At 32.5% G+C, this 72,089-nt stretch overlaps 5 protein-coding genes and 1 pseudogene across 5 annotated transcripts; 4 read left to right on the forward strand and 2 right to left on the reverse strand.

Annotated features, from left to right (window-relative positions):
- Positions 1-1,519: 1,519 nt before the first annotated feature.
- On the forward strand, positions 1,520-2,329 carry LOC134248800 (uncharacterized). Its single transcript, XM_062731184.1, has one exon. The coding sequence runs from the start codon at positions 1,520-1,522 to the stop codon at positions 2,327-2,329; it is 810 nt and encodes a 269-aa protein (XP_062587168.1).
- A 3,483-nt stretch (positions 2,330-5,812) lies between these two features.
- On the forward strand, positions 5,813-8,075 carry LOC134248808 (toll-like receptor 4; annotated as a pseudogene).
- A 12,696-nt stretch (positions 8,076-20,771) lies between these two features.
- LOC134248818 (toll-like receptor 4) lies at positions 20,772-25,338 on the reverse strand. The gene is made up of 2 exons (XM_062731199.1): positions 25,168-25,338; positions 20,772-23,028 (listed from the first exon to the last, which is right to left on the reverse strand). The coding sequence occupies exon 2, from the start codon at positions 23,025-23,027 to the stop codon at positions 20,772-20,774; it is 2,256 nt and encodes a 751-aa protein (XP_062587183.1). The 5' UTR covers position 23,028; positions 25,168-25,338.
- A 7,556-nt stretch (positions 25,339-32,894) lies between these two features.
- On the forward strand, positions 32,895-38,845 carry LOC134248739 (tripartite motif-containing protein 2-like). Its single transcript, XM_062731137.1, has 2 exons — positions 32,895-32,949; positions 36,425-38,845. The coding sequence occupies exon 2, from the start codon at positions 36,443-36,445 to the stop codon at positions 38,075-38,077; it is 1,635 nt and encodes a 544-aa protein (XP_062587121.1). The 5' UTR covers positions 32,895-32,949; positions 36,425-36,442; the 3' UTR covers positions 38,078-38,845.
- A 12,047-nt stretch (positions 38,846-50,892) lies between these two features.
- Positions 50,893-52,500, forward strand: LOC134248830 (uncharacterized). Its single transcript, XM_062731206.1, has one exon. The coding sequence runs from the start codon at positions 50,893-50,895 to the stop codon at positions 52,498-52,500; it is 1,608 nt and encodes a 535-aa protein (XP_062587190.1).
- Positions 52,501-70,247: 17,747 nt separating this feature from the next.
- LOC134248840 (E3 ubiquitin-protein ligase TRIM45-like) lies at positions 70,248-71,030 on the reverse strand. The gene has a single exon (XM_062731215.1). It carries the CDS (start codon positions 71,028-71,030, stop codon positions 70,248-70,250), a length of 783 nt encoding a protein of 260 aa, XP_062587199.1.
- Between the last annotated feature and the right edge of the window lie 1,059 nt (positions 71,031-72,089).

Consider the following 72,089-nt stretch of genomic DNA (forward strand, 5'->3'; position numbering starts at 1 on the left):
AATGTGGCCCCTGGGCCTCATGTTAGTGACCGTTATATCTTGTTTATTTTGTGACAGAGTGACCGTGTACAGTTTGCAATAATATACATTTATAATAACATTTTCTCTTTGTATGAGAACTGAGTCTGTTTTTTTTAATCAAAACATAATTAAAGTACCAAAGAAGCTATTGACGGATAAAGAGTGTGCATAATGAGATTACATTGATATCCATCATGAAAGTGAAATAATTAAAAGTTATTTTAATATGCTTCATAAATACTTTGTAGCACATACTAAGATTAAACAGTTTATATGAAATACGTCTGAAAAAAAAAATTGGGATATAAAGAATGGTTTAATTTGTTTAATTGTAAAAATAAATATATTTATTTATTTATTTATTTTGCGAACACCTGTTTCATCCAAAGAATATTGAAATGACTTTGTACCTTTTGTGAAAAAAAAAACAACAGGGGTAAGGGTTCCCTTTAGATTTTTTTTTTAATGAACTCACGAACTTTTTTTTAATAGCTAGTAAATAAATAAATGAAAAAAAAATAACTAACTGCATGTACATGTCATTAATCTTCGCAAAAAACAATGTTTTCAAAAAACAATACTAAAATCTAGTTCTTTTAAAAAGACAGTTATTACGCTCAAACATGCTTCGAACTAAATCAAATGAAAAACTATTTTTTTAAAATACATATTAAAAGTTCATACAGCACATGCATATGTTCTCTAGCATCACAAGATGCAATTAATTGGTAATTTATTTCTTCCTTACAATGGAACTTTTTTTTTAATAGCTAGTAAATAAATAAATGAAAAAAAAATAACTAACTGCATGTACATGTCAATCCTAACAAAATACTGAAACATGTACAACTTCAATTCAAACATTTCAAAATAGCCAGTTCTGTGTTGACCGCAGTAGAATCTGCATTTCATTGGCTGATTTGACTTGTTTAATGTTCTTGCGAACTTCCAGCAAAAATTCGAATAATGAAATGTTTCCTGCTAACTTGATGCGAACATTAAATTGGCGTGTATGTTTCTTGCGATGTTCTTGTAAACATGTTGGGTTCCTGCGAATTTGTTGCAAGCTTCCAGCAATTACTGCAATGTTTGCTGCAAGATCGCAGCTAGCGGCAATCATCTGCGAACAAGAAAATTTTCTTCTTGCGAACAATTTTGTTTGCTGTAAGCTTGCAGCAGACTTGCTACAGGCCTGCAGCAGACATATCAGTCTGGTAAGGATGTTGTTTTTCCAAGAAAGACAAGGATTCTTTGTTACATTCCTCCTTTACGTGGATATCAATCTGCTATAATAGCTAAATGAATATACTAAGACGAAGACTTGATGCTAATGATGAAGATTCATTTTCTTTTTATTTTATCAGACATGCAACCAGAGCCTATTGCTGAGGAACAGGACATCATTGACTATAGGTCGTGTTCTTTTCCTGTTTAAACTTTACTGTATTAATCTCTGGACATGTGTGAAATGTGCACTTTATTGCACTCTTAAATGCACATGGCTGATAAAACAGATTTGTATGAAGTTGATGAATGCTCTCCCAAAAAGAAAAGAAAAGAAAATGTTGGTATTTTTCCTGCTTGCAAGCCTGACGAGGAGTTTTCGAAAAGCTATATGTCAATTAGTACTGATGGAGAGGGTGTCCTAAAAATAATGCGTGTTGTAACAGTGCTGTCTACCATACAGAGTCCGTACAGAGGAAGCTTTTACTTGAAGGAGTTGTGGAAGATAAATTGTATGGGAAAAAACTTGATCTGGATAAGTGGTCGAGATGATACACTGAGACTTATAGACAGAAATGGGTCTCTGTCACACACAGTCAAGACCTCTTATGTCGTGTCAGCAATGACGGTCAACTCAAACAAGGAGACAGTTTTCTTAATCGGTTGGTCCGACAGCAAAGTGTTTATTTACAGGAATAAAATATTTGAGATACTTTTAGAATTAACGGACTGGCTGGGAAGAGGTCTACATTATACTGCAAATGGAGATCTACTGGTGAGCATGCACACACAAGATGGTGTACAGAGTAAAGTGGTGAGATACACAGGGACAACAGAGTTTCGGGAGATCCAATATGACAGTCAGGGACAACATTTGTTTGGTAGTAAAACTGGAGGTATGCTAAATCTCACTGAAAATGGCGACGGCGATATTTGTGTGGCTGCCTTTGGTTGCAATGCCGTCATTGTGGTCGATTCATCTGGGTGTTTAAGGTTCAAATATCAGGGTCACTCCTCCAATCAGAGGAAAAATGCTCGTTTTTACCATCTAATATCGCTACTGATGTCAGTAATCAAACATTGATAACTGACATTTCTAGTAACGTGATCCATATCATAGACTATGATGGTAACTTTGTTTGAAAGCTTCAAAGAAAAATAAGTTCAAAACTTTGTAATTTGAATTACATTAAAGAAATATTAAACGATCTTTTTTTTTCAATTTATCGATATATAGTTTCATGGCTTTGTATTCACAAACTTGACATAAAAGTACATCACACTTTTATTCAGTATGTGAGCACAAAGACATCGGTGAAAATTTGATATTTTCTGAAAAAGAACTTTCAATCCAATATTGAACGACTAAAAATATTATCAACGATACATTACTTTTCTGATGTTTATTTTCCCTGTACTTTTGAGGTTGGTCTAAACCTTTGATAACGAATCTCCACATGAGTGCTATAGCAGAGATGTATATTTCACTTCCTTGTTTTTCTAGATATAAAATAAATATTAAGAAAAATATACTTAATAAAAACCTTCCTTATCAATTTGGCCCCTAAGTTATCTGGAATTAATTTTTGATAGTTTTCTAAAATATTTCATACCGTGGTAAGACCTGTAAAGCACCGACATCCATGTTAATATACCTATTGAATTTTTTTTCCTGTACACCTGCTAAAATATAGAAATTAAAGCCTCTTATTCCGCCTTGTATTCATTTTCTATTTAAATTAGATAAAAGAATATCTGAGATTTAATTTCCAATGTTTAAAAGATTGAAATTCTGTTGAAAACGGTTTAAAATAAAAAAAAAAAAATGAATAGTTTTACACTATATTTCACTGCACATAAAAACACAAGAGGGTACAAAACTTTGTAACTAGAGCTAAAGATATAATTATATTCTCTACTTGTCTATAAGGTTCAATTAAATGTGAATTGAAAACTTATTTGTTTTTTTAAAACGCAAATATTTTGAATTATCCAACCCTATAAATTGTTCTTTTTCGATTCGATTGAAATATCAGAATCATTTTAATATCTTATATCAATTAAGAGGAATTGAAAACAATTTGGTGATAAAAATTCGAGACATGGTACAGTATTGAATAAAAATGATTGATCTGAAATTGAAATGATGTGCAATATCGAGTAATTAAATCCTCTTTCGGCGTGTACTTGACTAGAAAAGAGTAAAGAACTTAAAAAAACATCCGCAAATCAAGAATGTAATTAAAAGAACGATATATAGATGTACATAATTTGCAAAACGCATTCTTTTAAGATTTTGAAAATTGAGAAACATTAGTTCCATATAGTTGCATGAAACATCAAGTTGCAACTCTGTCGGAGAAAAACTTTTAGAGGAATATATTTATAAAAAGTAAGTTTCATTTTTGCCATAATTATAATAAATTTCAAAACATATATCTGCCACATTATCCTTTAGGAAATATAAGTGTAAACGTTGGTTGATGAGAAGTAATTTATTCTTTTTTTTAGTTTGAGGTCTTATTTAATGAACATAAGATGATAAGCAATAGATCAAAAAGCAGGTGTAATTGATTCATAAAATTTGAATGCGCGGTCCCGATTTTGCTGCTTCGAGGCTCTTGTCGTTTATAATGATTTTGGATTAATTGTTCAAATGATCTGCATAAAGTCAAACATAGTAATTCTGAAGTCATTATTTAAAAATAACTGTACATTTTTTTCTTAGATTTACTCACTTCTTATATCTATTCATTATTTAAAATGAATCTCGATACAAAGACTTGCTTTTTGTTCAATTAAAATAATTCCAATAAAATTCAGAAAAAGACGCAAATCGCTGCCTACACGGTTAAAGTTTTAGGAATCAATTTAAGTCCACTTAGTCTATTTTTTTAAGTACCTTATCGACTCAGAAATGCATTCATTAAGTATATGTGGTCCAACAACTAGATGGGATATCATCAGGTGAAATGTCAGTCCGAAGATGGCAGATAATATTTAGGTATCATATTCTTAGACACAAATAGCCCATCTCCAAGAGAATCTTAAACAATTAAGTCATGTTTTTTGGAGTCTCCTGCGCTAAGACGTAAAAGAGGTAATGCTGTTTTTGATTTGTTTTAACGCATTGATCATTCATGTTTAGCTTTATAAATGAACTGAATTTCCATGATTAAACATACATTTTGAAAAACAAATTTGATTGGTATTGTGTGTGTCCTATGCAATATCATGATATCTTATGTCCAAAATGTAGGCTTTTTTCCAGAACACTTAATCGGTAATTAAAGGTTTAACGATGGTTTGTGAAGCGTTTCTTTTTAACATGTATAATGATATAGCTGTGTATTTTTGAAATGGAATTAATCTCATCAAATATCTTATTTTCTATGTAACGTATTATTTGTTATTTTTAACTTAGGTTTGGTTGGTTTAGTTAATCACAAATGTGCAAACTTATTTAATTTGAATTTTTTCAGGTCTTCCAAAAAATCTTTTGGAATCCACATGGATACCAATTACACTCGTTATTAGCATATCTATATTTTTATACATATGAAGCAGAATTTGTTCAATATCTTTCACATGAAAAGAAGAAAACACTTGCTTTGATTTTTAACTCTACGTTTAAATATGTCGACGACGTATTTCCAATTAGCAATACATGTAGTTATTTCCATTTTCATGTCGACAAGATATATCCTGGTAAGCTTGAATAAAATAACATAAAGGCTGACACAAATGTTTCATATTTTGATCTTTAACTAGAAAACGACATCAATATTTATCTAACAATCAGGTTTTCTGAGAAACAGGAAGAATTTAACTTTTTAATTGTCAAATTCCCTTACCTATGCAGAAAAATACATTTGTCGCCTGCATACGGAGTTTATACTAAGTATCCCTCAGTTGACTTGATATGGAGGATCATGTTTAATGAGCAATTTCTAAACCGAGGCAATTAAGGTTTTGACAAACAAGCTGACGAAGTAGGAATATCAGCAGTATCGTTTAAAGTCATCATTTCGTAAGATCTATGGTCGATACAATGACCTTAACTTGTCAACAAATACAATTTATCATTAAGTCAAATGCTGACTGATTTTTCTTAGCGACTGTTAGGTAATTATTTACAGACTGAGTTATCCATGGATTTTTCTGTCATGTCCTGATCATGACAAGGAGCACACATCAGGTGTGAGCAGTCGGCAGGGGATGCTCACTCGTCCATGGTACCCGATCCCACATCTGATGTTTTGGATATCCGTGTTTGATCCGCTCCTTCACTTTTTGTGATGTTTAATGGTCTTATGATCTCGATCACTGTTTATTATCTCCACAAAATTCATTAGACATGTTTTATATATTTACATTTTAATATAATGCATCTACTTTTTTCTAATACGCTGTGGATTGTTTTAATGAGTCACATTTTCATTTGTTTGATAGTATGATAATTTTTGTTTTCAGTCATGGAGACATTAAGAGGAAAGCTTCTGATTTTGATTCAGATCTTTTTCCAATTGGAGACCGGAACCGGATGTGGTTTTCCTCCCAGTAATTCTGCACATGCGTAACACACAAGGGAAAGGTTTTTGCTGATTGTTCGAGTCGTGGTTTGAATACAGAAACAGCACCAGATTTTCAACTAAATGTTGTTGGCATCAATTTTGAAAATAATTCATTTAAAGAAATACCACAGAACCTTCCAAAGAGCTTGATGTACCTAGACATGTCTCATAACCATATACAATCATTAAATGAATCTTCTTTATTAAGATATAGAAAACTCAGGAATATCACTGTCTCTTGGAACAAACTTTTAAATACCTGCATTGGTACTTTTCAAAAACTCTTAAATCTTGAACATCTTGACATATCGAACAATAATATGCTGACCATTGAAGCCATTTCTAATATATCATTTGATTTAAAAAATTCACAAATTAAAACGGTGAACTTTGAAAAATTACAGTGCATCTATGGGGTCAGTCAAAATCTTAAAATATATCATGTTGAATATTTAAAATATACGAATCTACTGGAATTAAACTTAGCGTCAAACAGGATCAATAGTCTTGAAAGCGGTCTTTTAAATACACTTCCAAAATCACTCCGATTCCTGAATTTGGGAGATAACGTGTTGGGTTTTGGTCTTTACATAATGGAATTTGCTGTTCTGCATAGCTTGGAGGTACTGAACCTGAGTTATCAGTCCTCTTTCCATCAGGTGGTGATGGTGGGCGACTTTTTCGAAAACTGCAGTGACACCAGAAAATCTCAAGGGGTTCAATTGGGATCTTCTGCATTACGGAAGAACAAGGACAGTGATACCAAAACTGAGAATTCTTTTGATGAATACATGTCTGAATTTCTTGATAGTTCTACCAACTTCACCATCTACTTTCCTCCTAATTTATGGACTCTTTATTATCATGACAATTTGTATAAAATGTCCATCCCTAAAGTTCCAATGGGACCGATAAACAAATTAACACATTTATATCGCAGAGAAATATTATCTATGAATTAATTGGGCCACTAACTGGGATTCAAAATGTTCGTTTTATTGACTTTTCCAGTAACTTTTGTGGTTATATTTCGAAACATTTTTTGGAACCCTTTACTGGTATCGAGTGGTTGAATCTTTCCAATAATGCACTAGGACACGTTTTTGACGAAGATAAGAATGGAGAAATATTTTTATATCAAACCCAATTGAAGTCTTTAGATTTATCTTTCAACCGAATATACAGACTTTCAGATCATGTTTTCCAACGAAATGATCTGATGGTAAATTTAAACCTAAGTTTTAATTCTTTAAACGAATTTACAGTTCAAATCGACCATATGAAAAATCTGACAGTACTAGATCTATCTTTCAATCAGTTGACATTCGTGCGATCACATACCATACAAGTCTTAAATTCGATAGCAAAAGATAAAGATATTTATGTTAATTTGTTGGGCAACCCACTAAAGTGCTCCTGCGATAATCTGTATTTTGTAAAGTGGCTACATAATTCAAAGACAAAGTTTTTGATGTTAGAAAATGTTTCTCGTTTACACTCATAATTGTAATGCTGACGTCATTGATAATTATTTCTTTTACAGCAACAGTAAGTCGAATCGTATTTAGATATAGATGGAAGCTCAGATATATGTATTATGTCGCTAAGGAAAAATATCAGGGTCACAACGTTGAAGGTTATGACGTCAATCAACGTTCTTACCGCTTTGATGCCTTTATCTCATACGCTGATCAAGACAAGGAATTTGTCGTTAAACTTGTAAAAAAGATTGAAAATGAATATGACTTACGACTGTGTATTCATCACAGAGATTTTATTCCAGGCACAGGTATAATGGATAATATCACGAACGCCATTCACTGTAGCAGACGAACTATCTGCATCATGACGTCACCTTTTTTAAACTCATATTGGTGCATGTTTGAATTAAATATGGCGAGAATGGAAGCCATTTATTCTCGTAACGGCGGAAACGTTTTGTTTCTAATAATCTTACAGAAAAAAGCAATGAAAAATATGCCTTTCTATCTGATGGACCTAGTTGAGAACGAGTCATATCTGGAATACCAAGATGGTGAGAAATCGGGCGATTGTTCAGTCTTTATATCTAGACTTGGGGAAATACTAAAATCAAACAGTTATAACTTTTAGTAAAGGAACAATACTCGTCAATTCAACCTTTATTTGATATAAGATTTGCTTAAAAAGTACGAAAATCAATCCAGAATTTTTTCTATAATCTCAATATCTTTTTTGTATTAACAAAACATTGAGATTGTATACCGTTCATTTCTTTCAACGGTTGTAAATACTAAAAAGTTTGTTGATTTTTTTTTTTTTATGAAATAAACATAAAGTATCAAGAGATGTTGAATATTATTGATCGTAGTTAGTGTATTTTTAACCCACCTCAACGAGGTTGGGTTGGGGGGAAGGGGAGGGGGGGGGGGGCTTTGCTTATGCAATATCCTCGGCGTCGGTGTTGCGTCCCAGACTAAGGTTTATGGGGTTTTTGTCTTTGTAATTAGTTCTTTGCCCTATATTGATCATACATGCATTGAACATGATTCTAGTGTGTATCATTGTACAAGATGAGGTTTCAGATGCTGCAATTTCAGCAAAGGAATGACCAGGTTAATATTTTTGGAGCAGATTAACATTTTTGGTGCAGTTTTAGGTGAAGGTCTTATTTCCAAGTAACTAAAGACCCTATGATGACCAAAATTGCATGGGTGTAAAATCTAGTGATGAGAACAACCAGACTTGCTTCGGATGAGTGAACAGGTTAATGTTTTGGTGCAGTTCTCATACAAAGTAACTATGAACCCTGTGATGACCAGACTTGCATGGATAATACATCTAAGGATGCATACAACTAGACTTGCTTTGGATGTTGGATATGACCTACATTTTGTAAATGAGTGAAAATGTTGTTTTTGGCGCAGTTCTTATTTTCAAGTAACTATGGGCCCTATGATGACCAAACTTGCATGGATGTTACATTTAAGTATGCATACTGATAAACTTGCTTTAGTCGCTGAATCTGACCTACTTTCTGAGTGAACAGCTTAATGTTTTGGTTCAGGTACCATTTCCAAGTAACTATGGGCCATATGATGATCAATTTACATGGATAAAATATCGAAGGATGCACACTGACAGACTTGCTTCGGATGCTCGATCCCACTTGAATTTTCGAGAAAAAGGACCAGGTAAAAAATATTAATTTAATACCAAGAATATATGAGGCTTATATTAACCAAATTTTGCATAAATAATGCATCAAGGTATGAACTCTCTCAAATGCTTCAGATACTGGATTTGAATTACATTTTCTTTATGGGCGATTTGTTTAAAGTTTTCAGATAGGTCTATTTCCAAGTAACTGCAAGCTCTGTTAGATCTAATTTGCATAAATTTTGCATATTGGGATGTAAACTTCTAAAATGTTAGTTAATTGTCGGACTTCGCCTGACGTAAAGAAAACATTCGTTAAGGTGAGTTCTGTAATCTTAAATAATCTTTTTTATTCCAATAACACAAAAAGAAAGCAGCAGGCAATCCTTGTAACACTCATCTTTCAACACAGCGTAGTGTCATACATATATAGCTTTAGACGGTAACTTTGTAATAGCTTTCTATTGAGCTCTGCTCAAAGGACTTTCTCGACATCTCGCAAGCAGACTGTAATGAATACTAAACCTTTTATCAAAACTGTGAAATTGGCCCGACTTAAGGATAGGACCCAGGTTTTATCTGAGTTGGAAGCTTTTCTAATCACCTGATATCTCTTCTCTACCTGTCTGTCTGTGAAAATTTTCACACTTTTCATATTCATTTTGCCACTTCAAATCAGATTTAGTAATACCATTCCTGGGAAATTAAACGAAAAGGATTAAATCTATATAATTTTTTGAATTAAAACTTGTTATTAATTTAAATTCCTGACTCAAAAATCTATAACTTTAAATAGCTAATTGTAAAGTATTGCTTTTTTAAGCATAGACAAGACTTGTCAAGAAAAATATTATCAAATCAATGTACAAAGGATACTCAAAATTCGATGTGTTTCAATTTAAGAAGAATTTATCAGGTTATGTCTCAGTTTGTCTAATCTAATAACGAAAAAATATGAAGAAATCTGAAAGTGTATCCAAACAGCAGAAGTTTCTTTACAAACGTTTTGAATCTGGTTAAAGTTCAGCAATGTTTGCAAAAGTGAGTCAGACTCCAAGGTAACTGTAATGAGGTCAAATTTGGTTGAAACAAAAGAAGGTATTGACAAAATAAATACACCTGTGAAATATGAAAACCCCAACCAAGTTTAAGTTATGGACACGGTTTTTTCTTTTTTGACAAGCAACAAAACAGTCAAGCAGACAAACAGGCGGACATGAAAAAAATGTATACCCCTAATCTTCGATTACGAGGACATAAAAATATATCATCCATGTTCCAACCACATTTGGCTACAAGAATAATAAATCAAGTATGCAGTCTGTACATAAATTTATTACGTGTAATTTTCTACAATTGACAAATATTATATGATTGTTTCCTAGAAAACGTTGTTATTTGCTCATAAAACATATTTATGAACAGACAATGACGGATTTCCCTTAAAGATGTACACAAGGTAAAAGAGTGGCATTTAAAATGCTTACTTAAGTATGTCGAAGAAATTCGTTTCCACTTATATATTTTTTCCAATGTAAGACCTCAACTGTAATTTAGTGTTTATCTGAGGTTTAAAAACAAGAAGGACCTAAAATAGTGCTCTTGCCAGTTAAGGACAGATGAAGTAAGTCTGAATATTGATTTATTTCTATATTTACACAAACTTTCCTTTGCAACATTAAAGAAAAAGCTTCATATTTATTTTTTGATTCAGTAAGTAATAAACCATGTATTAATAAAAAAAAAACAGAAAAATTAGTAGATATATTAAATGAACATAGAGAATAACCCAATTTCAGCAATTTTATACAGCGAGCTCGAAGCTCATTTTAGTTTCCAAACTGAGCGTTACCGTTTACAACCGGTCCAAAATCTTTATAACATCTTTCACAGAGGCATACAAACTGAAAAAAAAAATATTTGAAATAAAGTTATTTCCTATTTTAGAAAGATATATATAGTGTTCATCAAATTCATCTCAAAACATTTGTTACTCTAGTAAATTTTTTTTTTCAATTACAATTCAAAATTAGGACAAATCAAGATGATATGACAAATGATATGGGATTTAATATGACAAAATCACCTTTCAACGCATAGAGCAAATCTGAACAAAATAAAAAAAAATAATAATAATAATTTCAGACGCAGTAAAAAATCATAAAATCTATTCTATTATATTTTGATATTAAAAAGAGGTAATAAATTCATTAAGGGGGCACCTATGTCCGAAAACTCTTTGTGTGAAATTTTCAAAACTTTGACAATTCTTTCCTTACCACTTACTCTTAATTTTTAGGTATTAAAAACAATACCTTTATTTGCTTATTTTTACACAGGAGCACGTGCAAAAACAGTGTAAAATGCAAAAAATAGATTGTTTTCAGACATTCTTGTTCTTCTCCAAATAAGCGCTAAAAAGAACAAAAAATGTCAAATCAAATTCGAAATCAACATGTATTCAATTTATATGAAAATGAAGGAAAATTCATAAAAAAATTTACTTTGCATGAAAAATCATAAAGGCGCACAATGTAAGTATCATCCCGTTTTACTTGACGTATTTTTTACAATTTCGACAAGCATAACAGGTAATATCTTTTAAAAAATTTGTGTTAAAATGTCGTCATTCGTAATTTGTGAAAGAAACGATTCATCTCTTTATTTCTACAAAGAAAAAAGTATACGTTTATGATAAAATAGACGAGAAATATGACGTTTACTTTTATTTTTGTACTCTTATGTCATAAATTTTGACCTTCCTGCACTAAACTAAAGGTAAGTAAACACTGACAAACATCTAAATATAAAACTATTTTGCTCCTCAACAACCAACACCTATTAGAACCTAAGAATGACTTTATACAACAAGGTCTACATGTACTACAAATCAATAAGCAAATAAACATACAAGCACATTTCTTAATTTTTTCTTAGTTTTATCCGGAAAATACAATTATAATGGTAAACATACAAGTAAACATATCTAAGCCGCTTTCTTTGCTGAATTTTATCTTAAATTTTTTTGCACTGATATATATCAGCATATCATCGAGGTATTTCTTCACAACTTAAAATTCTATGAATTATCTACCAGAGGAAGAGAATTCTACAATATTTACAAACTCCATAAATCAATTAAGACTGTTATTAATGATGAATTAATTTTCTTTTTGTAAACTGTGTGTTATTGATTAGTGAAAATGTTATGCCTATATCACAATTGCAAATATCATTAGGTAAAAAAAAAACGTCGCTATTTTGCGTCACATAACGTTGCTTTGACGTAGAACGACATATGTCCCCCCTTAAATGCAAGGTTTCATAGTTTCCCAAGAATAAATTTTGCTTCACACAACATAAATAGATACATAATGTACCTGGGCTTCGTTAGATGCAGGTATGTACCTGAAGTTTGTTAGAATTCATCCATGCATTTACCAGTTTAAATCTTAAATAGTCGAATTCCTCTTATTTAAATACAAAAAGGAAAATATGACACCATTTACAGGTTCACAAATTGGAATATATAGATAGACACTTGTTTTAACATTCTCTGTCACGAAACAGAACGATGTCCTCATTTCAATTTTTTTTTTTGTTTGACATTTGAATTGGTTTGTTAAAAACTAGACAAACATCTGGGGAATTTTTAAAAAAAAAAATATTTGGATTACAAACTGACATTGCACTTAAATAGATAATTCACACACATTCTGACCTGACTTTTGTACTGTAGATTGACTGACAATATGTCAAAACAAAAATTAAGGCAAAAGGTATACATTGCTACATATAAAAAAAATAAATTTTTGTAACACATATAAATGTTTCAAAAGAAAATATTTAAAAAAAAAACTGATAATACAAGGTATTTATCTATTCTTGTCACATGCACCCGCCATGAAAACGGCATACGACTAAACCTCGTCTAGCCAGAAAATGACCTAGAATTGGACTCCAAACCAAATTTAGGTTGACGTTAACACAGGTTTGCCTCAAATTTGGTCTCTTTAAAAAGTTGTGGCCTCATACAAAAAGATTTGTGTTAGAATTTGATTTGTTTTATTGATTTTCTATCAGTGTTAATTTTCCCCAAGATAGAGCTGATAAAACATATTTCTGTTGATCTGTACATGTGCACATAGAAATAATGTTCTGCTGCCAATGTGGTTATTTTACTGATAAGCATTCCTTATTAGACTGCATCGAAATATACTACTACTAATATAATACTTAAGAATGATAACAAATTCTTTTCCATTGGCATGTAAATGTGGTTTTATTATTTGTTGTGTTTTACAATAGCCGCCCAGGGACAGGACGTCATTCGTTGCCGGTTTTGTTCAAACCCCGTGGAACATCACTGTAATCTCTGTCATGTGGACCTCTGCATCTCGTGCATTCCAATACACACGAGTGACAGAAATAGAAGAGCAGGAAGAGAAAATATGTCAAAAGGTGCACGAAGCTAGCATTCGACTCAAAGAGGAGGTGACCAAACAGAAGAAGGAAGCTGAAAGAGAAAGTAAAGAAAGTAGAGATTTAGTTGTAAATGAAATCAGACAGATCATACAAGATAACAAGAATATTCTCAAATATAATGACACTTCAGCCATTATGAACTACCAATCAAGAATCTGTGAGTTCCGAAAGGGTAAAAAATTACCCAAAATTATGTGTCCAGAGTTACTTCCTGGTGACGTAAAACAAGACTAATTCATTGAGATGCTAGGTTATCTTCAAACTGGAAAAGACCCCGTGAAACATTCTTGGATGCTTAAAATTATGAAAGAACCAGAATTACCGGATATACTCGCCTATAAGTCGGTCTGCCTATAAGTCGGATGTATTTTATAAGCTTATATACAGTATATATATCATAGGACTGACCTCATATAATACCATTCATTTCATAGCTCGCCTATGAGTCGAATATAGAGTTTTGGACCAGAAATGATCTCCCGAAAATCCGACTTATAGGCAAGTATATACAGGACAATACAAAGTCCAGTAGGGAATAAACAAATGCTGTTGGGAGTGCAATGTGTCGGGAAAGATGATATTTTGATTACTGAAACCGCAAATGTTATGAAGCAGATGAACAGGACTGGGTGCATTTCAAAATCAATTTTTACACATGGCGCAGTCATAGCCCTAACCATTAATTTACAACAGGAACCATTATTTTCAGTTGAGACGTTTCCTCTTTTAAGTTCAGACATTTATACCTATACTGATTATTTCGCATAACTCACTTTCCCCTTGGCCTATTTTGTACAAAAAGAGGAAAGCTTCTGATGAGCATGCGCTCTAATGACTACAGACATAGTAGATTAGTTAGATACTCAGGGACCGAAATGATTCAGAAGATACAGTATGACAGTCAGGGGCACCCTTTGTTTTCTACTGGTATTGAAATAATGCTTCCATTGACTGAGAATTGTAATGGTGACATCCGTGTTTCTGATATTTACGGAAGGGTTGTTGTCGTAGTGGATTCTTCTTGGGATTAAGATCTAAGTATCAGGGCAACTTCACCAATCAATCAACCCACAAAGAATTTAAACCATTGCACATTGCTACCGATGTAAATACTCAAACACTGATATGCGGCAGCTCAAACAACGTAGTCCACATCATAGGCAGTGATGGAAACTTTCTTTGTTATATGAATTACCAGTGCGTTGGAGGATTGAACATTGATATTGACCATAATCTTTTTACTGGAGACAAAAGGACTGGAAAAATTCAAATCATAAAATATCTCGAGAAATAAATTGTCTGATGGTCTGTGAAGTGAAATGAGATTTCAAACTTTTTAAACAGCCATATATACACAAAAAAAAACTGCTATCGCACCACTTGTTAATTCTTATTTATGAATTGAACATTTGCGGGACCGGTACTAGTGTATATAGTATGCCATTATTTCCAAAAGAGTGGGATTGACAAATGTTTTAGTATCATGAAAAGACCCCTGAATGACCTCTGTGTCCGGAAACCAATTTCCAGCTGTGCATTGCGCACCATTTTTGCCCATATATGAAATTCATCATCACTAAAAGCAGTCTGTGATATTGCCACAGGAGTAGTCCCCAAGTTACATGTATAAATCAAATAGCAAACAGTCATTAGCAGTCATATCGCCTAGTAATTATCAAGTTTACCAGTGTCTATATCAAATCCACTCAACTTCTGGTTGGCTAAGTTTCTTGGCAAAATTTTAAACTTATTGTTTGCTGCTAACTTAATGTCGTGGCTATCTATAGTAAAAAAAAAAATTATGTTAGTTTATCTATTTGCAGCAGTTTTCATGAGTGGAATTTAAAAGCTTTTTGTTGTTTTCAATTTTTACTGATTTCTCTAAAGGAACTCCCTGCAGATGCCATCCTGTCTGCTTTAGCACACTTTCTAGCGTCAAACGCCGCATACGGTGTTCACTTTTTTCTAAGATTTTAATCAGTACAAATGTAAAGAACTCATATACAAAGAAAAAATAATTTTTTTTGGCTTCAAAAATGGAATATGTTATGGCAAGAATTCAAAGTTTCTCTGAATTTGAATCTTGAAGCGGTTGATTGTGCTAATTATAAAATTCTTAACACATGTTATAAAAGAAAATAGAAATACAATCATAACATATATTTACATAACAATGATGACGTGTTAAGTCCTAAAATATTACAATATTGTATACATGTATCGTAAATACTTTGTAACTTTTCTGTAGTGACGTCCAATATCTAGCATCGGATTACTGATCACTATTTCAGTAACATTCCAAAAATACTGTCGGTTATGTATAAGCCCGAAAGCATGATTTTTTAAGTAAACAAAAGCCTTTAATATCAATTCTCTATAAAAATCAAAATGACATGGCCACGTGATGTCTTGGATTCAGCTAATTTTTTTCTTACTGAAACTTCGATGAATGAAAAGATTGACTACATGAAAGAAAGCATGGTAGTTTACCCGGTTGCTATGGAAACGGGGCTAGAAGGTGTAAATTATAGTGGATTTTGCTATTTATCAATAATATCAAAAAAAAAAAAAATTACTAGACAAATTTGTTAACGCGAATATTTTTTATATGCTTCATGACAATCAAAACTATGTAAAAATAGTATATGTCACAAAGTTTTTACAATTTCTAAATTTCTGATGCCAAAAAAGTGAATAATTAGTCCTCTTTACCTCCCTTGTTAGACTTAATATTTAAAGACTTTGACAAGTGATGTGAAAATCCTAGTAGGGAGATTTAGATTTAAGAAATGTTATTTTACAAATATCATTTAAAACATTTATGGGTAAATGAAAAATAAATATTTTATTACATCAAAAAGTTGGTCAAAATATGCTTTTTCTCTATCCGAGTTGTTTCCCTTGTTGGAGCTCTTCGGCATTGAAGAACACAAAATGTGTAAAATGTAAACAAGATGGCAGACAATAAAAGCTGCATGTTTTCTTCTTGTTTTGAAACATCGTGTTCGGGAAAATTCTACCTCAAGAGACTCAGAATTTGATGAAAAACAGTTAACAAAGTAGAGATAATCTCTAAGAAAAGCCAAAGGGTTGATCTGGACTTGATGAATATTATACGTCGTATAGCTACTCGTAGAAAGGAAAATATGAGGAAATCAGGATGGTATAGGGCGAAGGCCGAGAGGATTTTAACTGTTCCCTTCAAGAAGTCTTTGAAATAGAGATTGAGAGATATATGTAGTGCTGTGGTAGTCCCCAACCGATCCCTATTGCAATGCGTAAGTATTTTTATTTATAATTCAATTCAAGTTTCACATGTACCTAGTAACTGACTGTATATTGAAATATAAGACAATGAAAACGAATAAAACCATGGAAACTTGGATGCACAGTTGCACATATTACATGTACATCACACTGAATTATATACTACTGTGAAGTATATGTACCTGTTTTGGGTACCAGTATTTTATTTTCTATAAAATTCAGTATATTAGAAGAAAAATAATTGTTGTATAAATTTATTTTTCCAAGTGATAATATGTTTGTGTCCATTCTATTTTAACAAACAGCATTTGTAGAAATCATACCATGGAAATATTAAACCTTTGACTTTTGACAATGATAACTGAATAGTGGGTTAGATTTTTTTTGAAATTTTAAGCAATATCAGGAGCATAGACCATTTCAAAGAATTGATCAAAAAAAGTGTAAGTGTGAAATTATGAAAATTAACACAGTACATGCATACACACAGATTTACAGCTGCTAATAGTGTTCTATATCTAAGTACATATACTTTGTCATACTATGTGAAATCATTTTTGGAACCTTAATTAATACAATTAAGATATTTGCTCTGCAAGGTAATGTATAGATAGAATGTTCTATCGTTAAAATGATATTGTGGTGAGGGCTTGTACTGAGACACAGTTAGATTATTCTAACTAGGTAATGTATTGTAAAGTAGGTAAAGAAATCTATCCAAGGGTGTTAGAATGTGACAACTCCATTTGTACCCTACTTGGAGTTCTTAGAAATTAGTTCATTGTCATGAAGCACTCTTTATTGACTTTTCTAAGATGCAGCTTTCTGTCTTATAATTTTATTTTACTGATCACTGTTTTTCAGCTATATATTGCAGGCATATCAATCTTTCACACATGTATGAATAGTTTTAGTTTTACAGGAGTGATCCGTACAGATGAGATCATTTTGATGCTGTGTACTTTACATGTCAAGGACATATTGTACAAATTAAAAATAGTCACATTAAAGAACAAAATAAATTATACCACATTACATGTAGTATGAACTCTATCCATAAAACATTTATGTTTTATTACAATTAATTCATGATATAATAACATTTAATTTACCACTTTTATTAAAAATTAATTGTTGTCAAATTCATTTCTACTCTAGATCTCTGGCAATTTGTCCAAACTGCAGAAAAGCTTTAATTATGTGTAAATGGAAAAAAATGCTTGATGACAACGTTGAATCCCATCCTTTATCAATCATTCCTCATGATTCAGAAAATTTTCAGGATAACATTTAAATATCAGGTACATGTAATATATATATGATGTTCAGGATATTAACCCAAACTTTCAAATAAAAAAAAAATTTAAATTGATCATTGCAGCCCTTTCAAGATTTTCCTAATGAAGATTCTCAGGATTATAGATCCTCTAGCAAGGAGACCAGACAGGTACATGTATTGTGTATTAAGTTACATGGATTCATGGTGACTTTAACATGATTGCCATGACAATGCATAAAGGGAGATAATAATGTTTAGAGGTTGAAAATGTATATGTTTTATATATAGCAAAATTTTAAGATTCCAGTTTTAAGTTTTTAAAATAATTTTTAATGAATTTTTTATCCAAAATAAACAAAAATTAATTTTATTTTTTTTTATTTTCATGTGAACAGACAGAAATGACCAGAGCAGAGGACACACAGCCCCCCCCCCCCCCCCCCCCCCCCCCCAAAAAAAAAAAATCACAGTGGACTTGAAGTAATTTTTACACGAAAAATACAAAGTACGAAAAAGAATGGAAAGAAAAGAAGATCCAGTAAAATTTGTCACCGGTGCAAGATGGATATAGAGAGGGTTTTCTAAGGATCATTACTTAAATCCACAGCAAATTGCTAGGCTGAGCTACTTTTCAAACTAATACTAAAGGAAATAAAGAAATGTGAATTCGAGGAAACCAAGCTGACATCAAATGAAAGAATATGAAGGAACAAATTTTAGCAGAATTTTTTTTTAAGCAGAGCATCTGTTTTACTTAGAGGATATGTGTAATACATTCTAAATTGATTTTAAATTGATTTTTGTATTTTCAAAAAATGTCACTGTTTTAAGTGGAGCATACATTCCAATGTCATGTTTATTTCTTTTCTATAAAAGCAGTATCATGAAAAGAAGCAGTTTCTTCCCTTTTTATTTCCCCACTCTGCAGGAGAGGTAGTATACTGATTTATTATATACCCCCACATGGGCTCACAAATTTATAGTTTTATACTGGCAGGCTTCACACAGTATGTCATGTATGATTAGAATATGAATACATTTTAACAAAAATGAGAACAAGATTTAAATTGTGAAACACTGATTCCCCCATACGTGGCAGCTTATGCCACGACTCCCACAAGGTATCCCAAGAAAGGTCTTGTCACGAGGAAAACACCTGTGAAATATGAAATTCTAGTCCAACTTCAAAAGTTGTGGTTAAGGTTAAAGTTTTTCTTAAGTCGGTCAATGTCTAAGGTCAAGGTCAAATGGTTAAAAATATTTATACCCATTAAAAGAACATAATAGTATATTTCTGATCATCTGAATATGCTGAGAAGCAATGTGATAATAAGAATTATTTCCACAATATTTAGCATATAAGGCCATTTCAAAAAAATTGGTTGCCTTCCCCCCAACAGACTGACTAAAATTCAAAACTTTTTTTACATCGCGAGACAGGATGTTTTTTTTTCTTTTTATCCATCTTATCTCTTCAACAAATATTTTGAAATTTTCTGGGGAAAAGATTTTTCAACCTACCTACCGACTTAATAATTTTACCCTGAGTTGGGAGAGGGCAACAAACATTATAATGAAGATGATCTTGCCAACTTGTTTTGACATTATATTGTCTGACTTACTTTCATGTTTTCATAAGATACTTTCATATCATTTATTAAATATGAGTTTGCCTCTTTACTTAAATTGTACAATAAAAAAAATAACCAGAAAACAATTGTTTTGAATTTGAACATATTTTAGTGAATAAATCAAAAGGATTGGAAACCATTACAGGCCATTATAAGGTTTGTAAGAATTGTGGGAAACTCGCTTGTTTTATTTCATATTTAGAATAAAACAACTAGAAGCCTGATTTGTTTCCATGGCAACATATTAATTTACCTGTCACTGAGTTAATTGCAGAAGTTCTATTTAATTATTAAAAAGAAATTTAAATACTTGACATATATTCATATTACATAACAATTTGTTCAATTTGGTAAAACAAGTTCTTAGATGATCTTCTCTGTTATTTGTGATAAGTGTGTGTGTGTGTGTGTGTGTGTGTGGAGGGGGGGGGGTGTCATGCAATAATTTCTAGAAAGCAGTACATTTACCCATTAATTTTTTTATTCTCACAAAACATTAGAATATATAGTTTATTTAATGATACATGGTTCAAATATATCAGTTGTCAAAGTAGTGAAAAATTTCATTGAATATGACTTAAAAAAGCAAATTTGGCAAATTGCCAATTTTCATGCAATAATTTCTAGAAAGTTTTTGATTTACCCATTAATTTTTTTTATTCTCATAAAACCTTAGAATATATAGTTTATTTAATGATACATGGTTTCAAATATATCAGTTGTCAAAATGGTGAAAAATTTCATTGAATATGACTAAAAAAGACAAAGTTGGCAAATTGCCAATTTGCTAACAGCCTTAATGCTGTGATGAAAATTCGCTAAATCTCCATTCAAATATCTTGAATGAAATTTATTTCTCAGATTTAAGTAATATGAGCTCAGAGAATATAATTTTCATGTGAATTTTCACTAATTTATTGAATGTGCACTAATTTAATCTAAAACAGAGCAAAATTTGCTTAATTGGAGTGTTCTAAATATAACATCCTTGTTACCATGGCAACCAAATTGAAAAGTTAGACTTTAACATCATATTTATTAAAGGTATGCCAATTGTAGTAAATGGTGTGAATTTCAGCTAAATCGGAGACATGTCATGTCCACGACCCTATTTAAGATTTTGATTTTTATAGAGAATTGATATTAAAAGAACTAAATCGATTGTCTGAGCGTATCTGCTAGCTTTGATCTAAAGGCTGTTACTTCCTCGTCGTCCCCGCCCTCCGGGAATTCTATGTACGATTTTGATTCGATCAAATCCATGAATGAAAATGGTATTTTTTTCATTACGTCTTTCTCTAGCGCAACCAAAAACAAAATATTTTCACCGTTTCGGGAATAAATGGCCTCCATGCGTGCCATATTTAGTTCAAACATGCACCAGTATGAATCTAGAAAATGTGACGTAATAATACAGAAGGTTTTCCTGCTATTATGAATGGCATTGGTGATATTGTCTGCTATGCCTGTTCCAGGGATGAAATCACGTTGGTGTATGCACAACCTTAAATTGAATTCCCTTTCCAAGTGCTTCACGAGGTTGATGACGAACACTCTGTCTTCATCAGCATAAGAAACGAATGCATCAAAGTGATACGACGCGTTTGGCAGGGCATCTGGTCTGTAAACATTAATTTTATAATTTTCCCTCGCCACATAATACATATACCTCAGTTTCCATCTATATCTGTAAAGAATACGGCTGATGGTGATTGTCAAGACAACGATTGTTAATGACGTCATAATGACGATAATAAGAGTGTACGAGGAACACTGTTTTTCCAACATCTGAAGACGGTTTTCGATCTCTGAGAATGGAATCCCTGAGGAATTTGAAGAAAAGCACACATATTCATCAAAATGAAGAAAATTAATATTCTTTGAACTTATAATCCATTTCACAAAATCCAAGGTCTCACAGTCGCATCTCAGTTCGTTGCCCTTCAGGTTCAATGACAGAATGTTCCTTTGGGAAATTGCATCTAACATGTCTCTTGTTTCTCTACTCAAGGATGATATCTGGTTATTGGAGAGGTCAAGGTGAGACAAGCGATTCATATGACTGACTGGTACTGTAAACTTACTCAAGGAATTGAAACTGAGGTTAAGATTTTCCAGTTGCATGAGGTTCCGAAATACTTTAATAGGAAGTCGTACAATTCTGTTTCGTGTTAGGTTCAAAGTTTTCAATATGAACAGATTCTGAAAAATTTCTCCCTCAACATCATTTTCCAGATTCTCACCTAGAGCATTTTTGGAAAGATCGAGGTAAGATATATTTTTCAAATCTTTGAAAAACCATGGCGAAATATAGCTGCAAAAATTATTTGAGAAATCTGCATGAAAGACACTTTCTATGCCGGTTATGGGACCATTTAATTCATAGATTATGTTGTTTTGAAAATAAATTCTTGACAACACAGGTGCTTTAACAGATTTGAAAACAAAGTTTTGAAGAGTCATTTTGTACAGATTATCGTGAAAGTATAACGTTTTTAAGTTGGGTGGAAGGAAGACTGTTATATTTACTTGTGTTTGTAAAGTTAAATTTATTCGCTTTTTAACTGTCGTTTCCCCATTTTGGTTTTCTGTTAAATTCGCACATTGGCCCGGCTTTGTATCTTTGCAGCTTGTGAAAAATTCTATGAGTCGCATTTGATGAAAAGAGGACTGAAAACTCGCATTGATAGTGATAATATTAGATAAATCGCCAAATTCTAGCAGATAAATCCCAAAACTGAGTACGTTATTGGCTAGATTAAGATATTTTAGTGACTTTGGAAACTCGGTGAGAACACCCGATTCCAGGCTGTTGATTCGATTATAAGCCAGGTTTAGTTCCTCTAAATGTGTATGCTTTAGGAAAGCTGTGTGATGTCTTTTAATAATGAAACTCACTCCGTATGTACACTGTAGTTTCTCAAAATTTAATACTCGAATGGAAGAAGAATTTCTTAAATCACTTGATATGTTCGGCATAACCTCTAGAGTCAGTTCCTGATTACCGGAAATGTCAAGATGCACTAAATCTGAAGAATTTGCAAAGGAACCCAGTTCAATCGTATGAAGCAAGTTTTCCGAAATACTTAAATTTCTCAGCCTACTATATCGGGTTAGTGAGTCCTTTGTTACGTTAATAAGATTATTTTTCGAGACATCTAGATATAGGATATTTAAAGGAAGATTTGTAGGAAAACGTTGGAGTATGTTGTCAGCCAGATTTATTCCCATGACTTCACTACTAAATGACGGTGCTGTTTCAAGACGGAGTTTTTTACAATTAGCCCATATTTGTCCGTTAATGTTATGACACACACAGCGTTTGTCTGACGAACAGTCCAATGCTTGTACTTGTATTGATGTGGTAATTATAAGAAATCCAAGTCCATTTAGAATAAAGTTCCCCATTCTACAATTATTAAATAAACAGTCAGATTAAATTGGGATTTCATATTTAAACAGGATTGTACACATGTACTTAAAATTCGAAGAAAAGAAAAAAACAATTCCAAGGTTTTTTTATTCTTTGTTAATCGTCCACTTATATTCAGGACGGATTGTAAATGTATTATATCTAGCGTGTAAGTACAACTGCAATTAAAGCGTATTACAATCTATGATAGGAAGCACATGTTTGTCCGCTGTATTACTCATTTAAAGAATGTCTTTCTTCGACCACTTACGTAAATCTCAGCTATGACGTGCTGTGATATGGCAAACATTGCAATGTTCGTTCTTATCCATTTCTATTTTATGTTTCCGTTTGTGTTATATATCTTTTTTTCTTTGTGTTGTACGAAATTTATTCATATTCTATATTTTTCCATTTGTTTTCCATAATTTTCTATTTGAATTGAATAATTTTTATTTGTATTGTAAACATATCATTTGATTAGTAATTTTTTTTTGATCTGCATTCTATATTTTTTATATGGATTGAATCATTTCTTATTGATTTTGTATTGTATAATTATTTTATTTGTACTCGATAATTTTTCCTTTGTACTGAGTCCAAGGATTGTTTACATATTGTTTATTAATTTCGTTTCGAATATATTCATTGGTTACAATACAGTGTTTAAACAAGCTTGGTACGTTTTGGTTGAAGTGGCCTAAATTTTTCACGTGAATATTGATAAACTTTCCAGAGGGAGGGGATGGCAAATTTAGTTGAATAAGATTATTTATTACACTTTCCATGCAGAAGAGAATATTCATGTCCAAGATGACCAGCGAAAAGAAGTAAAAGTAAATCACCCCAAACCAGAAAACTCCGGAGGGGAGGTTGAAAGGGGGAACAGTCTTGGGTACTACCAGTCACGATCAAATTATTTATTCTTCTCGGACAAGATTTCTAAGAACACATTATTTATTTGCAATCTGCCAGCGCTCACTTTTTTATCGTCATAGTTTTTCTCTAACATGCATGCAAATACATATAGGAGTCAGTTTACTTTTCAGTAATCGGCAATCCTCGGCTGACTCCGCTGCGAGGTACGAGTCATCCGAGGAACTCTGAGTGGCTATTCAGGGGCACTCGGAACGTCTCATTCATTTTCAACACGATACATGCTAAACCCATCGTCGCAAATCAAGGCCAATATGTACAATTCTCTCCCATACTGGGAAAGATCTAATGCAAACTCCAGATCGTGGCCTGAGACGAGGGGATAAATCTTGATCAATGAAATCCTTCGTAACAAACTAAATAATTCGCACTAGAACACGATACAACTGAAAAATCATCGAATAAAAGTAAGCAATCTTACAATACAATGAGGAAAAAACAAGCAATGGAAAAAACCATATAAATTGAGATTTTTTTTTATCATACAAATGAAAAGTAACGAATATTAATTTAAAAAATAGAAAATTCAATGGAAAATAGAAGATCATAAAATATAAATAAATATCATAGAACACAAATGGAAAAGATCGAGTATTGCAACGTTTGGCATGTCCTACAACCACGCTAGACTTCAAAGTATTTCACGTCAACTACCGGAAGAACGTCTACCTCGCTTTGCCTATAATAGGTTTTGGAACAAAATAAATGATTATCATTTGCTTCTGGAGGTAAAAAGAAAGATTTTTTTTTTCATTTTTGATATCAAATGCAGAGACTAAGTAAATTAAACGCAATTGACGATAGAATAAATTTAGATAAAAAGCAAAAAGGATGAAGGTATATTATGCACTATTTGTATCAGTGATGATAAAAAAGCAATCGGTTATAAATTGTACAAATTGCTTATATATTTCTATACTGATATGGGACAGATATTTTCACTTTAAGAATACACAAATATCGCATATCTATTTTCACGGCTAATAGCTATCCGTTAAACAGTACCTAAATTAAGTTTCCTTTCAAAACAAATTGGATATATTTTTTTGTGGAATCAAAACATATTTAAGTTGCATTAAGATAAATAACTTTATGAAAGAAAATAAGAAGAAAAAAAAATGCATTGCACATGACTACAATTACTTTGAAAAAATAAAAGGACATACAAAGGCATAAATACATACAAATAAAAAAATCTACCTGGCGTTTGTGAAAGTGCAGATTTCTAACTATTTTACTCCACTAAGATCACTTGGTCAGAAACAAATCTCCACACATCCGTATATATCTGATCATGTGTTCCAGTTTAAATGTGGAATTTATCTCTGTTTGTCGGCAAAATCTCTTCATTTAAAAAAAAAGAAACTGATATTGTTCATATCAGTATGCTACAGATGAATCAAAATGAAAGTTGATAGTATTCATACTACCCTTGGAATTTCGCTTTTATTTTGTAGCATAATCCCTCTTATATTACTGAAATAAAAAACCTCATTTTTTATGTTTAAATGTAAGGTAATCTGCCATCATTTTTTCTTAAAAAAAAATAAATCCTGTACCTGATTGTTATGTGTGACCGAACCAGGAAGTAGGTTATACCCTGATTTTAGGTGTTTTCATAAAGTTTTTTTCCTAAACTCTTTAATTATCATTTGAATTAAATACGAACACTTAAAAAGTAAATCTATCCCCTTATGTTTCGATGGAAATGTTGAGAGTGATTCTTGTCAAGGAGTCTACATATGCAACAAAATAAAAGGGAAGAATGAAAATTATCAGGTTAAGCAAGCAACACGCAAAATATAGTTAAGAATCTTAATATGAACTAAATATTTTCTTTTTTATTTCTTGAAGAAACCATTGTTGTTGATCAGTCAGTAAATACCAATAAAAAAGTCGCCTGTACAGATTTCTAGGTCCTTCAATCGATCAATTATCCAACCGATGACATTCATGTTTATACAAATTAATAATACAATTATTGAGATATGTAAGTAGCTTGTAAGTAGCTTGCAGCTGATTTTATATAAGAAGGTTGATCCACAAGTTCGTGGAATTTCTTCATATTTTATTTATTTATACATGTAAGTGAAATTGGTTAAAAACTACAAATGAGAATAAAGACATGTTGAATTTTTTAAATGAAATTTTTTTAAAAAATATTTATGATTTTTACTCTATGGCAGTTGCCACAGAAACAGTTGTTTCGAAATGCCATGGAGACATAACGGCATTTATTATCACTTTAATTCTTAATACGTGAAATGAGAATAAATCCGTCCTATGTGGGATAAAAAAGGAAAAATTATGTTATTATTACGCTTGTTTGATCTTTTATGAATCTTTGTTTGATAATTGTACTGATTTTACTGGATATTTAGTGTATTAGTTTATGATTTATTGTCCGTCTTAAAGTTGTTAGACAACATCAAATTTCGGTCAAGTCATAAAATTTGTGAAAATCCCGGGATCACTCTATTATAAACGCGTACATTATTGACATACACTGGGAAAAAATGCATGTACGAGGGACATTCAATAAATAATGTCATCAGGGCTCGTAAAAAAACAAAAACAAAAACATATGTCTATGACTTAGTCTTCATGATTTAACTAAAATATTCTCTTTTAATTAAAACATATGTCCGTAAAATTTTTATTTAATTTCTAATTGTTTTTAGAAAACATTTTTGAGCATGACCCTTCGTATACTGGAATATGGCAGATCTTATGATTTGCTCTACTTGTTTTTTTTTTCTTTCTTGTTGCTTTTGTTTAAGTTTGGGAAATGAAACAAGTTAAAGTTTGAAAGATCTGGCAAATGTTGTTGGTGTGACAAAACATAAACCTTCTGTTTATCCTCAAAACTCATTTACTCTTCATGGCCTCTGGGTTTGGACGCTGTCATGAAGAAATTTATTGTAGTGGATTCCTCATTCTGTTTCCTTCCTCTCGTAAACCTTATGATTTTTTGCAAAAAAAAAATATTTTATAGACTTTACCAGAAATTGAACTTCCTCCCCCACATCAAGACGGAAAATATTTAAGAAAATAACATATAAAACTGTTGTTGTTCTCTTGCAAGTCTTTGCTATTCTTAGGCCTTGTATATTTGTCAAGTGCGTCTCATTGTAAATTTGTTTTGAGGGTTTAAAGCAAAATGGATTCAAGTTTCATTATCTCCTTCAATTTCAAACAAACGTGGATAAGTACAATTTTTGATTTTTTTAAAATAATTGTTTAGATATTCCTACACGCTGTCGTTTTAACTTATTTTTCGTAATATAGGGTTACTTTTGAGTATTTAACTTCTTTACTATGAAATGTTTCTTTTAAACAATGTGATCTACCCCAAAATGAAGTCTATCAATTTTGCTATGTGTCCTAAAGTCAATAAAACATAATCAGTGATAATTTGTTGAAATTTCGCAAATATACTTTGGTTATTGTATGTCCTTGTTGCTAAGGACGGTACCTAGTTTTGATGCCTATTATATATTTTTTTCTTTATTGAAATCCACCCATTTATTTAAGGAATGACTCTAATTCTTGGCACAATTATTCGATGATAACCTGGTTTTAGTCAGATTACGCTTTATAATCCGCGAAGCGGATTATAAAAAAGCGTGAACTGACCCAAACCAGATTATCATCGAATAATTTGGCCAAGAATAAGAGTCATTACTTATAATTTAATTTTAAAATACTAAACAATTGTGTTGCTTTTTTATGAGTTCAAATTTGCCGCTCAATAATACATCCCTAGTAACGGAAGTGATATGAAACAAGGGGAGGTAATAACTGATATACAGATCAAACAGCCATGATGTTTGTGTACAAGAGGAAAGATCGAGCTACTGTTTGAAGTTAAATGTGCATTTACTAAATCTGGAATTTCCCATGAATTCCAAGGACTGAAAATGAGGGGATTGTATGGATATAGATAATTCAGCAGGTTGTCAAGGGAGTGTGTCCCCATACCAAACCAGGTTATTAAGAAATAATGTGCGTTCCTTTTTGGTAATCAACCAATGAAAGACTAGAATACAAACAAAATTAAATTATGTATGTATAAAACAAGCATTGGTTGCTGTAAATTTCACATTTTTCATTTGATATATTTTTGGGATATTAATAAGTTTTACAGTTTCTAAAATGAAGTTTTCAATTTTACTCTATTTTACTGATTCTTGACCATTGAGTTTTAATGCAGTGTATCGAATAGCCCTTGTTTTACAGCTTCTAACAATGAAATAATGCGATGAAAATTGGTCAAATCAACTGTTACCAATCCATTAAAGATTCAATATTGAGAGAACCTCAAGCTTAATGTCATACAATTTCTCTGTTGTATGTCATCGAGCTAATGGCATTATTTATTGAACGTCCCTCGTAGTTACTGGTTTTCTGGTGACGTAAGACATTTAAGAAATATAGAACTTCCATGGACGTTGATTAAAGTTGTGACCACCTTATAAGGCTCTGTTTTAAATGTTTATCCCTAAGACAAATTGAAGCGTAAATGGAAGTTGTCGGCTAACAAAGTGTTCTTGACATTGCTATTGAAATTGGAACATCATATGGAACAATGTAGAGTATTTCTAGATATGAATGAAAAATAAGATAAGTTGGTGCAAGAGGATACCCAGGTTTTCTTGAGAAATAAAATGAAGAAAAGGGTAGTCTTTTGTTGAATTACGAATTTGAATCGTACATTAGAATGAGATGCTTCTATAACGTGAAGTGACATATCTAACTTGACGTTACGTCGACGTCTACCCCTGACTTCAGGACTATCCATTTTCAGAAAGCTCATGTGACTATATTGGTTATTTGAATCTGTTGAAGGTTTTCAATATTGATGCATTATGACTCTATATTATCATAAATATGAATGTTGTTTTCTTTCACCAAATCACGATTAAATTTTATAAAACAATACCGCAAACTTCTGGATAATCCTCGTATAGGGAACCCCGATCATTCAACTGGTTTGGAATTTCATTAAATTATAGATTCTGTTGAAGATACGCCAGACAATGGGCCAGATATGAACAAGACGCTGACAATTTGTAACTCCTTCTAAACTCGCTTGGCTTGTGGAGGTACCGGGATAGCCCAGCTTCGCTTTTCTCTTTTTATTAAATAATTCCTTTTAAATTTGTGGACCAGAGCGGCTGCCATGGTTGGGGAGTGGCGATGTTACCCAACCTGTATAAAATGCAACCAAGACAGTCAAGATTCAGCTGTCCACTGAAATCTTTACTATCCCAGCCGTTCATTTCATACTAGGTTTACGTTTGTAGATTTACATGTCCATATTTGAATCTCCTTCGAAATTTGCAAAAATTACTTTAAATTTTTGATTTGAATTTTTATTACTATTATTCTAACCTTGAATTCTTCTTCAATTTCTAATGCACTTTTAAAATAAGTTCCAATCTTTTGCATAACTATTGTTTGTTGTAACTAATTTATCCAAACACCTGAACTTTGGTCACTCCAATCTCATTGGTTTCTTCTTCCTCCTAACCAAATACAAGAAAACAAGTAAACACCCACATTGTAATGAATTGCATGTTGGTGAGTGGCGATGTTACCCAACATGTATAAAATGCAACCAAGACAGTCAAGATTCAGCTTTCCACTTTTTATTATATTAAACAATCTATTTGTAATTGTTATGATTACAGTAAATAATTTGTTACAATATACTAGAAATTATACTTAACATTACTAGTTATGATATAAAAGATTGTAATCTGTAACTAAATTAAGCCATGTGAAAATTTTAATAATTTGACAAAAACCGCGCAAGTCTAGAAAATTATCTCACCTGTATAAAATGCAACCAAGACAGTCAAGATTCAGCTTTCCACTGAAATCCTGTCTATCCCGGCCGTTCGTTTTATACTAGGTGTAGCTTTATAGATTTACATCTCCATACTTGTTAATTCTTCGATATTTGCAATAATTACTTTAAATTTATATTTGAATTTTAATTACTGTTTTTCTGATCTTGGGTTCTTCCTAAATTTCTGATGCACTTTTAAAATAATTTCCAATTTTTTGCATAATCTTTAAATATTATTCGTTGTAGCTAATTTATGTAAATATCTGACCTCTGGTCAGTTCAATACTATTGGTTCCTTCTTTGCCCTAACCAAATATATGTTTTCATAAACAAGTAAGTAGCAGCTGCATTTATTTTGTGGGACCGTCTGGTTTAAAGTTAAATTCTTATTGATCAGTCTCTTTGATTACTTTTTAACCAAATCCATCTTTTCATACCCAAGTAAATATAATTGATGCCAATGATTTATTTTTATTTTCAGAGCTAGCATCTTTTATCTCTCTAAGCCGAATAATGCCAATCCATAAAATCTGTTTGATTTTTAAATTTACTGAAATTTTTGTTTTTATAATATAATGGAGAGATACCAGAAATGTACATATATTTCTAACAAAAAGTCCAATAAATTAGAAACTTTTGTTGCTACAGCAACAAAACGGTTCCGTTCTCCTCTATTTATCTTTTTATGAATGACTTTTATCCATGTTAAAAAGGCATATATTATTTAAAACGATACAGGAAAACAAACGGCCGGAACTTACCAAGATTCTCGACATAACTTTAGACAATTATAGTCTTAATAACATTTACAAAAAACATTTTCAATTTTTTATCACTTCTTGTGACGACCAGAAATGACGGCAGACACATTTTATGCTTTATTTGTTTAATGTCCTGATCTCTTACAGTTTAAGAGATGATCTTGTAATGTTAACATTTCATTTTGAGAACAAGAATTGACGTGACCGGAAGTAAATTTTCAAAAAGATATTTGAGGTTACTCTACACATTTCAGTGTGAATTACATGTCTGAAGATCATTTCAAATTCTCTTTTTATAAGATATTTAAGGTTTAGTATGATACTCAATTTATGCAAATTTTCTCTCATAACCGGAAGTTGTCGATTTTGTTTCCAGTGGGACTGATATATTTCGAAACTAGAAAAAAGATTCTGTAATGTATTACTAAGAAAGGTTCCATAAAGAAATGTTGAAATTTTTGATTTATTTGATCGCTTCCTGTGACATCGGAAGTGACGGCGGACGATGTTAACCTAAATGGATTTGCCTTCTCATAAAGATCTACAACTCTTATAAGTTTGGTGTCGTAATCTTTTACCGTTTACGAGATCTAGCTATAATAACTTCGCATTTTGAGGACAGGAAATCACGCGACCGGAAGTGAATTTTAAAAGGATATTTGAATCATTGATTGATTGTATACTGTTTAACGTCCCTCTCCAGAATATTTCACTGATATGAAATTAAATTTTCCACCCCAAATCCCCCTGTGAAGAAAATGTACATAGGCATCCACCAAAAAAATTGAGGCCACTTCAGCCAAAACGTATTACGCTAATTTTTACGCTACATTACAAAAAACATGAAAAGTTAACCAATGAATCCATTTGAAACGAAATTAATAATGTGTAAACAATCCTCGGATTCAATACAAATGAAAAATTATCGAATGCATATTAAAAAAATCATACTTTTGTTATACATAGGTTTATTAACAGATATATCTTGACTGGATACTTAGTATAGGGAGGCATAAGCTTTACGTTTTAGTTTCAATATGTGAGACTGGGATCTGTCTTAATTTTCTAGCTTGATCCCTCCTTAAAGTGTTATCCACCTTGGGTTTCAATCAATAAAATTTATTTTAAAAAAATTACCTGCTTAAAAAGTGTTTTAAACCTTTTTTCTATTCTTTATAATTATATACATCTTTCCACCATAGCATCTTTTTTATTTATAGTATTTAAATTTTTATAAGAAAAACGCTTGTTTCCATAGACCACAATGTAATCTAAATTGATTAATTACTGTAGGGGTAATAATATTTTGAAGAATTTTCTCCAGGTAAATCCTTTGCTATTCTAAACTGCTTCGAATAAGAATTACAGTATTTAATACAGGATGGATATTCAAGGTTAGAAAATTATATCCTTCTAGGGATCGGATATCTTCAATAAGCATATGCAAGATTAACCACACGTTTCCGATGATGGTCATATATTGATTCATAAATAATAACAGTTCAGAATTTTTATTTTTGTAACAATTCACTCTACATGCATGTTTTTCTTTCATTTGTCACTTTCGGGATTCTTTGTTTTGGTTGGGGATGGGGAAAGGGTGTGTGTGTTGCATGATACCTCCTGCTTGAAAAGAGAAAGGGTATATAGTTATCGGTATGTCCGTCCGTCTGTCTGTTACGTTTTGGGCTACCAATATCTTATCCACAATTCCTCCTATACCACTCATTGAAATTTAATGAAACTTTTACAGAATCGTTATATTGCCATTTTGCACCTCCTGTTTTACTTTTTGATCCAAAACATATTTTGGGTTTCCTGGCCCCAGAAAAACATGGACTTTTGCCATTATATCCATATGGGAGGCTGGGGTACCGTTTAGTGGGCTCATTGCTCACAATACCTCTAGTATAGTTTTGGTACAAAAAGTTTTTGGCGTAAAAATCTAGTTTTGTTTGCTTTGTTTTTCTTTTCTTATTTTACAGTAGAAGTTTCATCCAGATAGGCAAATAGTTATATTAACAAATTTATATGTTCTGTATTGCGTTTAATCATTTTATAAGATTTTCTAAATATTTTACTCTCTTGCCTAATATTAACCTTGCTGGGTTTTTTTTTTATCAAGGAAGAAAAAATTGCACTTTTCTTAATGTTTTTCACAGGAGAAAAATGGGCAATGCAGACAACAGGTTTGGGTAACAAAGCAAGTCACAAAGCAAGTCTGTGTATATTAATGAATGACACCATTTTTTTTATGTTTGAATAGATATTTAAAACTTACCTGTCATTCGGTGTTTCATAATATGTGCATTGTGAATAGGACGGACACACATTCGCTTTTTTGTCCAGGAGCTGTAGACGAATAAAGTAAGTTGAACAAAGTTTAAACATATTTAATTCTCTATTTTTTGTAACATTGATAAAATTTCATGATGGTTTAATTAAGATAAGAACTAGTTTGCAAATTGTATTGTTTTATAATAACTCTTGTAAATGGCAGACGAATGCCTCCATTTAGACTCTTGAAGTTCTACATGTATTAGAGTATATAGGTGTTTACCTATTATAACATTCAATAAATAGAATATATAGATCAATATATAGATATTTTTTCACGTGAAAAGGCACGCGTACACAGAAAACAGGTGCATAAACAGAAAAAAAAATCACAATCCAATATTTTATAAATGCGTAAACGTAATTACTATAATTAATTTTTTAATCAGGAAAAAGTCTAAGAAATGAACATACATGCTATATTTTTCAAACCAACAAAGAGATATTATTATTCATATAAATGTATGCCTGTTTTCCTGCTTAAGAAAAAGAATATTTGTCAAACATCATATCATAGGCAAGAAGAGTGGATTTTTTAAATTCATCCACGCAGTGACCTTGAAGTTCAATCTTATTTAAATAGATGTAATATTACTCATCTTTTTTACTGCAATGACATTTAAATATTCTATGGACGAAATTATTTCTCAGACAAGGAAGTTTATTTCTCAAAATTGAAATTTAAATAAACCTATATTAAACTACATATTGAACTTCAAAACATAAGATACTTAATTGAAAGTTTCTTTGAAAAGGGAACAACCTTCGAATGACATTTAAAAAAATGATTGCCCTAATTAGAGCCGTTGTAATTATATACCTTTGGTTTTTCGTATATGTATTATGCATTGTTGAAAAATGTTCAAGTACAAGTTAAAGTTCATTTATTCACTCAAAACTATCTAAAATACGAGGGTTGTCTGAGCGCACTAATCTGAAATTTCCACTTATTGTTTATTTATCATATTGAAGGGCATCATAATTTCTTATGAAACATAAATAGAAAAAATAAATACAAAAATAAAGATTTTATTATGCTTGAATGTGCACATGGTACGGTCCTACGGCGCACGGTCAAAAATCGAAGGTTTTACTAGAGAAAACATGAGTATTGATTCGAAATAAAAGATTTAAATACTGTAGACGTCCTTTTTTTCACGGGGTCATAATTCTGCGTAATCTACATTTCTTTTTAATCCGTGTGTAGAAAATTACGTGGATTTCCTAGACTGTCACTATATGCCTTACATTCATATTAAGTACGCTTGGACAAATTTCCGCGTAAAATTTGTGACCGCGTACGTAGCGTAAATTAATACCATGCGGAAAAAAGTACTTCAACAGAAGATAAGATTTGGGTAAAAAGGATCCTTATTTGATTCCACACTGAATTGTTGTGTGTTTTAAAATTTCAATGCATTTGGTAAATTTTTTCGTAGTTTCCCGATCATTGAAATGGGAAAGTGGTAAATAAAACAAAACGTTTAGTGACGTTACGACGCTCCGGAGAGCAGTTCCGTTTGATTTAGATTGTGTGATAAATGAATATAGAAGAAAAAATAATTTTTTTTTTAAAGTACCATATTTTTAAGTTTAGAAATGAAATGAGAGATTTCCGAGTGAGGTCTTTCTTGATCCAGTCCCCATATAGTACAAAACATACGGACAAACTGCTATATAAATAGCAAAGACGCTGTCACAGATGACCGTCAATATAAGATTTGTCTATTACTTGAATAATAATGGGAATATTGTCCGTAATTTTCTAATAAATCTTCAGAAGATCGCACATTTGTGCGAGATTGGTTACTCAACTCTTAATGAAGACAAAAGTATGTGCATCAATGAAATTATTTAATTTAAGTGACTCGTCCAAATTTATTTTTAGCTCAAAGATTAAAAGTGGCCCTGTTTTAACCACTTTGACGTTATCATCGGTGCGCCGTAGAGCGATACAATGCATAACATAAAATATAATTTGTTCATTTATGAACATATCTATTTGAAATTTGCTATTTTTATTCAGAGAATATGTACTAAAAAATAGAGAAATTTCAGATCGAAGTGATGATTCTAATTCACACTAGACAACTTGTCCACGATTTTACCGAACAACCCTCGTACATGGTACATGAGGACAATAAAAAATATTGACAGCATCCTCTGCGTATGTACTAAATCTAAATCTTCTAAATCTAAAACAAATCAAATAATAGGACAAACAGTTTATAACAGCAGTCTCCTTTAAAGTCATAATTTCGTAACTTCTATGGTTGTTACAATGACCTTATCAGCAAATAAAGATTATCATTTTGATTCAAATGCTGACTGACGTTTTTCCTTCAAATTGTTAGGTCATTCTTTACACATTGAATTGACTACGGATTTTTCCGGTTTCTTCCCATCACGAAAAGGAGCACAGGGCGGACGTGACCTGTCGGCGGGGGATCTTCTATCCACCGTGGCACCTGATTTCACCTCTGATGTTTTGAGGGTCTGTGATTGCTCTGGTCCTTTTTAGTATTATGGATTTTTAGTTTGAATACTGTTCTTTATCTCCAAATAAATTATCGATCCTCTCTGAACTCAATTAATATCTACAGTATCCTATGTTAACATAAGATAAGCAGATTCCAGTAAATGTTAAAATGTTTATATCTGTGAATTCACAGTGAGCTATAAATTTTTGAAAAAATGAAGCACTTCACATGAACAAGAACTATTTTTTTTTAAACAAAAAGTTCATTTTTCGTTTTCAAAAACATGTGAAACTACATTTGCATTTAATGTCCCTATCACGTTGACGTCCCTAGCATAAAACAGTCTATTTCCGACGAAATAAAATGCCAACAAATTGAAAATTTAGTTCATCTGTGTTTTATGATGTGATATGAAATTTATTCGTTTTCTATTTGAAATGGACATTACGCCGAAACTTTCATAATGTTTTTTTTTTTAATGTTTCGTTGTATTTGCTGGCAAAGTCTTTGTATCGACCATAGAACTTATTAAATGATGAATTAAAACGAGACTATTGATATCTTTGTTTCCTCTTCTTTTGTCAATAGCTTGTCTTATTTCACCTACAGAAATTGTTTGTACGTGTAAATGGAGCAAGCTCATGCGTATTAAATAAGTGGGTAAACCAAAGTTGCATGTTGGTTTAGTAAGGGATGTAGACGATGAAAAGTAAAAGTCATAGGATTATTATACAATTTTGTTCACATGATATTTTAATAACAATTTGAGGATAGGCCTATAAAGATCAAGTCTCTATGCGAGTTTCTGAATGTAAATGTAAATGATCTAAAATATTTATTGTCAATGAAGGTCGGAAAACAGCCTTTTAGAAATTGGTCCTTTCATACAAAAGTGAAATGCAATTCTGCTTCTTTGATTGATATAGAAGTCAAATATATTTTGCATTAAACTTAACAAATGAAACAGTCTCAATTAATGCCTTAAAAGCATCGTGTAATCAATCGATTATATCTTTCAATTTCAGATTGTTAGGTGGAAGAAAATGGCTACCGTTCAGGGACAAGATATTATTTCATGCTATCTGTGTCCTAATTCTGTGGAACACCACTGCAAACCTTGTCACATCGATATTTGCAACAAATGTGTATCATCACACCTGGCCGATAAATCAAGGGAACATGAAGTTGTAGACTTTAAATCACGGAAAAAAGACAAACTTGTTCTTCCTGTCTGTAAGTTACATGACGAGAATCAATGTCCGACATTCTGTAAAACCTGTTCAATACCAATTTGCCACGATTGCTTAATAGGATCTCACAAAGAGCATGAATTTATGGGGATCAAAAATATAGTTGATGAACACAAATTCAAAATAAAAGCTGATACCGAAGAACTTCAAAATACCATTGTTCCGAAACTTAGTAAAGTCGAATCTTTTACAACTGCGGCTGACTTCGATAAAATTCTAAAAGAAATAAACGACCAAGAAGATAAAATGTGTCAAACTGTACATAACGAAGCTACCTTTTTCAGAGACGCCGTGACAAAGCAGAAAAATCAAGCTGAAACAGAAAACAGAGAAAACAGGAAATTAGTAGCAAAAACAAAAGAAGAACTCAATACAATTATTAAGATGAATGAGGACATCCTCAGATCAAATGATGCAATGACTGTTCTAAAATACACATCATTCAATAAGAACCTAAAAAAGGGCCCAATGATATTCAAATATCAATGTCCAGACTTTTCCTCACATCCAATTGACCCAAAGCAAATTCGGAAAATGTTTGGCTCACTTTATTCTACCAACCCTTCTGGCAGGCAGTTTACATTTTCAAAGATGATGGAAGTTCCTACAGTACTGAAAACTCTTCAGAGTCCTTATGGAAAGACTGGTCAAAAGTTGTGGCAGGTGCATTGTATGGGGAATAAAAATATCTTAACAAGTGGTCGTGGAAAATCAATAAATTTAGTAAACAAGAGAGCATTTGTCTTACAAAAAATAAAAACTAACAGTGATGTCGTAGTATTGTCGACTAACTTAGAACATGAACCAGTATTTACAGGAAACCCTTTGGACGATACAAAAGTTTACATTTATAGGAATGGCAAAGTTGACATACTCATGGATTTAGTTGATTGGAGCCCTAGAGGTCTCTGCCATACTGGAGCGAAGGATCTGCTGGTAAGTATGCGCTCAAAGGATAGGAGTCAATCTAGAGTGGTGTTATATACAGATAACATACAGAAGCAAGTGATACAATATGAGAAAAAGGAAATGCCTTTGTTTTCTACGGGGTACCGGTCTCGCGGTTTACTTCGTCTGACTGAAAATCGCAATGGAGATGTTTGTATCGCTGACTTTCATGCAAATGCCGTTGTAGTGGTGGATGCGTCTGGAAAATTTAGATTCAGGTATCTTGGTAATCTTGGTAAACTTGCTCCGTCATCCCAGTACAAGGAGTTTCAACCATCAGTGATTGCTGCTAATATAAATCACCAAATCTTAGTGGGTGATTTTGCGAATGATATAATTCACATCATAGATCTTGATGGAAACTTCGTTCGTTTCATCAAACACCCATGTTCTGCAGGACTTAGTATTGACTCTGAAGAAAATCTCGTTATTGGTGAATATTATACCGGAAAAATTCGATTCGTAAAATACCTATTGTAAAGCTCAAAATGAAAGATTCCGTCTAAAACTTTACAGGAAATAGTTGAAAGTTATAGAAAGACAAATGTAAAGTTCCTTTGTGAAATGTAGAGAACATTTGAAAGGATTGCTTGTTACTTCCTTGTTGTGAAGTATACACTGACTATGATAAACAATATTTCAATTACGAAATAGATAAGAAGCAAAAAAACTTTCAATAGGAATTGAAGTATCGTCTGTCTCGTGATCAAATCCCGTGAAGGCCCAAGGTCTGCTCGGATTTGACTGAGTACCGACCCACTTCAATTCCTATTGAAGATTTTTTTAAACAAAACTATTGTCCCCCGCTTTCGGGAAAGCGAGGGGACATTAAATCTCATTCGTCTGTCCGTCTGTCCGTCTCTCCGTCTGTCTGTCTGTCTGTCTGTCTGTCTGTCAGTCTGTCCGTCCGTCACAAAAACTTTAACCTTGCCCATAACTTTTGATTTAGTGGAGCTATGACTTTCATATTTCACATGTGTATTCCATGTGACAAGACCTTTCTTTGAGTACCACTAAATTTGACCTTTTGACCTTGACCTTGGAGTTTGACCCACTTTTACACAAAAATTCCAAACTTTTACTTTGGTCATAACTTTTGAATGGGAGGAACTAGGACTTTTATATTTCATATATGTATTGTTTGTAGCAAGACCTTTTATTGGATACCAACAACTTTGACCTTTTGACCTTGACCTTGGAGAGTTATGTACTTATGAAAAAAACTTTAACTTTGACCAAAACTTTTGAATTGTAATCCTTGTAAAAAGACCTTTCATTAACTACCAAGAACTTTGATCCTTTGACCTTGACCTTGGAGTTTGACCTACTTTTCAAAAACTTTGACCTTGGCCACAATTTTGGAACAGTAGATACTGGGACTTTCATATTTCACATATGCATTTTTTTTGGCAAGACCTTTCATTTGATACCAACAACCTTGACTTTTTGACCTTGACCTTGGACATTTTTGTACTAATAAAAAACTTAAATCTTGACTATAACTTTTGAATGGTAAGGACTAGGACTTTCATACTTCAAATATGTAATCCTTATGAGAAAACTTTACATTGGATACCAAGAACTTTAACCCTTTGACATTGACCTTGAGTTCAGTGATGATTTCTAAATAAATGACATGATAGAGTGTTCATATTACACACAATACATCATAAAAAATGACATCTCACCCACAATGACACCGAAAGCGGGGGACCACAATTCCTTGAATTTGCTTGTTTATACTACATGTAATATATACATTTGAGACGGATAATCGAATATCTCGTAAGAATTGTAATAACCGGTCGCCGTAGATTTTGACAGATCAACGCAAGGGGTAAATCGAGTTGAAACGCGATTACCCTTTGAATTCATTAGACAAAGGATTCAGTTTTGAAGGCGATATGTCTTTTAAATAGGTATACTTGTGATCAGTATAGTAATTTGATTGATGTATGGAATTTCTTTGCATTCGTGAACATCAATATTCGATGCTGAAAGGACCTAAGAAACACATACAATGTTTGATTATAAATAAGTTAAAGCAATTTCGGTCGAAGATGAAGGCTCGTTTCTGAGCCAGGAACTGATAAGTAAGTGTGAAATTTGATTAAAAACAGATAGCAAACCATTAAATCTCCAAATTCAATAAGACGTATCTATAATTTTGTAGATTATAAACAAAGACATTGGAGATCTCTTACTTTGTTACGACAACGACAGCATAATTGTCAACTGTTTGTGTCGTGATGTATTGCACTGATATTATGCAAATTCATCGTGAGTAAAGATAATAAAAAAAACAATTTGCATAGCGGTCAATTTAAGATGAGGATTTTAAGAAATGTCCACAAATATAAGGCTAAACTCAGAGACTGTACAGCTGGCATGACAATGTCGTACATTTCTTTTTTATTCTCTGATCTTAAATTTACACGGGGTAAATCGATCACCAAAGTTGTTTTAAATACTTCTTTTAAATGTAAATAAAACAACTGTCACTTTTTTGTGTGTGTTTTAAATTTATACATTATATCATGCTCATTGCTAGACCTAAAACTAAGTAGACCCTAATGCAAGTCATTTTATGTTATTGCGCGGTGTAACTACGTCAGGTATTCCCATATGGCCCTTGAAAAAACTATATAAAAATATTTTTGAAATTTGATATAACGAATTGTCGAATTTGTTATAACGAATTTGATTCATTATAACAATTTCTTTGAATTTGTTATATACTGATTTTAATCTGTTTTTTTTTTTGAATTCATTATAACGATTTCTTTAATTTGTTATAACACATTAAATCCGTTAAAACGAATTCAAAAAATTGTTATAACAAATTAAATTCATTTAAACAAATTCTGAAGTTTGTTATAACGAATTAAATTCGTTTAAACAAATTCAAAAGTTTGTTATAACGAATTTAATTCGGTAAATCAAATTCAATAATCAGGACCTATAGAAAAAATATACACTGTAAGAATTTGATATAACAATTTGTCGAATTCGTATTTATGAATTTATTTCGTTATAACAAATTATGGAATACTTTTAACGAATTCAATTCATTATAACAATTTTTAGAATCTGTTTAAAGGAGTTTACTTTGTATTAACAGATTTTTGAATTCGTTAAAACAAAATCAATAAACTTGTTATACAATGTAACAGATTAAACTCATTATAATGAATTCAAAGAAAATGTTATAATGAATTAAATTCGTTTTAACAAATTCGATTATTCGTTATATCGGATTCAAAAATATTTTTCTATAGGTCCTAAATGGGCTTCCGTAGTATGTAGATATATGCTCTTTTAATGTATATATTATAGAGAGATAACACGAATGTGTATATCTTCTGTTGACACTTTGGTGTTTTGAATAATGTACATGTAAATAATTATCAATCATTCTAGTTTTTGTAAGTCTTTGAACAATAAAATATATACATTCTTAGTGTTTATTTATTACCAGTGCTTTTTTTTTATTATTATTATTTTCTTAATTATCCCCCTTGCTTAAGGGTCACAGCCCTGTTTAAGTACGGATGAGAGACCTTGGTCCAAGGATACTTACTGATAAATTTTAGAGAAATTGGCTTAGATATTCCTGAGTTGTGTTCAATTTTGACATTTGGATATTTCCAAATATGACGAGTAAATCTGCTTAAAAAAGGAGATAAATCCCACGTTATCTTTTAGGGAAGCTGATTTTGAATTGTCGGTAGTAATGATATCCCCTGGGAAGTACAAAAAATCTCCTTCACAGACTTTTTATAGATATATACCTCTAGGTACATGTAATGTAAGAGTCAGTTCTATTTCAAAACGAATATACGGAGCAACTTATCTAAGAACAACTATCCAGGGCGGGTCTGGATTCAAACAAGGCAATGTCATTTATAAACTACAGGCATCAAAGTTAGTAGGAAATTGCTTTGTCTTTAAAAGGGGCTCATGCTCTTTAAAAACTCCAGGCTTAGACACTATTGTGCAAACTATCATTACAATTAATTTAAGATAATGGCCTCCAATTCAACAAAAATAAATTGTACATTAAATGTTTCAGCCTACCATTTAAACTCAGTGAGAATAACATTCCCAAATGGCGAGAATAATAATTAATTTTTTTGGAGTTGACGGTTGATCGAGAGAATTGACATGGATTTCAGCGTCTTAAGATTAAAGTTAGAATTTTATTAGTGAATGATGCTTTTTAGGAATTTACGTGGTAATGAATTCCTTGCATGTAATTAGGAATCTACAGTAACATGTAGTCTAATAGGATTCGTTTTTTAACAGGACTGATGAATCGATCTCTTTATTCACAGAGTTGTAATATATACATGTAATAAAAGAATTTCAAGATAAATATCTTAAAACAATCTAATCTTTTCAATTTTTAATTGTCTCCCTTAGCTAAGATTAATTCTCCTCTGTTATAAAAAGAATTATGAATTTTGGCACAAGTATAATAATGAATCATTGAGTATTCTATGAGATCCTCCATCTTTTCTTTTTGAACTTTGAAATCCTTGTCATGTTTCTGCTGAATTCCTGACATAACTCGTTCGTGTTCAACCCTAGCTCTGTTGAGACTGTCTGAAGCCCCGATCTCGGCAAGCTGTTGGTGCAAAGTCTCTAATGTGGACTCAACAGTCTGTAAGCTTTTAACGGCCTTGAATTATTTCATAATCAAAATTAATGAATATGCATATTACATAATTTAACCTTCTGTCAGTCCATTGATATAGCATCTATATCTGAAAAAAATTGGTTTCAGTCTTAAGTCTCATTTCTAAATCAAAGCTATCCATAATACAAAAGAAGATGTTGAGGGTGTTCATTATTAGTATGTTATAATGAATAAAAAATATTGCCAACTTAAATGTCATTAATTCTATCAATTTTGAGCAAGGCAAAGTCTTCAATAGAGAATTAACCCATCTTCTCTACTCTCTATGTAGTAGTGTAAGACACTGACATTAAAATCCATATCTTGATTATCATTGACAACATTTCTTTCTTCCAAAAGTTTAAAACTAAATACTCCAAAAAATTAAATAGGTGAATCTAGTGCTTACATGCACATTATGAAATCCTAATTTAGGATCCTGATAAAGATCCTGAATGTGCACAGAAAATTTTTCAATGTGAATTGCACTTTTTACATTTGAAAATCTACAACATTATATGGTCAAACACTAATTTTAAAAATATAATACCATAATGCTGGAGTATTGCACCTATGGTCAACTTGAATCGACACTACCTAAGGATGCTTCTACATAAATATAACCAATCAAAGTTTTGCTGTTCTAGAGAAGATAGAAAATTCCTAAAGATATATCCTTTATATTTCTGCCGGGTTGTAAAACTTTGATCTCCCAATGTCCCACCCTTGGGGGTCATGATATTAACAAACCTGAATCTATATTATGTCGTAAAGGTTCTTGTCCACTGGTTCTTGAGAAGATTTTTAAATACACCTACCTAATTTTCACTATTTCTTAATTATCCCCCTTTTAAGAGATGGTGACCCTTCATTTGAGTAAGAACGTGAATTCCCTTTACCCAAGGATACTCTGTGCCAACTTTGGTTGAAAATGGCTCCATGGCTTTTGAGAAGAATATGAAAATGTGAAAAGTTTATGAGACGGACAAAGACGACAAAAATGGCGACTACAGACAACGGACAGATTTTGATCAGAAAAGCTGATTTGAGCCTCTGACTCAGGTGATCGAAAAGGAGTTGAACAAATAAACTTGCAGATAATAGCAGGTGAATAGGGAACAGACCATTTTTAAAGTCTGGTTTGTGCATGAATAATTCAAAGTTCTTTATATATATAGCTGTAATGATGACCCATTTATAATTCTTTTAATTGTAAATTTAAAGCACCCGAATACCTGACAACTCAAGGATACCAAGCTTTATATTGATCCAAAAAGGTTCATTACAGCAGCTTAAAACGAAAGTTAATAATTGTTAATTTTATAGAGAATTGACAGGAAATATTGAGTATGATATCAATTCTTTCGATGTTCAATATTGATTATATACTGAACCGATAATGTAAAATTTTAAATACTATGTCATGTCCAGCATTGTAAATGTCTCTTTTAATTTCGTTGCAATTAAAAAAATTTAATTTGTCAGTTTGTATAAATGACCTGGCAATGCTTACATTACAATATTACAGAGTGTCTAAATATGTTGTTTATATGACAAGTAAAAATTCTATGAATTTCAAGGATTGCATCATTACTGTGTACATGTACTTCAACCAGGTAAATATGATTTTCTTCTAATCCCAGATTACAAAAGAAATGGCTACGGACCAGGGAAGGATATCATTCGCTGTCAACTTCGTCCAAACCCTGTAGCACATCACTGTGATCTTTGTCATGTAGACCTCTGTCCTTCCTGTATACCAAAACATATGGCAAACAAATCTTTGGAGCATGAAGTTGTTGGATACACTTCTAGGAAAAAATACTCTTTTGTTCTGCCACTTTCTTCAATACATAAGAATTACCGGTGCGAGACATACTGCTTAGATTGTAGTATATTAATATGTATTCAGTATGTGATGGGGTTGCACAAAAACATGAATTTACTGATATCAGTGATATTTTACAAGAATAAAATAATACAATTATGGACTCTTATGGTGTTGAATATGATTTGTTATTCATCAGAAAAATATCCATATTGACCGAGGCGAAACTCAAGAAGTGTCCATAATTGTCTTATTATATAGTCGGAATATGAATAAATAAGACATTGAAGGCTGAATGACGACACCATTTTCATTTGCGAACAGTCGTTGAGAAATTAAAGAATGCCCAGATTACAGTTTGTCACCTCCGTGATTTCCTTTCCCAGTTTCGCTATGTGTAAGACGTCCAATTGTTTAGAAATAATCCTGAAATGGGTTTGTATGACATTTTCCTGCTCAAATGCATAGCTTGCTGCGGCCGTTGCAATTATTCTTTACAAAGCTGTTTGAGGTATTGATTGTGACGTCATAATGCAGCTGCACGTGCAATGACCCTCCGGTAAATATGGCCTCAAATCCAGTGAATATGTAATGTTATGAACTGTTTGCGCTTGTATAGATTATTATATAGAGAATATAAATAAACTATACAATAATAATTAATATTAATTCTTACACAGAAAACCTTGAAAAAAACAATTGTTTCACGATTCAGAAACATAAACCGAGGTACAACAACTGCTGAGTTTGACAAAGTTCACTCCGCCATTAAGGAACAAGAAGATAAAATCTGCAAAGCTGTACCTAAAAAAGGCATTCAGCTCACAGACGAAGTAAGCAGTCGAAAGAAAGAAGTTATGAGAAAGAACACAAAAAGAGTATATAGCAGAAAAAGCTGAAAAAGAGGTCATTCAAATTGTTAAAGAAAATAGATATATTCTAAAAGATAATGATACCACAGCCATGCTTAAGTATCAATCAGGGAATGAGTATTTCCAAAAAAGCCTACAATTACCAAGATTTCCTTGTCCAAAGTCACTCCCTGATATTATTAAAGAAAATCAAAATGCAGAAATATTTGGTTTGATTCAGACTAGGGATAAACAGCAGAAAAAGCCTGGAATGGAGAAAATAATGGATGAACCCAGGGTACTAGATACCATACAAAGTCTTTTTGGAGGTTGGAAAGCGCTGTGGATAATACAGAGTGTGGGGAGAGATAAGATTTTGGTCTGTGGAGATGACAAAACACTCCGTCAGATAGATAGGGCTGGATCCGTTCTAAAAACAATTCATACAAATTCTGGGGACGGGGCATTATCAATTATTTTCAACAGGAACCAGTATTTGCTTCAGCCGAGACCTATGATGAAGATATACATATTTTTACCAAATATAACGTCAATGTTTTGTTAAGCACACCTGACTGGTATTCTGTTGGACTACATTATACAGTAAATAGAGATCTAACATCAAAAGCCCTTTCGACAAAAGAATGAATAGTGTATCCGAAAATGATGAAGAAATAAGTGAGCATTGTAAATGTTTACTGTCAGGACAATGGAACGGTTGTCAATTAAAGAAATACCTATGTATTTATTGAAGTTATCATAACAATCATTATCAATCGGACACGTGTTTATCTAGTGTATATGAAGAGTGCCGGTCTGATTGGTTAAAGTATTTATGGAAAACCTGTTCTACAGGCATTCTTTTAAAGAACGCAAACTTTAGCGTGTGTAAGATTTAAATGTGATCCGAAGGCTCTTTCTCAGTGCAGTCAGGCATTGCCCCGCCCAACCATCCTCACAAGCATCATGTTTGCTTTATTAATGGATGAGTTGTCAAGGAGGAAAGTTGGAAATGTATATTTTGTTTATAATATTAAACTGCACTAACGAGAGCACTTCTGTACCTACCTATATATGTGTTGTTATTTATTTTATAAACAATTTATGTTCGTTTGAGTGGAAACGAATAAGAACATAAACCTGTAAGCCATGAACTTTGTGCAGATGGCCAGGCAATTTTTTCATGGTACCAGGATTGTCATTCCAAGATGTTTACGACAAAGGATTTTGGAATTAATTCACAAAGGACATCCAAAAATCGTAGTTATGAAACGAAATCTGCGTTCAAAAGTGTTCTGATCTGGAGGGACACAGAGTTGGAAAAGACTTGTCAACGTTTTTATGGTTACCAATTCGTCATTACACCATCTTAACCTGAACCGATGACTAGAACTCAACTACCAAGTGTGCACTGGGAAAATCTTGCTTAATACTTTCTTTTTGAGTTCATCAGTGAAATCCTCATTCTTCTTTTCTTTTAGAACCTTCTTGTCATGTTTCTGCTGCACTCAGGACAAAACTCGCTCATGTTCAACTCTAACTCCATTGAGACGGTCTGATGCCCCCATCTCAGCAAGCTGTTGGTTCAAACTCTATTTTGGGAATACAGCTATCTACAGGCTTTTTACTTCCTGGAATGATATCTTGATAAAAGTAAATGTGAATCAAGGGATTTTCTACCTGGTCACTAGTAAAACAAATATTGGATTTATTACTAATGATTATTCTTTTAATTAAAGTCATCTCTTTTAACGTTTATGCTCTTATAAGGTGCTCTTCATTAAGGCTTTTAATGCTTCAAATCATAACTTTTTTTCACTTTTTGTGCAGGACCACGTTTTTACTAGAGAATAAAGCCTCTTTGTTCATTTTCTTTGTTGGGGGTCTAAATTGCAGGATTTAAAATCTATTCATTATTTTATAATGCAAACAAATATTAATGTTTTTACATGAACTGTATACATACGTTATCTATGATCAGTTTTTAAGCACAACTGATCTGTGTGACTCATTACTGCTTCTTTATTTATCTGCATACGATTTGTGATGAATCAGTTCTGATTATTGGATTAAACAAAGCCTGGGGTATCAAGCTGTACATTAAAAAAAAAAGCCATTACGCTAGCATGAAAAGAAAGTAAACAATTAACTGGTTTTTATTTGGCAGAAAATAGTGAGTATGTCTTTGAATATTTTTCTTATAAGATCAATAATACTGATTATTGAAACTCAAAATACTATTTGGTTTATACATTTCTTTTATATTCGAATGCCTTAACACGAAGACTCATTGAGGTCAAATTTTCAGAAATTGACTTTTTGGTGAATTTTGATAGCCGGACTCTTTCGGAATGCCACTATATTAAATTTTGAAAATATCTCACCTTCTCAGTATTTTATAAGCATTTTAGTAAGGCGAGCCAAAATAACTTTGAAGTTACTCACCGAAAACGCAATGATTTAGCCTGCGTCTAATTCAGTTCTAAAAAAAATCTTAAAATTACATTGAACCTCAATTGTTTTGAGGATAGCAAATTCGGGAAAATGTATAATTTCTTTCTTTCAAAAGACCTGTATTTAGCTGTTCCTGAGAGATTTCATATCAATTTAGAGCAGATATATAGCTAGTAATTTCGTTAAGGTGTTGTGATTCAAGAAAAATCAAGGAACGTTTTATTATGTATTCAGTAGGCAAAATAATACTTGTTTAAATTCATACAAATCAGTTTTATATAACATAATACAGCTCAATTAATAATATATATAAAGCACTTGTAACATTTAAACATTAAGGGGGGAGAGAGAGAGAGAGAGAGACAGACAGACAGACAGACAGACCAGAATCTGTTATGAGTCAGCATTCAGTCACAAACACACACAAGCGTAACTTTATTACCTGTAACTGTGACAATAAAAAAAAAGCCACCATTTTTTTTCTGTTTCACCGAAAAAATCAAACGAGAGAAAAAAATCAGATAGGCCAGGATATATCAATTTGTTTTTTAAAACGTTTATTCCGTTTATAAAAATAAATGAATTATAAAAATAAGTCCACTACTTCAATGCAAGCTAATTTTTTATCTTACTTTTTGAATATTTATTTAAAAAATTTAAAGCACTAAGTTTCCATTGTTCATACATTGTATAATTTGTTTTCTTTGTCTATCTTATATATGGCGTAGAAAGAAAATAAAGAGGCAAATAATACTGTCAAAGGATTCTCTTATATGTAGTTTATATACTGTGTCTACGTTGAATTTTTTTTTTAAAATTTACTAGTCTTTTTTAAGTAAAGCACAATTAAAATCGGTTACAAATACTCGTATTTCTGAAATTTAATTTTTCTAATTTTAAAGTACCCCTACCCTGTTTTAATTGCGCACAGCATTTGTATATTTCTTACAAGGAACGTTGGTATGATATAAAAAAATGGGTGTAGATCTATTGTACAGTTTATAAAAGAAATGGGCAATTGTACTGTCCTTGTCGTTATTTAATATGTGCACATTAAACGGTGTTTGGCTTTTCTGGCGAAATTACTATTCCATTCCAAGTTTAACGAAATTTAATTGAAAGTGAATGAATTTATAAGGTCTAAGGTTTAATGTTAATGATTTTAAACGATTTAATAACTATCGGAGATACCCATAAACACGTGTTTACTATGTTTTCCTGTATTTGTGAAACTGTATATTTTTAAAAGATGTCGCTATTTCTTACATTCGCCAGAAATTCGTACGTATTTTAGCTTAATCTACGGTGTGTTTATTTTTCATCTGGTTTATATATATTCTCATTCAAAATATATCACTGTCGATGTAATATCGTTAATATCTTCAACATTGGGTATTATGCTTTGGGAAGTCTACGATAGCTGTATTTAATTTCTAAACATATCGCAGTTCAGTTTCGAGTAGGATTCCATTAATCCGAACAATTTAAGAAAAATGAAATATAAGTAATTTTTAACACATACTTCTTTTAATTGAAATTATTTGATCATTTCAAATTGGTTTTTGAAACAAAAATTATTTCTTGCATATTTTCGGGGCTTCCCAATCCTCCTTTTTTTTAGCATATTCTCTTACTGTTAATTTAGGATAGAGTTATTTATTGTTGTTGTAGAAGGTTTTTATCTCCAACGTAACCAGTAGCTATATCCAATCAATATGATCAAAGAGGGGCTATTTTTTTAGCTTGAACTTTAACCTGTTGTCTTTTTATTCGGAGATTTTTTTGACTTGTCTGCTGATCTCCTACACTTTTTTACACAGATTTAAAAAATCGACAGTTCATCGTGGACTGGCTATCGGAGTACATTATTTTGATTACTAAGGATTGAAATTAAAATGACTATATAAACATTTTAAATTATGATATATGTTTTTTTCAGAAAAAAAGCTATATACTGCTATTTAAATAGATCTCTTGCTCGCGCTTTCTCTCTTTTTCTGAAAAAGATATACATATGTATGGAATATACCTTTTAAGTAATATGAAGACTTCTTAACATCAATCAAATATAAATATGCATTTGTAAATTGCTCTGAAAAAACATACACAGCAAATTCAATTTAGTCAGGTAAAGACATTGATTTAATTGCTGTTCCTAAGTCGTGTATATCAGCATCAATTTGAATTCTTCAACATAATTATGTATACATTTACGTTGTAAATAGTTATAATATTATAATGTCTTATGTAAAAAATGTCCGCATCAAATACACATAGAATTTTTTTCATACTTTGAAATCTAATTTTAGTTCTTGTTCATTAAAACGCAGTCAACAAAAGTTTCAGGTCTTAGTGCTTACAAAACGGCGACTTTGACGTCGTTTTCTGATCATTGTGACGTCAAAAGATAAGAGCCCTTTTTTGTAACGGCAGTCGATTTTGTTTTTATAGTCCATGTATCAAGTGTATTATTTAAGGAATGTTTTTAAGTTTTGTGTGAGTTATTGGTGTGTGAATCACACAGACTTGTCACGTAAGCATATTTCATGAAGCGTGTCCACAGTGTATTAATGCAAGTGCACATTATGACGTCATATGATGACGTCATTGTTCTCTCCAATTCAAGGTAATAAAACACATCAACAAAACAACGGCGACGTATCCTATTTAATTTAAAATAAAAAATGTATAACATTAAGGAAAATATTCTTAAAATTAAAAAAATTGCTGCACATATCCTATGTATTTTCTCAATCGATAAAAATTTTAGGAAACCTACACTGGACTGTGTATTTTTACCCTGTTTAAACTTAAAACTGCACGAATCGTAACTAAACAATTGCAGTTTCGAAATTGGTGCACCAATATCTTAAATACTTGGGATATTCTGCGTCCTTTTATACCTTGGTTCTGTAAAACAAAGCAAGGTATGCCCTTGCGCCGAAGCGATTTTGTTGATGTTTCTTATAAATTTGTAGAGATCGATGTCGTCATAATATGACGTCATATTGATACTGATTTTCACATTTTGTGGGTACCAAGAATGTATTTAGAAAACATGTTTTAACTTTTTCTGTGCGGTAGGTAGAGCAATTATGGAATTCAATTAGATATTTTGCATAGAAACATCCATATGTAGTCTTAATTCTATTGCGTTGAATCTGATGTTAGTTCATCATTAAATAACCCCAGTAGGGTACCCTCTTCATGGACAGTAGCTATGATGAGTAATAAAACAATTAAATCAAAAAATAACAAAAATCCTTTGTTCACTAATGAACCGCGGGAATACCACTGCTGCTTTAAATTAACACGTCATCACTGAAGCCAACATAAAAGCGCACTGAGGCCAGATACACTAGCGCTATTTCATGTTGTTCTGTAATGAACTGGACAGTGATGAAGTAGAATTATTAGTGAAATTCGATTAATATCTTATTACAAGGTAAATATGATTTTAATTTAATTCTAGTTTACAATAGATATGGCTACCTCTCAGGGACAGGACATCATTTGCTGCCAGTTGTGTTCCAACCCTGTAGAACACCACTGCAATCTCTGTCGTGTTGACCTCTGCCTCACGTGTATACCAAAACATATGCCGGACAAATCAAGGGAACATGAAATTGTTGGATACGCTTCTAGAAAACAAGATTCTTTTTCTCTAGCACTATGTAACACACACAAGAATAACAGGTGTGAGACTTACTGCCTAGATTGTAATATACCAATATGTATTCAATGTCTGATAGGTTTGCACAAAAAACATGAATTTACCGATATCAATGACATTCTCCAAGAATATAAACAGCAAATTATAGCTGACACAAAAGAACTTGAAAATACGGTTCTTCCAAAATACAGAAACATAAACCTGAGTACAGCCTCCAGAAGGTTTGATAAAGTTGTGTCTGCCGTAAAAGAACAAGAAGAGAAAATCTGGAAAGCTGTACATGAAATAAGCATTCAACTCACAGATGAAGTAGCTATGCAGAAAAAAGAAGCTATAAGTAAATACAAAGAGAACCAGTCTTTGGCTGAAAAGGAAGTCAATCAAATTGTCAAAGAGAATAAACATATCATCAGAAGTAATGATGCATCAGCCATAATACGCTATCAAACAAGGAATGAGGATTTCCGAAAAGACCCAGAATTACCAAGGTTGTCTTGTTTAAAGTTACTACCTGGTATTATTAAAAAAGACCAGATTGTGTCCATGTTCGGTTTTCTTCAGACAGAAGAAGACTTTAATAAGCCTGGGATGCTGAAAATGATGGATGAACCTTTGATATTTAGAACAATACAAAGTCCTTTTGGAGGTTGGCGTAGACTATGGCGAGTTCAGTGTGTCGGGAGTGAAAGTATCTTGATCAGTGGAGGTGACAGCACAATTAAACAAATAGACAGGACTGGATCGATTTTAAAAACAATTCAAACAAATGATAATGTGTGGGCACTAACAATTAATTCACAACAGGATCCAATATTTTCAACCATGCATTTTAAAAGAACAGACATATACCAATACAATGAGGGAATAGTTAAGGTATTACTTGGCATACGTGACTGGTTTCCTGTTGGTCTATGGTATTCAGGGAACGGAAATTTGCTGGTCAGTATGCGCTCTATGGACACGACACAGAGTAGGGTGGTGAGATACTCGGGGATAAAAGAGAAACAGAAGATCCAGTTTGACAGAGATGGACAACCTCTGTTTTCTACTGGTGTGGAGAAAACAGTAATTCTACTGACTGAGAATGGAAATGGAGATATTTGTGCTGCTGACTGTTATGGGAAGATGGTTGTTGTGGTGGATTCTTCTGGGCCACTAAGATTCAAGTACACAGGCATTCTCTCCAACCAATCAAAGTACAGAGAATTTTCACCTTCTCACATTGCCACTGATGTCTGTACACAAATACTGATAAGTGACAAAAGTAACAACATTGTCCACATTATAGACAGTGATGGTAACTTTGTCCGTTATATAAAACAACCATGTGACGGAGGACTGAGTATTGATACAGATCACAATCTTTTTATTGGAGACAAAGATACTGGAAAAATTCAAGTTATCAAATATTTAGAATGATAAAGTTATGATGTTCCTCCGAAAAGTAAATGGCTTCATCCACATTGATGACATCATTGATTAAAAAAAAACATAACACTGAATCTCGTGTATTTTCCTGTTTCCTATGATTGTACACAGCTTTACGTGGTTGGGGAAAATATCTACAATCCAAGTCAAGTATAAAGAATCATGCAGAGATTCAGAAATTCTAGTTCCACAGCCAGCATCTTTGTTTGTTTTGTATGCATGCAATTATCATTATATAACATGTACATGATCTAAAGTGTTTTAGGTTTTCTCAAAATCTTTATGAGGAAATAACAGATGAAAAGTCTTTGCCACAAGTTACAAACAAGTACAATTTAAAATCCCATGTAACAACTTAAAGAAATAGTTTAAACTTCATGATCAATGTTATAATTGCAAGTACTCAAAGAAAAGCCTTCTCATCGAATAGAAAACAGAAACCAAATGAATACAAAGTGAACTTTGGGGCAAATCTGAATTCAGCTGCCAAACCTTCAGTAAGATTGATTGATTGTTTGCTGATTAACGTTCATGTCGAGAATTTTCACTCATATGGAGATACCACTTCTTCCCTGTAGAGGGCTACGAATTCTGACCTTTACTCGGCACGAAATGCCATTGAAGAGTGTTGGATCTTTTTCGTGGTTGCATGTACTGCAGCACGGGACCTTGGTTAATTATGTCTCTTCTTAAGGATCGGTCTCGATCCACTGCGGTCTTCTTACTTTCGTAAGGATCGAATATTTACTCCGTAACTCTAGAGCAAACGCTGAAACTACTGTATCACGCGGGCGAACCCTTCAGGAGGAAAAGTCGACCCGAATTCTTTGATTCATTTATTTCTCACCTCCTCCTTCCACCTTTGTAGGGCCTCCACTCATTTTCTACATACCCCCTCTTTCCCCTTTGTAGAACCTCAGCTCATTCTCTACCTACCTTGTTTTTCATCCTTTGTAGGGTCTCCACTCATTCACTATCTACCTCCTCCTTCCCCCTTTGTAAGGCTTCCACTCATTTTCTATTTAACTAGTCTTTCCCCCTTTGTAGGGTCTCCACCCACTCACTACCTACCTCCTTCTTCCCCCTTTGTAGGGCCTCCACTCATTTTCTATTTAACTCGTCTTTCCCCCTTTGTAGGGCCTCCACTCATTCTCTACCTACCTCCTTCCCCCTTTGTAGGGTCTCCACTCACTCACTACCTACCTCCTTCTTCCACCTCTGTAGGGCCACCACTCACTTTCTATTTCATTCGTCTTTCCACCTTTGTAGGGTCTCCACTCACTCACTACCTACCTCCTTCTTCCCCCTTTGTAGGGTCTCCACTCACTCATTACCTACCTCCTCTTTCCCCCTTCGTAGGGTTTCCACTCATTCACTACCTACCTCCTTTTTCCCCTTTTGTAGGTCCTCCACTCATCCACATTACCTCCACTTTTCCCCTTTGTAGGGCCTCCACTCATTTACTACCTACCTTCTCTTTCCCCCTTTGTATGGCCTCCACTCATTCTCTATCTAACTCGTCTTTCCCCCTTTGTAGGGCCTCCACTCATTCTCTACATACCTAATCTTTCCCCCTTTGTAAAGTCTACACTCACTCACTACCTACCTCCTCTTTCCCCCTTTGTATGGCGTCCACTCATTCTCTATCTAACTCGTCTTTCTCCCTTTGTAGGGCCTCCACTCATTCTCTTCCTACCTCCTTCTTCCCCCTTTATAGGGCCTTCACTCATTCTCTATCTAACTCGTCTTTCCCCCTTTTGTAGGGCCTTCACTTATTCACTACCTACCTTCTCTTCCCCCCTTTGTAGGGCCTCCACTCATTTACTACCTACCTTCTTCTTTCCCCTCTGTAGGACCTCCACTCATTTACTACCTATTTCCTTTTTCCCTTTTGTAGGGCCTCCACCTGACTCTCTGTGGCCTGAATTTTCCCCTTCAGTTGGGCGTTCTCTGTCTTTGCCTCCATTAGAAGATCCTGGCATTGTTTGAAACTGGTGGAGGTCCTTATCGAGAAAAACTTATTTGATTGTTTGACATGTTCAATTATATTGTAAATAACAAATCATGAAACATTATATTCTTATTTTTGTAAAGATCTACAAAACATCTTGTTTTTATTCTTAAGATTTTCAGCACTACTGCTCCAGATAAGAATATTAACTTTAAACTTTTATTTTTTGTACTATTATGTATAACCTATTTTCATTTTTTCTATTCTGAAATATCATATGGTATTTTTATACTAGTGTGTATAAAGGAAATAACTCACTAGTCAATAGTGATTTTACAATTCAGAAATCAAATACCGAATAAGTAGAATTTTTAACGAGGATTTAATTTTGGCATTATTAGCGAGGGTGTTGATATCACATAAATTGAATATCGCTAAAAATTAATTGCGTTTATTTTGTTATATTTTCTTTAATAAACATTTCAAGATCGCTAAAATAACATCTCGCTAAAAATAAATAACCATGTTTTAAGGAGAAATCGCTAAATTTGCGTCTCGCTAAAATTTTCACTTATACGGTAAAAGCATGAACTATGTTCATGAAAAATTGACTGGAGAGTTTAAGAAAATAAAAAAATATTCTAAAAAATGGTGAAGAGGTAAAACTTGTATATTACTTTCTACGTTTTCATTAACTTGATATTCCTAATGCGTTTTTGTATCTTATTAAAGGTTTCTCTATTTGAAATCCTTCCTTATGTCACCTATGCTTGTTCCAAATATGAAGTCTTAATGTTGAAAGACTCTCAAGTTCGCAGTACAGTTAGGTGCGCAATTGAAATATCGACTAAATTTTGTATTTAAAAATGTATTTTTAGTACATTATTTATATTGGATAATTGTAATTATGATTAATAACTACATATCGATGACGATTATATTTTATATTTAGACTAGTCACGTGATGCGGCATTCATGCGATTTTAGCACATTGACTTGAAGTATTGATGGTACATATAAATCTCGCTAGTGCAAGGGGTTTACCAATTTAAATTTCCAAGTTTAGTAAATACATATTTTTAACACACATTGTAGTTTTTAAAAAGTGCTGCAATCCTGTCTAATTTCTGCAATTTCATTGTTAAAATCATACTTGTATCACCAAATGCTATATTTTTCGCTGGTCAGCGGCGTGTAATATTGATATAATTAAATTGTTTTTAAGATTTCATCAGGATCGCAGCACTTTTCAGATACCTTAATAGTTCTATAGTTGAAATGAAAAAGCTTACTTTGATCCACAGAGTGTATGCCCTTTCACTAGATCGACTTATTAAGACCCCCACATTACTCTCCGATGTACTTGCATACAAATATACGGCAGTGTCAATTAAATACGTAATGTACAGAAAACATATTAATAAAATAGTAAAGAAGACATTAAATTCAATTTATTGGCCCATAGAATATCTGTAAATAATATTTTATTTAATTAGAGAATACATATTTTGTTGAGAAAATATTACTTGATCTGTCTCTCACTGCATACCAACTACGTCACATTGTAAGAAATGACGTCATATTGACAAGTGTATTGCGATCAGTGACTTGTTTACAACTTGTTATGTGGAATTTAACTAACGACAAAACAACACGCTGTGGTAGGTTTTTATGTAGTTTGACGATTTCTTACTGGTTAAATTGGCAGATAAACTCATTTTGTGGTATTTCAAAGAAATGATGCATGACGTATATTGTGTATGATGTCATAGTCAAGTTTTCCCGTACAAATTAGGCTCCGCCTCCTTTTTGTAACCTTAACTGTGCTGCGTTGTCTTCAAATTATGTTTCTTCTCAATTTGACTTTGAAGAAAGAAGGGAATCAGTCAAAATTCGGATGTAATGTATCTTGTATCAATGTTTTCTTTTCTTGATAAAAGTTTAAAGTCCTAGAGTCAAATGTTTCTCAACTCATGGCCTTGACACTATTTTGCCGCAAAAGATATGCCATTCATAAAAAAGGTCAAAGTCAAAGATATTGGTGACATAGTTTGAAATCTCGAAGTCAAATGATATTTAGGTTACGGAGCCATTCTTAATCAGAATGTAAGGAGTGGGAATATGGGAATAAGAAGATCGATCAAAACTATGTCTTTGTTGGAAGAGAGACATTGATATTCCTGTCAAAGGTTGTAAAAATTGAAGATTCCATCAGAATTCAAACAGGGTCTTTCATGTATCATGCCAGAGCTAGAAATGTTGAGCTATTGAGACTACATATATTCACTTTTATTAAATGTCATATAATTTTTTTATATAAAATTGATACCATGAAAATGTCTATTCTTCCGAGAAGAGTCTATTTTCTTCATCTGAAGATTACTCCTAGGAAAATAAGGGCTACTCGCTTGAACTACTCCCTCTAGATTATATTTTAGTAATTTTATCAATCAAAGTGTTCAGTAGGCGGAGCGTTCAAGGAATCTCGCATCTGTGACGTCACGTTATTAGCAATGTAACCATGAGGTCAAAACATTTCGACATGCCATGTCAAAGTCATACTTGAATTCCAGCAACATAAAGACACCGACAATTCTTCGAAATGTCGGTGGAAATACCTTTCAAAAATAATTTAATTGTTTTAAGACACAATGCATTACTTATCGTATAATCTGTTAAACTGCATGCATTTGTTATTATGCCTCTGCAGTGTTAATTTTAAATGTCGAAATGTCTGGTAAAGAAAAAATTAACCGTCTACAGCATTCTTTCAGCATAATAAAACAGTTATGGAATGGGAACTCGGAAAATATCAAATTTATGGTTTCCCTCGAGAGTAAACTATTTCCGTTCCTCGAGGAACTATAAATTTGCTATTTCCCTTGCACCCATTCCATAACTGTATCATATTAAAAAACATGAATAAGCAGCTCTTGAGATGCCCTACGGCTCTCCTGGATTTGTTTTAATGAGGACATTGAGCAATACAGACTCTGGACTATAGTAGGGAGGTCCTCCCAGAGAGGTGGAGGTTGGGAGGGGGAACTTTTTCCTGTCCCATTCTTTCCTGGAAAACACCATTTTAGAGGGCTCTTCATCCTCTTCCACAATATGTTCTCTATAAGGATAAAGTCATAATTTAGTCGACCGGTCAGTTTAGTGTACTTTAAACATATCTTATTGAATAATTCAATAAGGATTGGGCAACAGGCAAAGCCTATGTACAACCTCTCTTTGTATAATAGGTCAAGATGCAATAGTAAGTAATGATATATGTACATGATAATCAGTTTTTAATATAAAGACAGAATAAGGTCAAGTGGTCAGTTTCCAGCATAAAGACAGGTTAGGTCAAATGGTCAGTTTCCGTTATCAAGTCAGAATAAGGTTAAACTGTTAGGCTCTCCTGAGATTGTCTCACTGAGGACATTGAACCATATGGATATATGGACTCTGTGCTATGGTAGAGAGGCCCCCAAAGGGTCGGAGGTAGGAGGGAAAACGCTTTCCTGTTCCAACCTTCCCTGGGTAACTATACCCAGAGACTTGACAAAACAATTCGAGGTTTTCAGTAGATGAGCTAATGGATTTATTATTAATTATTATTAAACATTGTTTATTACAAAAAATACAACAAAAATGAAAAGAGAAATTAAATAAAAAAAATTCAAATGATTTAATTTTTTGGTTAACATTTAGTATTTGTTATAAAGGCGAGGTCCAGGATTCTTTGTTACATTCCATCTTCGTGTATGTGCACAGCAATGTGCTAAAATTTGAAGACTTGATGCTAATAATGACGATTTATTTAAGGAATGATTTTTATTTTGTGTGAGTTATTGGTGTGTGAATCACACAGACTTATCAGGTAGGCAAATTTCATGAAGCGCGCTAGCGCTTCATGAAAAATATGCCTACGTGCAAGTCTGTGTGATTCACACACCAATGACTCACACAAAACTTAAAAACATTCCTTATATTTACATTTTAAATGTTTTGAAGCACCAAAAATAGCCTCAATATTTGAAATTCTCGCTGCTCTATATCATGTTACTTTTACTAACGTCGCTGTAGCCTTATTGTGACGTCACGTTTACGCACGTTTCTCCGTGTATATTTCTACGCGAGAGTGTACACGCAAATGGTATTCAGATAAATTTCACAATTTGCCTAGTAGAAAAACAAAGCGAATGTAAATATTTTATTTTAATCTCATACAACCACTGCTTATGACTCAGTGAAAGTACATCATTTACATTATGTTATGCTCTTCTCCCGTTGGAACCTCCCGGTAATATTATCCTCGGGTAATATATCTGCCTTGTATCACTTTAATGCACATGCTGTTGAATTCTCTCCAAAAAAGAAAAGAAAAAAATATGGTTCTGTTTTTCATTCAAGATTTACAAGAAAACTCTCTGAGTAACGCGTCAATTAGTCCTGATAGTGTTCTTAAACTGATGCACGGCGTAATGTACTGCGCATTATTCAGAGTCCCTATAAAGGAAGTTTTTTTTTATTCGGAAAAGATGTAGAAAGTAAATTGTGTGAAAAGAAACTAGATTTGTATAATGACAAGGTGATACAATGAGACATAGACAGAAATGGATCTCTTTTAGAAGCAGTGAAGTCTTCTCAACTTGTCTCAGAAGTCACTGTTAACTTCAAGAAAGTACTAGCTTTTAATGGGTTGTCCGAAAGATTTACTACTCAGCATACGCACCAAATATGGTATACAGTATATAGTGATGAGATACACATGGAAAACACAGATGCGAAAGATTCAATTTGACAGTCAACATGGTCAAGGGCAACAATTGTTTGGACAAAAATGGGGATATGCTTAATCTCACTGAAAATGACAAGAACATAAATGATAACTATGTAGCTCTCTCTGGTTCCAAAGTCCTCATTGTTGTCGATACATCTGTGTTTTAACAATTCAAGTATCAAGGTTACCTATCAAATCAGAAGAACACACTATTTTCAACATATGATATCACTACTGATGTAACTAATCAAATACTGATTACTGACAATTCAGGTCACGAGATTCATATCATAGATTATCAATATTGACCCTGCTTCGTCGTGTCTATAATTTTTTTTATCGTATAGTCCCTATTTGAATGAAAAAGATACTGAAGGCTGCATGACAACACCATTTTGCTAAATTCCGTAGTTGAAATAAAAAAAAATCAAGATTGCAAATGTTAAGAAATAATCTTAGTCTACGCTGGATTTCTTTTACTTTTGTCCCGCTCAGATATTATAGCTGACTGCGAACGATGCAATCATTGTTTATAACATTGTTTGAGGTTTTCATTGTTGCGTCATAATGCCGCTGCCTAAAATCTGCTGAACATGTAGTGTTATGAACTCTTTGCTTTTGTATAGATTATATAAGGACTATAAGGACTAAATAGTAAGTGTTGATACATTTGTATTGACCAATATCTTGTCCTAGGGCTACAGGAGAAATCTGATTTATTTGATTTATGGAATGAGGAATTGAAAGACAATCATAGAGAAAAATATCCACGTATTTTCTGGCTCTGAGGACAATTGCAGATTTATGGTCCACCAAGACAGCAACTATGTACAATTTTTTCTTTATATGACTTTTTCTGTATTTTTTTCTCTATGTTTCTTTGTTCATTTTTGTTTTTTTTTTCTTCTTTTGTACATTCTTCTATTATCACTATTTGTTTTGTACCTTGACCTAAATGTAGGGAGAGGGCTGAAATAGGCTGTGCCTGCTGCCCAAACCTTTTCACGTTAACATCTGTGAATAAAATAAACTATTACAATAATTGTTATTTCTTTAGAAAATATTCTATAAATTTATGCTAAAAGTCTTACATTTCAATATTTTACTGAGTATATATCGTAGAAATTAAACCGATTAACCGAAAACTTTTGTCTCATGAGGCCCAACATCGTCCCAAGCCATGGTCTGGAGACCGCAAAAAGCTCCTGTTCCTGATTTGTACATGTATTGTTTTAATGCCTTGACTTTTGAGCTAGAATACGTTCGATATCTCTATAATTTTTCATACATAATTTTGAGAATTCCTTAATACGTTTTCAAAGGAATACACCCATCCACGGCGTTTTAATATCGGAAATCAGTCTTATGTAGCTTTTTTTATTTTTTCATCAAATAAATCAATATTAACTCACAATTATACAATTGAGGAGGCCGACTATAGTTTCCATTGCGCAATATTTCGCGCATCATAGTAAAATAAAGCGTATTTACTGTTTAATGCAACTTTTTTCTCTTAATTATTAAAATTAAACAAAATTAAGAAATTATAGGTATAAAAATATAATGACAATTTGAAATAACTGATTTTTTAAAGGATGTTGCAATTGATAGGTATGTTGACGTCGTTGCAGTGTGATTTTGACGCTATGATAATCTGTTGCTCTTAAAGAAAGGGATAATTAAAATATTATTAAAGTAAAAGCAATTAACATAGGCTCTTGAAATTTAAAACAGAAATTTGAGAATATCTCTAATATTTTAATTATGTTTTCATGTGAATGCATTGTGTACGTCAATTTTTGTAATACTCTATAAAAATAGTAAATTTTTCTAATTTTTTGCATTTTGAGATGCCCCCACTGGTAACAAGACGGTAGTATTTAGTGTTTCTTACATATATTGTGTTATATAGTATTACTCATCAAAAATTATAGTTTGAACAAAATATCTATTGTAGTATTTGTATAATTTGCTTTAAAGTGCTAAAAATTGGCATTTTCCTATATAATCCTATTGTAAATGTACCTGTATTTTGAGACGGTCCCTCAAAAATACCAGGATGGTAGATTTCCCCCAAACTTTGCATGTACACTGAAGAGAATGTAAGTTATATATGGTATGAAAATGAAGAGTTTCGCTATTGTAGTTTTCATACAATTAAACTATAGTCGGCCCCCTTAAGTAACATTCACTTTTCAATCTTAAAACTCGAATCACGTAGAATTTCGTAAATCACTCGATATATTGGTTATCACCACCAAATTAAGTTCATGATTACCGGAAATGTTAAGATAAACTGAATCTGAAGAGTTTGCAAAGAAACCCAGTTCCGTCCTATAAAGTAAATTTTCCAAATATTTAAATTTCTCAGACTACTATATCGGGTCAATGAGTCGACTGTTATGTTAAGAAGATAATTTTTCGAATCATCTAGATATAGGATATTTACAGGGACATTTATAGGTAAACTGAGAAGTACTATGTCGGCCAGATTTGTTCCCATGACTTTACTGCTAAATGACGGTTCTGCCAAAAGACAGAGACGTTTACAAATTTATTCCTATGACGTCAATGCTAAAAGACGGCGCTGTCAGGAGGCGTTTACAATTTGCCTATACAATCCATTGCTTGCACTTGTATTAATGTAGCAATAACAAAAATCCTAGTTTATATAGTACAAAGTTCAGCATTCTACAAGTATTAAATAAACGGACATATTAAACTGGGGTTTTATAATTTTAACAGGGTTGTACTTAAAATTTTACAATGTAGTTTAGAAAGACAATTCCAAGTTTTTTTTTCTTTGTTTATCGCCAACTCATATTAATAACGCATTGTAAATGTATTATATCTAGCTTGTAAGTACAACTGCAATTTTAAAACCTTATCACAATCCGTTTAAGGAAGAGCATTATCCTTGTACACCATCTCCGGATCTGGGCTTTAGACAATGGGCTGAATCTTGACCAAGGAAGTCCTTCGTAACGAACTAAATTAAGAACCCTCGGACATAATACAAACGAAAAATTATCAAATACAAATCAGAAATCTTTTTAAGATGCAATTAAGTTAAGTTAAATGCAATTAAGAACTTATTCAATGCCAACAGAAAATAAAGAATGCAAATGAAAAATGATATGATTCAAATATTTTGAACTACTTGTATATAGAATACGAATAAAATATAAATTCAAATGGAAAACTATAGGATACAACTCACAAAGAAGAAGGTATGGTTTTAGCTTTATTGCGCCCTAAAAATGTAATGACATCAAAAAGTTTTGAAACTGGCTTAAATATTAGTTAAATAAATGACTCTGCTAAATCAGGAAAGAATATGGCATGAAGGTTTACCATTCTGCAAATATGACGTCATTAATGTGAAGCATTTCTCTATTTTCAACATAAAAAAGCCTCAAAATGGCACATTTCAAGGATGATTTTCCTTTAGAAAACAGTGTCCACAGCCGTCGGCCTCGTTAATTTTTTGATATTTTGTGCAAAATTCAATAACAAATTACATATCTCAAGATCTTTGTTGGTGATGCCTGTGGACAATGTTATCTGAAAGAAAATTCCATTGAAAATGGTGTCTTCTGCAACTTTTTAAGAAAATACGGGAAAAAGCACGTTTATGACGTCATAATTAGCATTTAAAAACACATGTGAGAAAAATGACTTGTATGATTTTTCTGCATTGAATTTCAATTATTTAGAAAGCATGAGTTTTAAGTTTTACACCAGTTTTATTTTTTAGAAAATCATAGGGCAAAATCTGTATGGAAACCATACCTTCTTCTTATAGAATACAAATAAGAAAATTATAATACAATAAAAAATTATCGGAAAATTTTACAATAGAAATAAAAAAAAAATATATAGAATAAAAATAAAGATTGTACAATAAAATGGAAAATGTCGAATATTGCATTGTCTGACATGCCATAGTCTGATAGAGCAATGTAAGACTTCAAAGTATTTCGCGTCAAGTACTCACACTGGAAGTAAGTCTTTTTCGTTTTGTCTATGATAGCTTGGGCTCGAAAAAAAAAGACAAGAGAAAGAAAAATACCAAACATATTCTTTATCAAATGTTACAAACTAATATTATATGCATCAGCGACAAGGAAAAAGCAACCAGGTAAAACGAATACAAATAGTTTACATTTTTTATACTGATATAGGATAGACATGAAAATTTTAAGAATACATGTCCATATACCGTACGCGTGTGTGCGTGCTGCTGAAAGTTATCTGTTAAACATTTTCTAAGTTAAATTTCATTTCCAAAATATTGCATCTACTTTTTGGAATAAAGGCATATTTTAAGTTTTAGGATTAAGGACTTTCAGAAAGAAAGGAAAACAATTTCCTTGCATATGACTACAAATATTTTGAAGAAATCAGAGGCTATACAATTGGATAAATTAATACAAAATTTAAAAAGAATCTACCTGGCGTTTGTAAAAGTTGGGATTTCTAACTATTTTCCTCCATTAAAATCAATTGGCCGAAAAAAATCTCCACACATCGGTAATTATCTGATCATGCGTTCCAATTCAAATGTTGAATTTATATCTGTACGTCTGCAAAACTCTTGAAATGAAAAAAAAAAACTGATATTGTTGTTCATATCAGTATGTTACTGATGGATAAAAATCAAAGTTGACCTAGTATTATAACCACCCTAGGCTTGGAATTTTGCTTTTATTTTATAGCATAATTCCCCTAAATTTTTCTGAAATTAAAATCCTCATTCTTTAACATTGAATGTAAAGTGAAATGTCGTATTTTTTTTTAAATGAAAAAGAAAATAAAACTTATACCTAATTGTTAAGTTTGACAGAACCAGGAAGTTTATTATACCCTGATTTTTAGGTTTTCTCTATGCTTAAACTTTTTATCATTTGAATTATATAAGAACATTTTATAAGTGAATATTCTCCCCTTATGTTTCGATAGTAATGTTGAGAGTGATTATTGTCAATGAGTCACCAATATAAGTTCAATAAGCCTTTAATATAAGGCAATTAATAGATCAAGTTAGCATAATATATTTATCCCCGGTGTCATTTGTATTTTGAATTCTTCTTACAAAAACTCATTGATTTTTAGACCTCTATCTTTTAACTATCATGGGTCAAAAATGTTACTAAGGAAATACAGTTTTTTATGAAGTACAGTAATCATAAAATGCATTTGATGCTTCAAGTCTGGTTAAAGAAAATTTCCAGCTTGAGTCATGTTGAGGACTAACCTAGAAGATTTACGTCACATAAGAATTAAAAACAGAATTGATTTTTCATCTTATATTTCTATATCTATATGTGCACTCTTTATCTCATCACTGCAATAATTAATAATCCTTTTTTTAGAATTGAATTGAAAATATCAAATCTATTGACTATTCGTTTGATAACAGACTGTATTTTGATCAGGGAGTTTTTATTTGTATGAAACAAAGGTATAAAATTTCTTTCATTTTTTTCAGAACTGACCAATAGTTAGTATGATTGTTTCTAGTTTTGCCAAATTGCTAAATAAATGTTGTTTTGTTTTTAATTTGTTTTTAAACAGAATTAATCAAAAGCACTTTAAAAACACAATTAAATAGAATTATGAAATATCAATTAAAACAAAAGGTAGTACAGTTAACGAACACTGATCCAATATGGGTGCTTTTTTTACAGGTATTTGAATTTCCAAGGTACACGTCACTGAGCCAAAAAAAGTGTTGGCACCTCCAAGAAAGTCTTGCCACAGGCGACACAGACGTGCAATATCAAAGCCTTGATGCCAACTTTCAATATCCATGCTCAAGGCGAAGGTCTAAGAAATGTAGGTCAAAACCAAAGGTCAACAATAGACATATTTGTTTAATATCATAAGATAAAGTAGATGGGAAAAAATCGAGTAAACCTTAGAACAAAGATCTCGATTATTTTCCATAAGTAATACTTGAAGTGATTGTTTGTTTGACGCTTATATATTGTTTAACGTCCCTATCGAAAATCTTTCTTTCATATGGAGACGCCAACACTTGCGGAAAGAGAGTTGCAAATATTGTCTAATACTTACTGCGATGAAGGAGTCCGTATTCATTTTCGAGTTAGCAGCTACTGTGACACGGGACATAGGTTTATACGTTCTCATCCGAAAGACCTGTATCCACGTTCCACAGTGGAAGTAGAACCCGCAACGTAAGGATCGATTCCTTCGCGACTCTAGAACAGACGCTCTAACAACTGCGCCACGCGTGCGACAGGCTTGATAGTCATCCCCATACATACTGTTTTTAAATGAATGAAACAAAAACAACTGTTGAATCATTTCAGTTTCTTTGGGGTTGATGGGGGATAAAGTTCGTTGGAAAGCATTTATGTTCATTCGTTGGGTAGTTGTGGGTAACTTAATTTCATTGAACTCAATTCGATAAAAAAAAATTGACAAAATATTGTTTCTTCAGGAACAATAACGATTTCACATTAGTAGATATCTTTGCCAAATGTGCAACTTTGAACATTTCAATTCTTGAAAATGTTGATAAATGCCACAGCTGTGTAAACTCAGTTCTTATCATTAGAATGTATGCCTAATTGCAAAAATATCTTATATGTAATGGTACTGTAATGGTTTGGGCCGTTGATATCGGCCTAAATACTCATTTGGTAAAAACTTGATTTAAATTCAGGGGTCCCGGATTTGATTCCAGGTACACAATGTACCCTACATAACTCCTCCAAGTACATGCTTCCTTTGTACGGACTATGAATCGTGGACATTTCATTTACGCCGGCCATTAATTCTAGGTCACCAACAGCACTTGTTGACACTTGGTTGCTTGGGGTTTTCTCGTAAGTTTTGTATACAAAATAAACATCACAATCTTCTTTTCTTTCCTTTTTTGGAGAGCATTCATCAACTTCGTACAAATCTGCATAATCATGTGCATTAGTGCGATACACTGCAAATTCCACACACGAGCAGAGATTGTACAGGGAAGTCCCAAAAGGAAAAGAACACGACCTAAAGTAAATGAAGTCCCATGAATTCAATATACGTCATATTACACTAACATTTCTCAATGTTCAAGGTAATGTTCAAGGTAAGTCCCCGATAACACAGTCATCTAGTCGTCTGTTATTTTCATCTGTGGTTTAACCATTACCAAAATGTCATCGAAAATGCTTTGAACACAATCACATACATCACGTGTCTGCTATATTACATGTATCTTGTACATTTCTGGCGCACAACTTATACCAAACATTAGACGTTTAAAGTGGCATCAAACGCTTTCTCGTGGTAGGCTAGCTTATTAATGATTTTAAGTAGCTGGAAATTTCATTTTTTAATTTTTTCAGCTGTTACCATGGCAACCGATGAACAAAGCAAATAAAATTTATTTGATATATGTTTGTGGTGTCAAGTACTGAGAATGGGTTAAGTTTCATCAAAATCGGTGACCATGAATGGCAACGAAGTTTAAGGAGGCTAGGGGTCAAAAAAAATAAACACCAGATTTAACTTAATTTTTCTTTAAATGATATCTAAAGCTGTCAACTATCACATGTATCACTTGGCAAAGAAAAATTTCTAATTTTTTTGTTTTTAAATTTGATCATTTTTCTATTTCTTCATATTGAGCCCTTCTTCTAAAGGAGATCAATATAATCTAAAAATTGCTACAAATCCCCAGCCCATTTAAATTGTTACAGAGAATGGCTCTTAAAATGTCCATATTTTATTTGAGATACCTGTATCAATAGTGCTGTGACTACGTCAGTATAAGCTTCAGTAATCATTTTTACAGTAAACAAGAATAAGAGGAAAATAAAGCATCATATATAACATGCATTTAATAGTAAATGATTTTTATATGCAAATTTTATAATTTTGTGTCCAATAGATTAAACATACATTGTATTTATTTACTAGTACATCATATTCTCATTCTACCCATAAAAGCAAATTATTATTTCAAAGTTACACTGGCTATATCAATACAATTAGATACAGACCCTAAACCGTGCTACTACACCACTTGAATGGTACGGTTCGGTACGCTTTGTGCACTGTACAGTACACTTTGTGCACGGAGCGGTTCGCTTTGTGCACGGAACGGTACGCTTTGTGCATGTAACGGTTCGCTTTGTGCACGGAACGGTACGCTTTGTGGAAAGGTAAGTTTCGTTTCTTGCACGAAACGGTTCGTTTTGTGAACGGTACGCTTTGGGAAACGGTATGCAAATGACGTGGGCGGAGCCTGTTAGCTAAATAATTCTTGATTGGCTGCTAAAAATTAATTCATTCTAAATGACTTTTGAAGTTTTTAATGCACGTATATAATTATATTTCCGCTATTAACAAATTAATTTATCGGTTTCAATTTAAACATAAATTTACGCTACAGCAGTGATGAAGGAAATATTAAAAAAATGAAAGGAAGAAAAAGCATCATCCCACTGATGTCTTTGGCATTATGTACTGATATGTATCAAAATATAGAACTCGTAATTTTTTCCGTGCTGATTTTTTACGTATGTTGAACCTTCATTTTAAAAAGGATAAAAAAAAATAGATGAAATATTTTTTCACTTTAAAATAAAGTTTTAACATAATTAAAAGGAATTAAAGGCTGCCTCCCCCCCAATTTTTTCCCCAGCATTACCTTTACTATAGGAAATGTACATTGAAGGGATAATTGACCCCCACACTTTTTGACCGTAGCATAGTGATATCAAAGAATTGTGGGGGGAAATTGGAATTGAAAGTAACTTGGCTTTGAAAAAGTTAGCCACTACCCCTCCCCCCCCCCCCCCGGGAATAGGATTTTTAGCAACTTCTTTTAATTTTAGTTTTTCTTTCCTTTTTTTTTTACTTGTCAAATTTTTCAGGAAAGTAAAAAATTATTTTCTCTGGTTTGCCCCCTCCTCCCACTCTCAAAAACAATGCTACGTGCATGAATAAAAAAAAAGTAGAGACAACCAGGGAATTGATTCATGAAAGCTTGTTCTATCTAAGTGGTATTACAGTCTATTGAACCTATTTTTATGTTAAGAATAATTATAGGATTATGAAACATGAATGTACATGACTGTATACATTAAAAGAGGGTTTTTACCCCGGGCAAGAGCACGATTATATTGAATTTTGGGGCATCTTATAATATTAGCTTAAATATCTTATAGTTAAATTACGAATATTTAAATACAACTAATATTTCAAAAGGAAATTGATTTAATTTGCTAATATAAAGAAAATGAAAGACTTCAAAGATGCCGACATTGTTCGAGGTCCACTGTGCCCCGTACGTGTTTTGCGGGAAAAACTCGTGGCCTGTACTGTACCTTTGACCACAAACACAACCAGTTGATCTAATTTATAGCAAATAAGAAATCGTCTCACACTCTGTCTAGTAGTTTTAAAGTTGTAGTTTGCTTCGAGTAGTTTCCTTATTTTTACAGTTCAAGGCCCAAACGCATGATACTTGATAATGTTGTTTAATTTCGAACAGGCAGACACAACCTCCGTTCCTCCTTTCACAGGCGCCGTAGCGAGAGAAAAAACCAAAATGACTTTTTTGGTCATTACACGATTCAAAAATCATTGGGGGCGTGGTTTGCATAATTAACCAAAGAACCGTACGGTCCGTTTCTTGCACGGAACGGTAGGCTTTGTGGACGGTGCGGTACGCTTTGTGAACGGAACGGTTCGCTTTGAGAACGGTAAGGTACGTTTTGTGCACGTAACGGTTCGCTTTGTGGACGGAACGGTACGCTTTGTGCACGGAACGGTTCGCTTGTGCACGGAACGGTACGCTTAGTTCACGGTACGGTACGCTTTGTTCACGGTACGGTACGCTTTGTGGACGGAACGGTACGGTTCGTTTCTGAGGTGTAGTAGCACGGTTTAGGGTCTGTATAAATGACGATTATTATCGATTGAACATATTTTAAAAACTTTTTAGTTGAACACATTTCTTTCTATATATAAAAAGTACATTGAAATTGAATACAGGGTCTAGACGATTAAACTATTTTGGAACCAGGAACACATCGACGTTTTATCAGTACATTTCTCCACTAAAACTGATGTAGAGATTTTTCTCAATTTATTTAACAAAAATGATTAATATTTTGGGGGGTTGAAACCGTGATCACTGCAATAAAATGAAAGCAAATCCTCCAGAGAAAAGGCAAAGTTTACATAGTTAATTGCATTTTCTCCCAATTTTTCTGTTGCACTTATAATTAGTTAATTTAAAAAAGAAGATAAAAAGGTGTTAATTTGACCACATTTTTGCATTGAATTTTCGCAGTGAATTTTCATTTTCATAGACGATATTAAAAACTGCCTAAATTTTGAAATTCATTTTTTAAGCATTTAGTTTCAATTGCTTTATATATTAAAATCTACTGGTAAAAATATGTTGCCTTGATTTCATTTTAAAAGGCAAATTTATGTTGCTCATCTAGTTTATCTTTGTTGAAAACAAAGACACAATTTTTAAAATCAAATTCCTTATATAAATTGTATAAGTGCAGATGCATAATGCTTAATAAAATTTTTCGAATTGTCATAGTTAATCTCTGTCTTTTCTAACTGGTGCCTTTGAATGAAATACGGTTCGTTTTGTGTGCATCCTACAGGAGATTGTGGGAGCCATTGATATCCAGGATTTTGCTGTGTACTACTTGTTGATGTACTTCAAACCCTTCCTTTGAAAACTGGGCAGTTGGTGGAGTGTACGTGTACCCCAAATCAGAACTTGTTGGTGTGGTTCCAAACCCTTCTTTTGAATATAGTGCAGTTGGTGGAGCATATGTGTACCGCGCACCAAAACTTGTTGTTGTTCTTCCAAACCAATCTTTAAAATACAGGGCAGTTGGTGGAATATATCTATACCCAACACCAGAATTTGACGGTGTACTTCAAAACACCTCCTTTGAAAACTGGAAAAATGGTGGAGAAGACGAATACATGTACCCCATATAAACACTTGGTGGTGAGCTTTCAATCCGTTTCGAACATAGTATCTTCAGGGTGAAGATAACCAAATATTTCAGCAATTTGCTCTCGCCTAATACTTCCCTGGAGTAACCCTGGAGCTCTTGGTAAATATTGGTCTTGGAAATCCAGATAACTTGATGATTGATACTTTATTATGGCTGTGGTATCTTTGCATCTAAGAATGTCCTTGTTATGTTGAATAATATAATCAATTTCCTTTTTAGCTTTTTTTCTCAAAGAGTCGCTTTCTTTGCATTTCTTCACTGCTTCTTCCTTTTGTTTGGTTACGTTGTCTTTGAGATGAATGCTCATTTCATACACGGCTTCGCAGATTTTATTTTCTTGTTCTTCTATGGCATGCAGAATTTTGTCAAAGTCTGCAGTAGTTGTAGATGAGATGACATCTCTGCACTTTGAAACAATAACATTTTCCAGTTTTTGAATATCGGCTTTAATTTGCTGTGTTTGTTTTTGAAGAAAATTATTTATTTCGATAACTTTATGTCTCTTGTGTGAATCTATCAGGCACTTAATACATATTGGTATTTTACAGTCTTGGCAGTACGCTTCACATTGTTTTTTCTCATGTGTGGAACATGTTGGAAGAACAAAAGTGTCTATTTTCCTTGAAGTATATCCAACAACTTCATGTTCTCTTGATTGGTCTGCCATATGTTTTGCTATGCAGGAAGGGCAAAGATCCACATGACAAAGATTGCAATGATGTTTCACAGGGTTGGAACACAACTGACAACAAATGATGTCCTTGCCTTGGGTGGTGGCCATATCTATCGTGAATTTTTTTTATTATACATTTTGATATTATGCTTATGTATGCATCATTTCTTGAGGTGCTTAATAATGTTTTACTATAAACACGTCTGCTAAACAAACGGATGAATTAATTAAAGTAGTTGTACAAGGAAGTTAAAATACATATGTACAAGATACATGAAATATGATTTTAAGTTTTAATGATTATAGGTTCAACATCTAATTGTTAACATTAAACAGATAGCATTAGAAAGACTCAATTGCATACTTACTGTTTCCTGTCAATTCTTTATAAAAATCAGCATTTATTTTACTTTCGTTTTAAGCTAGTGTAATGAATTAACCGGACCAGTACACAGCTTGATATTCTTGTGTTCAAGCGTAGTTGAGTGATTTAAATTTTCTATGCTTGAAACTGTGTTATCTTTTGAAAAGAACCAGTTATTGTATACTCAAGCACATATTGTCCTATAAAATGTCTGTTTCCAATTACAGTTTCTTCCTTCAACTTTTTTTCTTGTTTTTGTTTATTTATGATATTATAATACCCGTGTTTTATCGTGTATAATCTAACTGCACTAAGAGATCCACTATGACGTCAATGACTCGATGGACGCGCAGTGTAGTGGATCAATCTATTCCGTAATTTCATAATATTTGCAAGAAAGTTTTAATCATTTTAGATATTTTTATACAAGATGGTGAACTCCAACAAACAGTCAAAAAATTGTACAAGTAATAAGGCTTCAATCTTGTTTTGTGCATATTTTATCAGAGATGATGACGTAATTAATTTAAGTCGTAAGACAATACATCCTTCGTCCCCTTAATATATATTTTTGTAATGATATAGAACAGATATTTTCATTTTGAAAATACATGTCCATGTATCGTATGTGTGTGTTTGAGCTGCTAATACCTATCGGTTAAACATTGTCTGAATTAAATTTCATTTTAAACAAATTACATCTAATTTTTGGAATCAAGGTATATTTAAGTTTTAGGATTAATGACTTTCAGAAAGAAAATTGAAAAACAATCTCCATGCATATGACTACAATTTTCAAATAA

Source organism: Saccostrea cucullata, unplaced genomic scaffold (genome assembly GCF_032062105.1).
Source record: "Saccostrea cucullata isolate Sc308-1 unplaced genomic scaffold, CSIRO_AGI_Scuc_v1 ctg1511, whole genome shotgun sequence".
Taxonomy (NCBI): Eukaryota; Metazoa; Mollusca; class Bivalvia; order Ostreida; family Ostreidae; genus Saccostrea; species Saccostrea cuccullata.

What these genes read in the sequence shown, in the direction of transcription:
- LOC134248830 (XM_062731206.1), top strand. Translation starts at nt 50,893, where the DNA reads ATGGCTACCTCTCAGGGACAGGACATCATTTGCTGCCAGTTGTGTTCC.
- LOC134248840 (XM_062731215.1), bottom strand. Translation starts at nt 71,030, where the DNA reads ATGGCCACCACCCAAGGCAAGGACATCATTTGTTGTCAGTTGTGTTCC.
- LOC134248800 (XM_062731184.1), top strand. Translation starts at nt 1,520, where the DNA reads ATGGCTGATAAAACAGATTTGTATGAAGTTGATGAATGCTCTCCCAAA.
- LOC134248818 (XM_062731199.1), bottom strand. Translation starts at nt 23,027, where the DNA reads ATGGGGAACTTTATTCTAAATGGACTTGGATTTCTTATAATTACCACA.
- LOC134248739 (XM_062731137.1), top strand. Translation starts at nt 36,443, where the DNA reads ATGGCTACCGTTCAGGGACAAGATATTATTTCATGCTATCTGTGTCCT.